Raw genomic sequence first — 71,629 nt, forward strand, 5'->3', positions numbered from 1 at the left:
TAACACATGATCATGTGTTTTTGGTTTCTCAATTAAACAGCATACGTCCAAATTTGCATCATTGCATGTGCTTTTTTTATTCTTTACTCTTAAAAAATACTCTATGTTGGTTACGTTATTCTCTTCATAAGTTCTGTGTTCATGATCTAGCTATACATTCTGACATAAGTAAGTTTTTGTGTAGCCAACAATTAGACATATATGTTTAGTATATGTCTATTCCATACTATACAAGTAGAATAAATCCATGGACCATGGCTTCTAAAAGTAATAGAGTATACACAAATTCTCATTATAGACGGACACTATCCGTCTATACGTATAGACGGATACCATTTCCTGTCACAAAATACCCATTTGCCATAAAGTGAGAAGCACATGGGGGTGTCCCACCTTGTCCCCCTACCCATTTTATTAGAGGTCTTTACCTGTCTGTTCGTCCCACCCGTCTATACCAAGACCTATTATAGAGTATATAGGACCCAAAGGATCGGAAGACAATTCATTGTTGGCAAGATTTTGTAGGGTATTTGACTTTAGTAGAGCCGATAAACGTGTTATTTGGATCGAATATTTACTAGGTTGGGTCGATCTAAACTATTTTGGCTCGGGTCAAGACACCTTGATTCGTAATACTTGTGTTTGTTTTCGTTGTTATAAATGGGTCATTTTTGGTTTGAAGATATTTCGGGTGTCTTATATCTCGTTTGGTTGACTGTTGGAATCTAACTCCATGGAATACCGAAATCATGGAAATTAATTTCCCATATAAATTCATGTGATTTTAGCAAACCCGTTTGGTTGCCTACACAGGAATTTAATTACACAGGAGTTTGCAATTACCTGGGGGGGCTAATTAATTGAACTCCTCTATTGTGGAGGAGTTGTTTCTAATTCCTTAGAAAATTAAATTCCAACATTTTGTCAAAAAGTGGGCAACCAAACAAGTCCTTCTTTTTTAATTCAAGGGATTTTTCAACTCCTATGAATTTTAAGGGGTAACCAAACAAGCATTTATTATAGCAGGGTTGTTTTTAGTTTTGGTCAAATTCAGATTATTTTATTGGAATAAAAGTCCAGATCAAATTCAAGTCAGGTTAATTCTATTAAATCTTGGTAAATACACACTCGCTCCTAAGGCTATTATTGCACATAGCCCAAGTCGGATTTTTTCAAAAAAATAATAATTGACAATTAAGTACATGATTCGCCTAGTGAAACTTCAATTGTACGCAAATTAATTATAAGGAAATTAATTGAAACATGAAATCATGGACTAATTAAATTTTTTCAAATAATTGTATAAAGACTACCCACAAAAAATTCATAAGAGTATTTATTACGCATATATATATTCTTCCAGTAATTATCAATTCATAATAATTTTCTAAAAATTAATCAAAAAGAATATTAAAACATGTTGGCTATGTCTAGAACAGATGAACAATGTTTGCAAAAGATGGCATACATTTGCAGCACAAGACACGGCTGGTTACAGGATAATAACCCACTAATTAAGTCACTCATTGCTAATTAATGCAACTCTTAACTCTTAATCATTCAATTAAACTCTTAAGCTATATTCTCGCCTTCTTGCTCTAAAGTTAATTGACTATCATTAGTAAGCATTCGGCGCCATTAAGTTAACTAATTATTGATCATTAACATTTATGCTCTAAAGCACATGTCGCCGTTCTACTAGTTTAGCTGGTAATACTCATAATCTGAGTTCAAACCCATCAGCATCTCCCTTTACGCAAAAAAAAAAAAAAACATTTATGCTTAAAAAATTATGCGATTTTTTATATTAATCAACTTAACTAATATTGATCATTAACATCTATGCTTTAAAAGTTACGGAGTAATTAGTTATGTGATTTTATATTAATTTAATATTCCAAAATTATGTTATTTTTCGAATTTTTTTTTCAAATGTACCTTATATTATTAGTCATCCGTCCTCCCTAAAATTTTTCGCCCCTTCAGCTCAAATCCTTGTTCCGCCACTGGTGACACGGTCTAACGTTAAAGGGAGAACGAAAGTTACCTAGGTCGTGAAACTTGTGCATGCATCATGCATGTAACGTTTTATTAGTGATTTTCATCATGCATGCGTTAAAGTTCATGTAATCTACCCTTTTTTGATAATAACAAGGATTTCTAATAGAATCGAATAATAAATGAGTTACCAAGAATTTGGAATTAATTTTTTTTAACCCGGGAAAAGTAGTTGGTCACTTTTAAATGTTAAATTCGCCTTCTTAACGGTCATAAAATTGTCGTATTTGTGTTTAAGTTAAAACCGTTATTTAACATGTTTAACGGTTTTAACTGAATATATGACTTACGATTCTTATGGTAAAGCTTCTATTTGAAAAACCGTTACCCCGAATCTTAAACACATTTTTTTTTTGCCGTAAAATCTGTTTTATCCATATTTGTTCTTTTTGATTAATGGATTCATAGTCATAACTCATAATTATCAATTTTTATTCGAGAATATAAGAAATTATATTTATCTACTCCGTATAAATATTCGATAAAACACCTCGTATATATTGCAACTTATTTCATCAATAATAAACACCTCATTATACAAAAATCAATCATTCTCAAGCACATGCAAATGTAATTAAACAACAAATAATTAATAATTAATCAAGTAGAAATTAAAAAAAATAATTAATTAATTACTGTATTAATAAACGAATAACTAATCAATTAATCAAGTAGAACTAAAGAAACTAATTAATTAATTAATTAATAATTAATTAAATAACAATTAATAAATAAATTACCGAATAATAAGGCTCAGCACAGACAACGGGAATGCGGTAGTTCTCATAATCAGTAGTACTACTTTTGACAGTAGAGGCTAACGCCTTAAGAGCAACAGTAAACAACTGCGATGACCCTGTCCCACCAATTATATACCGATCATCCGCCACCGCGTTACCAACAACACGGTGCACCCGTCTCACGGCCTCAGTGAACTCCGGCATTTGGTAAAACACGCCACCATTGCTAACATCGGCGAAGTAACTCATCAATTCCGACGCTTTTATTGTTATCGTACATTTGTCGTCGACATTTTTCCAATAGGGGAAGTACATTTTTGGATCACCCCTGTGCCATGCAAAACAAGAATTCGTTGGTAAGACGGTTTTACACAATTATTATTGTAAATTATAAGCGTGCATGTCATAAGTAACGCGTAAAAAGTATTTTTGAGGGAATTTGAATACAAGATTAAAGTGTATGACACGAGACGACACAGTGAATAAGTGTCACGTCAGATTATCAGATATACGACATGCAATTAAAAGAATTATCGTAACATTTTACTATTTCAATCAATTTCAATTCGACGATTTTATTTAAAGAAAAATATTTTAAATTGAATTTGGGTTTTTATCATGGATTCTACCTATACGACCCGCAACTTACATACTTTCCCAGTCCCGATCATTTATTTACCTTTAATTAAAATACTTGTAATAATAAATATAAAAGGTAAACAAATGACTCGGGTATTTCAACATTGCACAAAATACATGCAAAAAAAAAGTCAACAAATTAAAACATATAATACAAATGAATTGAAAATGAAAGAAGAAATAGAACTCACTGATCAAGGTTTATGACAACGTCGTCGTTTTGACGAGATGAATGATGAACACCATTGCTAGTAATTCCATTACCATTACCATTAATTTTGGTAATGCCATTACCATTTTCATAATTTCGAGTCGAATTATTATTAATTTCACTATTGCCATTCCCGTTTTTCTTAATCTCTACACCACACATTTTTTTTTTTAATTTATTAAATTTTCTTGTAAGAATTTCTCTCTATTTTTTAGTGCTATTTTTTTGAGTTGAAATGTTGAAAATTTCTGTGGGGATCTCTCCCAATTTATAGGAAGAGTGAAACGTCTAGTTTTGGAGTAATTTAATGTCACCAACTGATTTTGGACGCTTTCGAATTTTTTTTTTTATTTTGTTCCTTAAAAATACGAGTAATATTTTATTTTCGGTAAGTATTTTGAGAAATTGCATTATATTATGTACAAGGTATTAGAAATTATCGATCTGTCTTATTCATTTGTTTACTTTTAATTTAAAAATTTTTCATAAAGAGCATAAAAATGTCATTTGATGTGTTACTGAGTGACCATCTTACTCGAGATTTTTTTGGGTGTTGACTAGGAGTATCCCCTACCGACAGTTGGTGCAATCTCTTTTAGAATATTAATCTCTGACCACTTGTTTAAAGGATGCGAACTCTTACCACTCACACCAGCTAATTTTGGTTCGAACATTTGTGTTTTAGTAACGTTTATTTGGTAATTTGAATAAAATAAAAGAATATATGTTTAGCGGGTTCAATGTTTTCCCAAGTTAAATCTACCTTTTTATTGTGTTTTTTAGGTATATAATCGATATTGATTATTATCTTTTTTTTTTTTCTGTTGATTTATTTTAAAATACAATGTATGCTTATCTACCTAGATATGTTTGCCTAGGAATAATATTTACATTCTGTTCCAAATATTTATTTATATGCAAGGTACAGTATTAGAATTACCAAAAATAATCTTTGTTGGGTTGGATTCATGATTTCCTAAAATTACCATGTCTATCCCCATAAGTCCTAGATTATTGGAATATATATAGCCCCTAATTGGAGTGAAATCCATGATATCTTTCCTTTATCAATGAGTACATAAAAGGTAAATTATTTCTCACATTCTTGAAAACTTGGTTAATTCTTAGGCCTCGTTTGGTTCATACGGAAATCAAATGCATGTGTTAATTTGCAATGCACGGGAGTTTAATTCCAACATCAAAATTCACATGAATAACAAGAATCCGTTTGGTTGCCATGTTGGAGTTCAATTCTCCTAGGAATTTCCAATGACCATGAGGGGGGTAGGTAGTTAAATTCCCCCATCATGCAGGAGTTTGAAATTCCTTGGAGTTTGAAACTCCCACATTTTACAAAAAATGGGGTAACCGAACAACTTCTAAAAACCACAATTCATGGGATTTTAGAATTCCCATGAATTTGGTGGGCAACCAAACAATGCCTTAGAAGTATAAAAGTTAACTAGTTTTAAACCCGTGAAATTCACGGGCTGTTTCATACTCCGTAGTTAGATGATTACCCTTAAGCTAATACTCCATATATTGTTAATAAACTTACAGTCATATGAAAGTCGATATTACATAAATATAGAATACAACAAATTAGAGTTGGTTATTTGTACAATTCGTATCCATATTATTTTAACTAAATGATAAGTTATGAGTTTAAGACATGACTAAGATATAAGCCTGTCAAATTTCGACCTGACCTGACCTCATCCATTTATTCTAGGGTTAAAACCCGAAAATATCGAGCAGTAACCCGTTCGATAAGGAACCCGAAATGACCCGTTAATTTAAGTGATACCCGACACGAACACGTCGACCCGTTGAGTCAAAGATAAACTAAAATAATTTTTATAAAAATATTACTCCCTCTATTTTTTTATATATGACTTTCTCACATTTCGAGACACTCCCTTCTCTCTTCGATATCTCTTAAAATATAAGACTAAATATTATGATATGTATACTCATATGAAAGAGTTTTTCGTAAGGAGTTTAATGGTACAATTTTTATATTTTTTGAACAAATAAATTTTTGTAAATATTAAAGTCAAAGGCTTACCTCGTAAATGCAAAACGTCATATATATAGAAAAGTGGAGGGAGTAATATTTATTATATAATATATTTGAAAAAATAATTAAAAAACTAAACATTGAATATGATTAAAATATTAATATTAAATATAATTTAATTATTAAAAAATATTTTTCCAATCTATAAAAGGCGTTAGATACTAATTGTTGACCCGCACTTTGCCCCTAATAACCCGGCCCATAACCCGTGCTTAACCTAATGTACCCGACATGTATGTTTCGACCCGTCCAACCCGTTTGAGATCTATATATAGACAACATAAAGGATATATAACCCCACTTAAATGGTGAAAAATTATCGGAAAAATAATATCAAATGAAGCCCGCCCTTCTACCCTCGTATACACATTAAAAAGTCATCGGAAAAAAATAATAATAATGCTTGTAAAATGTATTCATAAATTATAGGTTAAGACAACCTCGACTATGAAACTGCCTATTTTTATTAGGAAAAAAAAGATTAGTTTTATTATTAAATTAATAAAAAAATTGTATTTTTATTTAATGAGTTAAAAAATATAAAATAAGAGGTTCTCACACCATGAGACAATCCATTTTTATATAAAAAAAAAAATCATTAAATGCTAACAAATAAGTTGTCTTTCCACATATAGAACAATCTCACAGTATAAGACCGTCTTAATTTAATAATTAATGACAACCACAATAGGTGATGGAGTATTTTTTTTTTTACCATTACTGTAGTTTGTAGATTTAACATATATAGTTAGGAGTACTTTTGTTTTTGGGAAGAGTACCATCAATATAGGAATTTAAAATATATTCCGTGATTTCGGTTATAAATTAGTTTTAGAATCATATATTCCGTAATTTTGCTTATATAAATATATTATGTAATTTTGCTTGAAAGAATATCACATAGCTATAGACCTATAATAAATTAGTTTATAATCTATTTTTGCTTAGAAATTATATTTATATTTATTATTTATTTTATAAGTTTTTATAATACGCAAAAGATTATATGGTTTTTAAAAATATATTGTGTAAGATTTTATATGTTTTTTAATTTTTAATTTTAAAGATATATTGTGTAAGGATGGGAGAGATTTTCAAAAAATATATGAAATATACACGGAAATATATATAGAAAATATTTTATATATTTTTTAAGGATATTTTATTGGTTTATTTAAAGATATACTGTGTAAGAATGGGAGAGATATTCAAAATATATATGAAATTTATGAATATAGGAAATATACACCGAAATATATATAGGAAATATACTATCATATTCATACCATATTTGCCTATATATCAAATTTGCCAGGATATTATATGTTAGTTTTACCATAACCTGCCACGTAATCTTTGCTAATTTATTATGCTGCCATGTCAGCAGCAAACTTAGAGGATTAATATATATATATAGATATAGATAGATAGATACATTAAGGTTTTGTTTGGTAAAATGTTTGACAACTCTGATGTTTCCTAAAATAACCTTTGGGCAAATGAAGGCTTATTTGACACATGCTATCAGCCTAGGTAGCATTTATTTCAGTTCGCTTATTTGGTTGAATAAGTTACACTCACCAAAGACTTGCATAAAACTAAGCTAAATAAACCAAGTGGTGTTAGTCCAGTGGTAGCTGGGTTAAACCTTGAAGCTTGCAGAAATGCAGGAGTTGAGAGGTCCCAGGTTCGACTACCAGTTGGGGCGATGATCACTTGGGCCACTGCAGCCCCCGAAGGGGTGGCTTACATGGTCCATGTGGTGGTGCGGGAATGCATGGGCCCGGAGGGGACTCAACCCCCTCGTCATCAAAAAAAAAAAAAAAAAAAAAAAACTAAGCTAAATAAAATTTTGATAAAAAACAAGCTAAGCTTACATGACTTGTCAAACATAACCTAAAATTTAAAAAATTGTACGAGTATTAATGTACATATTAGATTACCTTGTTGTATTTTGGAAATATTGAATTCCTACCTATCGTAGATGGGTCACCTAATTGAAATTTTTGAGACATAAGCCTCCCATGAAGTTAAAGAACAATGAAAAAACGGTTTCATACAAGACTTGGTAAAATAGTTTACAGTTGAATTTTTGTTGATTTAAAATTCGCCAAGATAATTTATATCAGATACACATTTATTTTACATTCAATATGAATCATTGCGCATCTGCGCTATCTAAATCTTTTGCATTTTGGATATTTCAACGGATATAAAACGCAGACGAGGCGCCTCATTAACCATCTTACCCATCTTATATTATTCTGATAACTTATGATTATTTCAAAATAAACAATCCAAGTTCGATGAGTTTAAAAAGTTCAATTAGATTTTTTTGGTGTAAAGCCAAAGAGTGAATGTGATGCTAATAAGGTTTGAATCTAGATTATGAATATCACTTCTTATGACTTTACCAATTAAATTAACTGATATCTCCAAAAGTCGAGATTGAGGCAGGTATATTGTATATATAGACCTAATGAAAAGTTTAAAGGGTTAGTTGAAGATGAATCCAAATTAAACCGATCATGCATTAAGTTCACTATGTAGTATGTACCCAAGAATAGACTTAACCATTTTTCTCGTGCCTTGGTTTGATCTTACACTTGCTCTTATTTGGCTAAATATCGTGGTATACAATGAGGATTTTGTGCTTTTTATATGGCTTTATTTACTACTTTTTCTTCAATCTTGTTACACTTCTTGTACACATATACATGGAAAACGTTTTTGGTAATAATAGTCTCAAAAATGCAATTCAAATATTGGTGAGGATGACAAATTGCATGATTTTTTTTGGAAATTATTAAAGAGTTTTAGCAATTTTTAAAATTTATTGTTGTTGAGATTATAAGTAGTATAATTAACCCCTCTTTGCAATTAAAGCCCATATTGTGGCTATAAACTTACAATAATAATGATAATTTTCTATAGTGATAGAGTGGCGTAAAATTACTTTAACTTAAAATAGAGATCTTCCAGAGGAATAGCACCTCAAAGCCTCCTGGGAGGAATGCAGTCACGAGTTCGATCACCTGATGAACACTTTCCAGGGACTGACGCCCGGAGAGGAAATAATCCCCGCATGAAAAAACTCACGTAGATGCAGGCATGCGCACAGGTAGGTCTTGTGTCCGGAGGATCCAACCTCCTCGTCATCAAAAAAAAAAATGGAGATCTTCGAGTTGAGAATTTTAATTTCTCACGTGTTGCATATAGGCCGATGCTAATTTGGTGTCTGTTATGTTCGTTATGATATCCGAAAGTCTAGTTTTCCGTATTTAGAGCATATGTCGTGTTAAGTTAAACGATTTCTGTTAGTTGTCGAAGCATCACATAAATGGTTAGACTCCATAGTTTTGTCGCTTACAATAAGTGAAAATTAAATTTTGTCAGACATGTTAATAAATCGCTTCAAACAAATAAATTATAATCATTAACTTTTCTCTCACAAAAGCGATTTTGTAAATTTTGTCGAATAGTGATAATTAGGGTGGCGTATATTTTGCAGATAATTTCTCTGATACAATTAAAAGCTTTTTTCTTCCATATAATGATGATCGTTAATTCGTTATTAAAAATGACAAATGACATAAATGAGTTTACAAGTGATATTGTAACACCCCGACCTAACGTGTACCGGAAACGGTTACTCATGATAGCTCCCAGGTTGTATACCTGGCTCACATATCAACACGAGCCCTTTCCACCGCATTTTGGCCTCATTCATGCGCATTCTGCTGAAAACCTAAGACTAGTCCTTATCAAGCACGTTTAACTATAGAGTTCTTATTATCATGAGTTTCCAGAAAAGAACGTAGACTTTGGTGATATAACTAGTACTTTCAATCTCTTTAAACAATAGTCATTTAAATCGATTTCTTAAGTGTTATGTATGTGGTTTCGTCATACAACTATATATGTTGATTAGCTAGAGTTCGACATAGGCCATGATTGATAATCAGCAGATTACTTCAATATAAGCCGATTATAATTTAGTTAATGTGTTTAATACTTTCAACATAAGCATTGAATTCATATATATTGTTTATCAAACATTAAAATTGTCAATATTAATTGGCCAAACATGTTAAAAGCCTTAATAGAATAAACTTTCAACATAAGCATTGAATTCACCACACGGATCCCGACCCACTGCCATCCCTACTCACCACCGAACACAAGATTTGTAGTTTGGGCTTGGCCGCGCATTAGATAGGAATTAGTACTTGAAGATTATAAAAAAAAAAAAAAGTAGAAATCAACCTTACCATTACTTGATTACTTGACGTACATCACATTTATGGTAAACGATGATTATTTTATGTTAAAAGGTGACCACTTTTAAAAAGTTGTCATCTTAAATAGTAAAATGTGGTCACTATTTAACATAAAATGATCACTTTTTAAGTAGTGGCATCATATTCGTACAACAGTCTTATACTATAATTTATGTTGCTTATATATTCGGAACATCAATCGTGTGTTTTATTTAAGGGTTTTTTGTCAAAAGATACCTTATATTTAGGGGTATTTGTAAAAATACTACCTTATATTAATTTTTTTGTTTTCAACTACCTTTATTTTCTTTATTTCTGGTCAATAACTACCTATGCTAATGGTATAGACAAATTTGGTTAGTTTTTCGGTTTTAAACTATGTCATACGACTCTTTAATGTTTAAATCATGCCTAGAACAGATTTTGGGAAGTCATGATGTACTTACGCTTAATTTTAGTAGATGCTCATAAGTATTATTGAAATGTGAAAAACATAAATCTTGGTCATCTGAAGTTAAATTGTGGTTTTTATGCGGTTGATCATTGTTGTTTGATGTTAACAGAGTCATATGAGATAGGTTAATGTCGCTAAATCGATCAAATCTCGTCATCTCGTGAGCTTAGGTTGTTTTTTACCAAGATAAGAGAAAATAAAGGTAGTTTAAAACAAGAAAAATAATATAAGGTAGTTTTTTTACAATACCCCTAAATATAAGGTAGTTTTTGACAAAAAAATCCTTTATTTAAATTATAATTACGTGAAATACATGCATAATTAAATATCAAGATTAGATAGATTTTACTTGTTGTATGATCATTAAAGTTCCTACCCTCATCTATGAAATTAATCAACCTCCTAAAATAATCTTTTCTAGATTGAATATAAGAGTTATTTAAAAAGTCATGTATTAATTTTTTGAATTTTTATTTTTAAGTGTTTAAAAATATATTCGTAAGAGATTATCAGGTCGCCTCAAAAATGCCTAAATTGAATAAATTTTCAAAAGGGACATGTGACTTGTCGGAGAGCACAAAGGGAAACAAAATTGCAGTCTAAAAGAATTGTCTATATAATTTGGGCCGTAGAATCCGACATGGTCCAAATAGTCTATAAATTCTCTTCCCAACTCGGCCCAATTAAATTTGTATTTCCGACAATTTTTAACTAAGTAGATGAGTATTTGGGATCGCCTCATTTTTTTTAAGATTTGTGAATAATATTTTGGGTTTTTGTCAAAAACTACCTAATACTTGGGGGTATTTGTAAAAATCCTATTTTACATTGTTTTTTTGTTTTCGACTACCTTTGGTTTCTTTATTTTTGGTCAATAACTACATGTGCTAAGAGTCTAGACGGAATTGGCCAGATTTCTTGATTTAACTATCTCGCATGAGTCCTTTATGTTTCAAACTTGCTTAGACCCTATTTTGAGAAGTCATGATGTACTTACGCTTAATTTTAAGAGATGTTCCTAGTTATTATTGAAATGTGAAAACATAAATTATGCTTATTTGAAGTTAAATTGTGGGTTGAACGCACTTGATCATTGTTGTTTTGTGTTAAGAGAGTAATGTGAGATAGGTTAATGTCGTTAAATCGACTAAATTTCGCCATATTTTCAGCATGGGTAGTTTTTGACCAAAAAAAAAAAGAGAAAATAAAGGTAGTCTAAAACAAGAAAAATAATATTATAAGGTAGTCTTTTTACAAATACCTCTAAATATAAGGTAGTTTTTGACAAAAAAAAAACCTAATATTTTAGTTAAATGGAACAATTCCTGAAAATATGACCGAAAAAATTCCCAGTATGAATCGGAACAATTCTAAGATCAGGGGAAAAGTAGCAAAAGTACGAAATACTCCATATTGTCATGCAAGAAACTGGTTCAAGACTTCTTTAAGGCGGGTTTAACTTAAGACGATCCCCAAACTCGGTTATGACTAGAAACGGGTTCAAGCATCAAGTTTCGTACTATCGGCCTCGTATGTGTGTTTCAAATTTCTTACTGTCTCTGTATGTGTATTTCAAAGTTTCTTACTGTCAGTCTATACAGCGGCAAGCCGGCAATTACTTATGTTTTTTTTTTTCAGATCGATCACATAATATAGCACCGTCTCACAGAAGAGTAAATGCAACATTAAAGTTCAGGACTCAGGAAAAAGAGGCCAAAGCTTCATTACAGATTTACAGCCTCAAATTTCCATACGATCGCCTGTGAGAGTAAAATCTAAGCTAATTTACTACACACAGAATTTCCTGCAGGAATTTACATACGGGTAACCCTATCTCTACACTGTTCTCAGTAAGGCTAAGAAACGACTGTGTGTTGTGCTTGATTAGGTAGAGTTTGAGGGTTCTTCCTAAATGCATGTTTCCTACACCGTTCAAAGATGCTGTCGTAGATCAAATCAAACTGAACTCCAGCTCTCTCTCGATTCACAATGAACAGAATGTGATCCCCTTCTATGATTTTGTAATACCTGCATATGAACATCATTCAAGAAATAACCATGAACACAAATTCACTGAACAGAAGGCCACAGAATTCGCAACATTCTAATTTCCGACATAAAGATTGTACTCCACGTCTCCACATTTCATAGACTATACATCTGAGGTAGTACCTCTTATTGTTTATTTTCTGAGTTTTATTTTAAAGTATTTGGGTTCTGCTTTAGTATAAAGTTTTTGAGCACATTTACTAAAACATTATACTAAAAAAATATAATATTGCTCAAAAACTATATTTATAAATGGTAATATACTCGGAAAAAATGTGTATATGCTCAAAAACTACAAGGTCTGAGGTACTACCTCAGATGCGTAATCCTTTTTCTCACATAAAGATTGTATACTGGCAAAGGTTTTTCCTTATGTTGGAGACTTACAATTTGGCAAGGCCCAACTTACTACCTAAGCAACGGAATTGTATATTATATTTATCTCCGACACTGCCAACAAATTATCGCTGCAGCTGTTTATAATGGTTTTGATCCGATTATGCTAGCAAACAAACACTTCACCATGGTAAGAAACTTTCGTATTAGACTGTCTAACCGTAAATTGTTAGATTTCAAAGTTAAAAGGCTACAAAATTGAAATTTCCTATTTAAGACGACTCACCAGATACCAGGTTGCAATGGCTGACAATCAGAATCGTTAGTAACAAGACGATGAGGGTGTTCGAAAGGAAATCGAGGATACATCATTGATATAGTGTTGAGTGCTCCATCGTTGTCCCACCAGTCTTCATCCCTGCATAAAGTCATCATTCAGAAAACTGCGCTGTTTTCTTCAAAACAATAAGACTATCTTTTCTAATCCGATATCTTTACCCTACGTATTTAGAATCTGAAAACTACGCAAGCCAATGATGCAAATTAATGGAATAAAGCAAAATGGCTCATTTTATTGACAGCGCTAATTTTTATTGTAAAACGTAAAGTAGCAGTCATCTGATTCAATTCTCGACATAATTTTCAGTCTGTCATCCAGAAACCGCTTTTGTGTGGGATAACGCTGCGTAGATCTAATATCCACTTCGCGAACATCAGAAAGTAACTATAAAACAAATCTTGTCTGTACAGATTACTAAAATTGATGCGTTTTGTCGGTTTCTTAGGTGAAAATAGTAACTTCAAGGTCGCAGCTTCAACCCCAGCCCCCTCATTAGTCATTACGATACAAAAGAAAAGAGGCAAACCTGTAGCCTTTGAATGGAGGCGGAACATCAGGAGGGTGAGACCACTGGCTCATCTGCAACACTCTAATAAACAGCAAAGGGTGGATGCCAAGAATGCCAGAGGGAACTGTTAATCCCATGAATTGTCGGGTTCGCTTGGTAGCATAGCTAAAATAGTATGTATCCGGAAATGTTTTTATACGTGAGTTAAGTCGTAAAGATCCCTGGATTGTTAAATCAGGAAGAATCCAATCTCCTGAAGCAAATGGCCCTGCATTCCCTAACAAACAGTCGACTAAACCCCATACACCCATCTTCCTCCATGACATGTTGAAGTGATCAAACCCGAAATTATAGTATGCCTTTAGCCAAGGTATGTCGAACCAATCGTATACAATCACTCCCAATCGACAAAGCTGAAGCAAACATATCGGTTTCATGGTCCTTCCATCATCAGGCCTGTATTAATCAGTTTGTGCAGACGGTGTTCAGAAGCATTTAAAAACCATTCAGGACACAACTTAGGTCTACATGCTCATGGTCAAGGGAATGAAGAACTTTGATGACACTGATGTTTTGGGATAATTCCCATGGTACCCCTGAGGTTTGCATTTTTTCCCCAAATACCCTTACTTTTGTCAAAAAAACGTTTGACTGGCTATATCTCTTAGTTACGATATCAAAAAGCTGCGATTTTTTTTCCTAAGTTGATCGTCTTTATGAGATCTTCAATTTGGAAAAAAAACGCGTTTTTATACTATCTTAGACTGGTGTTACGACTAGTCAAAGTTTATTCGTTTAAGAAACTTTGACCGACTATAACGTCTGATCACCCATTCGTAAAATGAAATTTTTCCTCCCAAAATGATTGTTTTTCCGAGATCTACAATTTAGAAAAAATTGCGGGCTTTATGAACTCGTGATTAGGAGATACGCGCAGTTTAAGTTGTTTTGGAGAAAAATAGGGGTATTTGGGGAAAAAGTGCAAACCTCAGGGGTACCATGGGAATTATCTTTTTTTTTTTTACAAAACAGACGTTTTGATGTTCGACACTGTAAATAACAGCAAAACAGCATCAGCCCTGCCTCAAAGGCGCTCACAAATACGGAGGTAAAGAGGGCTGGATTACTCGGTCTTACACATGTAATAACAATACACAGTTCAACAGTTAGACATCTGCAGACGAGCCATAGTAACATAAAGACTGCGTACATGTTCCCGAGGATTAAACCAACATACAGAATAATTCACTCGACACTCAACAGTTCAATCAACAAGTTTTGGCAATTGAAATTTCAAAAGAATATTCTATAAGCCAACTGATATATGCCTATATGGCACGAGGGAAAGATAATTATGACAGCGGAACTTACTGCATCCCATCAAAATATGTTCTTGTGGTGCCATTGAATGCTCCAGACAAAGATGTAATACTCAACACCCAATTTGGATTAGTTTCATAACCCTTAAAAGCCTAAAAATGAACAAAAAATATACAATGTAAAATCTTACAAACCAAATTTTTTGAATCAATTAATTTCACTTCACACACACAAGCAATGAACCAACCATAAGCCAACCTTATCAGCAAGCATTTGCTGTAAGACGCGCACAACCTGTGCTCCAGCTGAATGCCCAACAAAATGAATAGGGTGATCTTCATCCCATTGAGGATAGTTCCCTACACATACAAATCAAATCCAACCATCCAACCGATCAGAACCATAGGACGAGGGGGGGGCTCCTAAACAATGATACGGAAATTTCGATTTTTTCCTAGTTTGGTATACTGCATTCTTACTTTATCCCCGAACAGTCAACCAAAGTTGGCTATTGTGAGTGGTAAGCACTCTCATCTTTTAAACAATTGGTCAGGGGTTCGATTCCTGACTCTTGCGAATGAAAAAACCAAACTTGGGAGGGTCAATCCATTAAATTGTCTTCAGTACCCCAAAGGAGATTGCTCTTGGTCAACACCAAAAAAAAAAACTTTACCCCCGGAAATTCTCGTCGCCTAACTATAAATCCTGATTCTGCATATAATGCTATGTCACATGAAAAATCAAACTAATGCTTCTAGCATATAGGAGTAGTATTAGATACCTTGCTTATACACTGTTCCAAATTGAGAGTGCCCACATGCTTTGCTGTGTTCTTCACCATAATCTACCTGCCCACCTTTCAAGTAATAAAACAATTCCCTAGCCCTGAAAAGAAAAAAAACACCCCCCAAGCATCAGCTAAATCATGCTGTCGAAATTATTTATTTACCTTCGAATAAAACGTTCCATCACACATGTAAACAAATGATTAGGACGGACGGAATACATTACAATCAATCACACTAACTGACTAACATACCTATCATATATGCTTGTTAAAGATCCTAAATCTGGCACCAAAACCTTTTCATCCTTCTTCTCTGCTCCAGCAAAATAAGATAACCCTCCTAATCTCTACCATCAAGCAAAATCAAATAAAATGGTAAAAGTAAAGAAAAAAATAAATTTGTAAGGCCATTTTACGCTAATATTGTGTAAACCTGATCATAGAGTGGGGAATGCTGTAAAAAAGGGCGTCTTATACAAGAATTTGTGATAAACAATAAATAGACAAAAATAAACAACATGCCATTTTACACTAATATTGTGTAAACCGGATCATAAAGCAAGGAATGTGATTAATAAAACCGTCTTATACAAGAATTTACGATAAACAATAAAGAAAGAAGGGAATTTTACTAACCCCTTGACCAAATCCAAAGATCCCATGAACAAGAACAATAGGAGGCAAATCATCAAACAATGAATTATTTTGTGATTGAGAAACATCATTGACCTCAACTTTGACTTTTTTATGCTTAAAATGTTGAGATAAATCATTTGTTATAGCACTGCTAAATATATAAAGCCCATATAACAAATGTACCCATGAACTTATTAAAAGTTCTATCAATTGCAATAAACTTAACCAAATTCTAATCATTTTACTTAATTTTTTTTTTTATTAAAATTGGTTTATTTGGATGAAAAATCCTTTCTTTATTTTCTTTCTCCTAATTATTTGAGAAAGAAAATGAAGGTTTTTGAAAATTACTCTTTTTTAATCAAATCAAACCCAGAAAAGAAATTAAATTTGAATGAATTTAATTGGAGAAGAAAAGAAGGATTTTTTTTTATTTTTTTGGTGGTTATTTTTCCCTCCTTTCTTCTCCTTCTGGTGTTTGGTTTGATTTTCTCTCTTTTGTTTTGTTGGTGGATTAAATGGAATGAATGACACAATTTGGTGCAATCTCTCAATATTTCATTAAGTTTCACAAATTCTTATCTAACTCTGATATATCCGTTTTGGATAATAAAACGAATTAAATAGATAGATTTAGCAAAAATGAAACCATTAATAGAATGACAAAATTTTTATTCCAACAACTTATACACGATAATATTTAATCTATTTTATACGGAGTAATTGAAATAGATATACCGTTTTAAAATAGACCAACGTTCAATGCACACAAAAGGTAGCGGCTGCAGGTTCCCTTCTTACAAAAAAAAATCTTTATTTTTCTATCTGTTTCTGGATTAACCCATTATGGAAATTTATTAATTAGTTAAATTAATTGAAAGAAGAGTGTAGTAGCTAGTGACATGTGTGTTGTTTGTATTTGTTAGAAGAGGATGTATGATTCTCTTGTGGGTCCTTGTATAATTGAGGTCCATGAATCTTATGAGATCGAGATGAGTCATACTATGACACTAACATAATGTAGGTGTAGGTCTAGAAAGTGTCGATTTGGCGGGTCGGTCCACCCGATCCGCCCATCGAGTCTTGACACTAGAGGTGGGCAATGCGAATTGGCCTGGTCCGCCCCGGGCCAACAATTTCTCAACCCGTTGGCCTGCTTCTATACCCGGGCCAGTCCCGGGCTCCCTCTAGCCCAACTCACACTGCCCAAACCCGCCCAACCCGTCTCGCTCCCCTTTAGCCCATTTTAACCAACCGGACCGGTTCAGGCCCATCACCTCCCAGTCAGGCCCGTCCCCAGCTCGCACACCCCCAGCCCGTGATGTGAGCTCGGGCTCCTTCCCCCACCAACTTGCCCAACCCGTTGTCCACCTGAACGGTTCTACCTGACACGTGTGATTCTCTTTTCGATCGGCACAATTTCCTCTTGAAATGGAGTAGGATCAAGTGAAAATTCCTAGCTCAACTCACTAACTATTAAAATGTTTCAAATAAGTTGAGTTCAGCCTAACCTAATTGCGGACCGTGTCTTAACTCGACTTCGCCCGACTCATTTTACGAGCCACTTCAAGCTCGGATAGGACGATCTGTACCAACCTTCAAATCAATCTGGCTTGTGGGACATGTTATTGTGCTACTAAGTACTTATATTGTTGATTTTTTTTTCGGGGAATTTTTAAAAAAATTACCAATATAAATATTTAAATAATTATATCATAATTATTCAAATTTATAAATATTTATAGTCAAATTTCGGAATTAAAAATGAACGTGCGTGGAAGGTGGTTAAAACTAGGGAGGTCATTGGGGCGGGGCAGTGGTGGATATAGGCTCCCCCGTATCCGTACCAACCAAGAAAAACTCGTACCCGTCCCCGCCCCACCACCCGTGGCGGGTACAAGTTTCCAAAACCATCCCCGCCCCAACGGGTGGAAATATAAAACCGTACCCGCCCCGCTTATCCATTAACCCGCTACACCATAATTTTATTTAATAATTTTTTTCGCAAATGTTGATTTAATCATTATTAATTTCCTTTTTTTTTTAATTTATTTTTAAAAGTTTAGATTTTCACCAAACAAGTTAATAAAAAACTTTATAAAATAGCTATTATTTACCTTATATCTTAATTATAACTAAATAAGATTTAAAAAATTGTCATAATCACACTAATTTTTGTAGTAATTGGCGGGTAGGTGGATTTGAGGCGGGTAAGATGCAAAATTCATCCCCGCCATTACCCATGGCGGGTACAATTTTCATAACCGCACCTACCCCACCAATGCCAAAGCTCTACCCATCCCGCCCCAACTAGAGCGGATACGGGGCGGTACCCACTTGTACAGTTTTACCCGCCCCGCTGACAGCACTAGTTAAAACTCGTAAGCGGGAAGGGACAATCGTTTGTACAGTTATGACTTCTGCGTCTTCAACCGAAATGAATTACCCGCGAAAACCCTAATTTACAAAATCAATCGAAAACCTTCAAACTTCCCCCCAAATTTTTTTTTTTTGCTATCAGACTTCAATTCCTACAAAAATGGCGACAATCATACTCTAATTGAGGACACGAAACATGACTAATAGATCGAAAATGGAGTTTTTAATTTGGAAATTGGTGGCAGAAGCTAGAAGCTTCGAGACCTCCACTATATTGCTCTTAAGGTATCTTCTTTAATTTTATTTGTTTACATGATTATGATTTAATTATTATATGTTGAGATTGAGACTATAATATATTCATGTAGTTTATTGGTTCATGCAATTGACTGTTTTTCTTTATTTGAAACCCTTGTAAGCATGAAACGGATTTAAAACAACTCATATCCCCGGTTATTATTGAACAGTAATTAATTAGTGCTATAATAAATATACTTTTGGATCCGTTTTACGCTTATAACGGTCTTAAAAGAGACTTACTCTTTATGAAAGTTATTGGGTATAGGATGCGCATTTTTATGTGATAGTAGCTAGTGAGGGATATTAAGGGTGTGTTTGGATTGAAGGAATTGGAGGGAAAAGAAAGGGAGGGAGAGTAGGGGATTGCAAATCCCTTGTTTGGATAGCAAAGGAGGGTGGAGGGAAATGGAGTGGGAGAGATTTGGAGGAATTCATTTTCCCTCCTGCAGGGCAAATCAAAATCTCTCCACAATAGGCAAGATTTGGAAGGAAATGGTATCCAAACACCCACATCCCATGTGCCCTCCCCTTTCCTTACCTCCCTTTCTCTTCCCTCCTTCCCCCTCCCCTCCCTTTCCCTCCACTTTTGCTATCCAAACACACCCTTAGTGGAGGAAAAGGGAGGGGAGGGGGAAGGAGGGAAGGGTAAGGGAGAGAAGGGAAGGGAAGGAGAGGGGGAGTGGAGTGTGGTTGTTTGGATACAATTTCCCTCCAAATCTTGCCTAATGTTAGAGAGATTTTAGCTAGGCTTGAAGGAGGGAAACTGGATCCTTCCAAATCTCTCCCCCTCCATTTCCCTCCACCGTCATTTGCTATCCAAACAAGGAATTTTAAATCCTCTACTCTCCCTCCCTTTCTTTTCCCTCCAAATCACTCAATCCAAACACACCCTAAGTGTTGAAATGCTGGCATTTGATTGGCGAGTGATGGAGGAACTAAAGAGTAGGAACAATGAGGTATGGAGGTAATCGAGTTGAAATGGTATTTGGAAATGCCGCATTATGGGATTTGGGGTTACTGATTAGTCCGAAGTATTAGTTGTTTATCGGTGTATGGGAGTATGTTTCTACGCTGCAAGATGCCCACACCTTGGAGTCTGTTAATTCACCTCTTCGATTTTGAGGTCATACTTGCTCAAGGATATGAGCATGAAAAGTTGAAAACCATACTTTATCCTTCCATTTCTTACACTTATCCTTGTAGAGACGGAAATGGAGTTTCGTATGACAAAATAAATTGAAGGAAGAGATTTGCGTGTGAACCATTTAGTATGGAACATGCCCTTTAAGTGCTTTAAGCCCTATGTGTCGAACAACTCTCTTCTTTGTTAAGACTCCAAATACTTCTAAAATTAACCCTATTCTTGAATAGGGTCCCCATATCCTCATTACAAGTTATAATTCTCACGTCTCAAAAAGAGGCTATCAGTGAGACAGTATTTGGTGGGTATGACACTTAGATATGTACCTCGTATTCGACACTTGTACTTGAAGTTATATAGACCGCCAATTGCCTAGAATTTGTAAACCTGGTGTCACTGTCAACCCATGAATATTCAATATTCTACCCGTCAACTTATGATCACTAGTTTATAAAATATTAATGCACCATAAGGGATTCAATTATGCATCATAGGTTGCTTTGCGAATAAAACATCTGTCTTAGCTAAAGGACCACCCATTATTATGGCCAAGTTATGCTGAAAATGGATGTTTATATGATTTTGGGTACTACGGGGGTTATTATTGGTTTATTTCAGTGTTGACAACATTGCCTAAATATTATGAACGCTATAATTCTTGCCTGAGATGGCTTCCCGTAGAAATCGCTCTAAAGAGTCATAGTTTACTAAAAGCGACATTTAATCGGCAAATCGTGCAAACATTAAGACTCTTGTGGGAGGGAAGATTGGACCGAATTGTCATCTTGCCAACAAAAATGGGCCTCAATAAACGCCCATATTTGTACTTGTTGGTCCATGAGTTGATACTTGATAGTGACAAACTTAATCCATACGGCGTTATTATCAAATTAAAGAGTGCACATTGACTTGTGAGTTGTGATGACAATCGATCCAATATCAAATAACATAATTGCTCATCAGGTCATCTTCAACAGTTTATGTGAGTAGACCTTTGGATGAAACACCATTAGATGATAAAACTTGTCACCCATGTGTCACAAAAGTAACCATAGTATGTTCATGAGTTATTTGAGAATCTCAATATCATTATGGTACAGTCACCTCAAGTGCCTCCTGGAATGTTAGAGAAGTTAAATGCTATAGTAGATGTCTGACTAATCTTTCCGAGTCACCATGGTGGAATCACTAGGAAATTTTCGGGAAGCATCTTAGCGGCGCATGTTGGTTGTGGTGTTAACGGTTGATCTTATGTTAAATGATACAGTGGAGCGTCAAGCCATCGACATTCATCGTTGTAGAGGCACTAAGGGTTGAGGCACTCTAGACAGTTAAACCAACATCCATATGGCAGAAAAGTTGTCCAAGAGTGTCTATGTGTTGATGTTGACAACCCCAACTCTGTCTCACATTATCGCTTAGAAGGTCCCAAATTATTTCATAAAATGGGACAGTTTCCAAGTTTTATTGACATAGTTATAATGATGAATGTGTTAGTCCTTTTTTTTGTAGAGTGGTTAACCATTTCTATAAAATAATTTGGGGTGGAAAGAGTTAAAAGAAATGACCACAGGTCAGTTCCAATGATGAATTTTCTGCTTACTAATTTTCTGGGTTTATTTCCTGCCAAATCTTCTAATAGAACTTATTCTCATCATAACATATTCGATTGTTCTTCATGTTAGAATAAATCTTAGGGGACATTTGATTCAGCTGAAATATTTATTCACACACTGCTGCGTCTTAGTCCCATATTCTTTTGGCCTCTCCGAATATCCTGCGCAATTTTTTAACAGTTAATTAAATGTACAAAACCCAAAAAAATAAAATTAAAATTTATAAATAAATAAATAAATTAAATAATAGTTCCGTGAATTGACTTACGCAAGTTTCAGTAGGCAGAAAATACTCAAATAATGCTAACTCATTAAAATAGAGGGAGATATGAGTATGTGATGCAAGTAGATACCAATGGTTTGGCCTCTTAGCCTAAGCTAATCAAAGGCTGTTTGATGATCTGCTAAAATACAATTGTATAAGTTCCCCATCTTCGCTCTTTGGAAATGAAGAGAAATGTTAGTAATGCACTTATGAAACCAACTAATATATCATATGCACCAATATACGCTATTATGCTGTAGTTAAAGTTGACAGTCGGAAATTATCTAGCGGGATGACTGGCAAACTTTTGAATTTTCATTAGTTTCCAGTGACAGTTAGCAATTTTCAAAATTGATTAGGTTATGACTCTTGTTGCGCTCTTTCTGTGCGCTGCCTATGTCATCAGAAGCATTATTATAGTGTTTGCTTGAAATGAGGTAAACGGAAAACTTATACTCTTTCCATTCAAATGAACTCCTTACGTTTGTTAGATGAAACAGTGTTAGATGAAGGAATCCAGCTTAAGAATTTGTAGTTCTATTGTTCTGTGGGAAGTTTATTGATGTATTTAAGATGTTACTACATGTTAAACCCAACCAGATAATCCTGTAATTCAATGAAAGCGTTTGGATACTTTAGTTGGTTTCACATGTGAGACCATTACATGACTTCTGTAAAATAACCCTGCATTTGTAAATCTCTTATCCCACCATATTAAAAGCAACATCGGTACGAGTGCTTATCGTGTTCTTATTTTATTTTTGTGATCCAAATTATACGGAGTTTACAGGGTTTTGTTCTATGAAGGGGCAATGACATGAAAGTCAACTATAGTTATGAATTTTATATGCTGTTAACTTGCAATCACATCTTATTCTAGATCAATATGAGTTTATTATATTTAAGCCTTAACATGATAGCAAGTAACAGCAAAGAATTCTGACAGACTCTCTGCAGTGTTTTTTAGAGGAACTTTTTAGTTTTTATCATAGAGTTTGACATGTAATTTTAAAAGAGGGCTTCGAGAAAAATTATTGAACATATATCATTAGACTCGTAACAACTAAATGATTTTATTAGAGAGCATACATTTTATTAGTTCTCGACGCAATTTTCATCTTGGGTCATTCGGAAACGTCTTTGTGTTGCTAACACAAGGGTAAGGCTGCGTATATCCGACCCCCCTTACCCTGATTTGCGGGAGCCATTGAGGCACTGGGGCAATGTATGTTTTCGTTTACATTTTATAATATTTATTCATATGTACATTTTGAGAGAAGCAGAACTGCTTAGTTAGTCTCTCAAGGTATGAGAACACATATTATAGTATAGTTTAATATATGACCAGCCCGGCCATGTGCAATCTTGAAGGTAATCCCTTCAACCACGTTTATGGGATTTGTATCTAAAAAGAGTATTTTAAGGTCAATAATAAAGGTAGTGTTTAGATTGTTATGACAGTGATGAGTCATGCATGAGTGATTTGACATGAATAATAATTTAATGGGGTTGAAGTCTTGAAGAACTTTCCGAGCTTGCATTTTCCTATATAAAGTCACAGTATCACACTAACTGCTGTTTCAAACACTCGTGCTTAGCCTTTCACTAATACGTTTTTCAATTCACAGTAAGGCGTCATGGCATGTCTAAAGATCTCATCTTTATTGTCTCAATCAGCTCGTTTGCTTCCTCAATATGGTACTACCATTACTACAAATATGATATCAATGTGTTCATCATGTATTATGGATCATCCGCAAACAACATTTATGTGTTTTCAAGAATAAATTTTATTTATCGATTCTAAATCTATAATTCTGTATTTGTTGCACAGGTAGGACTTGTCACCTGAGAAGTGTGGTCTCAAGATACAGCACAGCTGCTGCCCTTCAGGAACCTATCAGTGCACCTGTGAAAGTGAAATACACCCAGCTTTTTATCAATGGACAGTTTGTGGATTCAGCTTCAGGTGAGCTATGAAATGACCCATACATCTGCATTAGAATAGTCGGGTCGTCTTGTATCAGATTGCCTCATAGTATGAGACCACCAAAAGTCACCTCTATAAGATGTGTCGTGAAATTTAGTAAGTATGACTGAGAGGAGTGACTTATGGTGCTCTTTTTTGTAATCTAAGACGGTATTACCTAACCAATTGAGAGGAATGTAAGAGGCTGTTATTCTGTTAGACTAACCAAAATTCTAACCTGTTATGATATGGCAAATTGGGTTGGTCTCACAATAAGACAATCACATTCACATACATGAATAGGAGAAGACTGCTATCTGGTTAGACTGGCAAAACTTGAGACCTGGATTGATCAGATCCTATCCTTAATTGGCCCGAACTTTAATGAACATTATATTGATCTTACTAGAACTACCCGGCACGAAACTAAGATGATCCGTGATGATGGGTGGTCCGGGTTGACTCGAATTATTTAGGTAACTAATGTCATAAACTTCAAAAAATAGGACCCGAAATGACTCTGCTAGACCCAAATGATCTGATCTAACTATATCCCTGAAATAACCCGACCGCCATCCCGTCTCAAAGTTTGTAATATACCCGAAATAGCCTGATCAATACCAAATCTGAAGGGTTTGGTTCCCAGGTATATACCTGATCATGAAGCTGTTTTGTGGTGCTGACAATTTCAGGCAAAAAGTTCACAACATGTGATCCTAGGACAGGGAATGTGATTGCTGAGGTAGCTGAAGGTGATGCAGAAGATATCAACCGAGCAGTAGGTGCTGCTCGCAGGGCATTTGATGAGGGACCTTGGCCAAAGATGACAGCTTATGTAACTAGCTTAGCTCTTTTTTAATGCATTTCCTTTTTGAAGCTAAGTTCCGAACCCATAGATCTCAGCCTTTATGTTAACGTGCTTTTTCTACAGGAAAGGTCAAATATCTTGCTGAAATTTGCTGATCTGCTTGATCAGCACACTGAAGAAATTGCTGCTCTCGAGACCTGGGACAATGGAAAGCCTTACGAGCAAGCTGCTAAAGTTGAATTACCAATGTGCTCTCGTATTATGAGATATTATGCTGGTAGGTAGAAAGAATTGGTTTAGCTTACGTTTGAGCTATGTTTTTCTTTCTTCTTTATGTCCTTAGTTTCAATAATGGCCTCTTTTTCAATCAGAGATAATGCTTCGTACATTCGATCTCCCTTACCTCGCCATAGGCGGTTAAGACACTTGTTCTCTGAGCCCCTTATGTTTAACTTTTTGTGTGTAAAGTATTCCATTATGTTATAACGGTGAACATTGCCATACATATCTGTGAGAGGGGCGCGCTTTTGAATCCTTCACATATACTTTTTGTGGTTGACTATTTAGAAATCATTTGCATGAAAAGCTTAACTTTTAACATTTGTCCTAGCTCACAAAAAAGTAAAAAACAGCGATCGCCTTGTCCCTAGATGTTCTTTTTCTTGATAATTTTTGTGTGCTTTTATTTCTTAGGATGGACTGATAAGATCCACGGTCTAACCGCACCGGCTGATGGACCGTATCATGTTCAAACTCTTCACGAACCCATTGGTGTAGCTGGCCAAATTATCCCTTGGAACTTCCCACTCCTCATGTTTGCGTGGAAGATTGGACCTGCCTTGGCAACTGGCAACACAATTGTTATGAAGACTGCTGAGCAAACTCCACTGACTGCCTTATATGCTGCTAAGCTACTCCAAGAGGTGAGCCTATGTGCTTTACGAATATACACGGCCCTAGCTAGATTTCCGAATTTACCTTTTTTTTTTGCTCTACCATTGACCGTTATTCTAAACCGACCCTAATTTTCTTGGATTTTGAAAGAATGCCGGTCTAACTTTGCCACATATTGTGGCAGGCTGGACTTCCAGAAGGTGTCCTGAATGTTGTTTCCGGTTATGGCCCTACTGCCGGAGCAGCTCTTGCCTCTCACATGGATGTCGACAAGGTATAACTTTGAATGTAGATGTAAATTGCATTTAGTATTACAGTCTCATAATCTTTGTTATTCAGACTCTTCATACAACCTTGCATATCCATGTTCAACACTAGACAATCGGACATGAGTATGGCTTTTGAACACTTCCTTTAAGCCATGAAAACCTTCATTTTAATCCAAAATCAGAAGATCTTCACAACCTAGGTGAGTATAACACTTGGGCACACACTCCTTTGGGACAGACCCTGGGTGGAGTGAGTGAGTGACTATTAGCTAGTAAGGAGCAGGGGATGGCAAGCACTGTCTCACATCCAAGTAATTGTCCGAGAAATTAAAATTGGAGACTCAACTTGTGGAAGAATAAGAAAGTGGGAGGGTTGTTACTACTTCAGGGTCAACATTTGCCTAACCAACTAGATTAGGATCCTGTGCACTTGATTATGATTGAGGTTTGGGTAAGTGAGGTGAGTTCAAACTGTCTTCTTCAATTTTCCATTTTTTTATGATCTTATTAGACACAGAGTTTCACAAATTTGCTACTCCAGAGAAAAAAAAATCCTTGCTCCGTTTGATGTCCGAGTAACATAGCACATAAGTGAGTATTAACTACTCTTGTTTGTTGAAGAGTCATTGTACTTACCTTCAGGTTGTTGTAGCCTTTCACATTTTGAATCTAACATCAGAATCTGCTTTCAGCTAGCTTTTACAGGATCAACTGAAACTGGGAAATTAGTTCTTGGGATGGCAGCAGAGAGCAATCTGAAGCCCGTTACTTTGGAGCTTGGAGGTAAGTCTCCTTTTATAGTGTGCAAGGATGCTGATGTTGACAAGGCAGTAGAACTGGCTCACTTTGCTCTCTTCTTTAATCAGGTTAGTGACGCTTTACACAATGCATTCACAAATTATTGCAGGACTTCCTGGTTTACAACATACAGTGTTAGTAATAAGTTCTACATCATTGTTGCAGGGACAATGTTGTTGTGCTGGCTCGCGTACATATGTACATGAAAGTGTGTATGATGAGTTTGTTGCGAAAGCCAAGGCTCGTGCTATTCAACGTGTTGTTGGCGACCCTTTCAGGAAAGACATAGAGCAAGGTCCTCAGGTAAGCAAGGGAGTATTCAGTCTTTGTGAACAATTTGGCCCAAGGAAAATCTTGTAGTTGCTTCCTTTACAACATTACCCTAGGCATTAGTGGCTCAAAGGCTTCCGCGTATGACGATTTGTAGGAGATCAATCAGGTTAGACGTGCTATGAACACAAGTGCCTGTTTATATATTATACAACCATGGGCTTAAGATTCAACCTAGTTTAGCTGGTTAAGTAACTGAGATGTGGTACACATGATGTGGATTCAAAACTAGTTAGCATTGTAACGACCTCTGTGGCTCCATTTTTACCTAGTAAAACTATACACTCATGGCATAGCATGAACTTCATAAATTCTAGCTGATAGTCGGCGTTTTCTGAATTTTCAGATAGATTCAGAGCAATTTGAGAAGGTAATGGGATACATAAAATCCGGCATCAGCAGTGGCGCGACACTTGAAACAGGAGGTGAAAGGTATGGCTCAGAGGGTTTCTACATTCAACCTACTGTTTTCTCAAATGTTAAGGAAGACATGTTGATAGCACAGGATGAGATTTTCGGACCAGTTCAATCAATCTTGAAATTCAAGTGAGTAATCAATCAGTCCACTTCAAAAATGAGTTCTATACTCTAATTAACTGCAGTTTTTTATCCATATCCATAACTGTCACAAGTTACATCTTGCTTTTTTATATGCAGTGACCTGCAAGATGTGATTCGCCGAGCCAATGCCACCCACTATGGGCTAGCAGCTGGAGTTTTTACACAAGATATCGACACTGCCAACTATTTGACTCGGGCACTTAGAGTCGGCACAGTATGGGTTAACTGTTTTGACATCTTTGATGCAGCCATCCCATTTGGTGGGTACAAAATGAGCGGTCAGGGTAGGGAGAAGGGTATTTACAGTCTCATGAACTACTTGCAAATCAAGGCTGTGGTTACCCCTTTGAACAACCCTGCTTGGTTGTAGATAGACCTGGAAAAACCGTCAGCTGGGACGAGTAAGGGTTGAGTCAGTTTAAGTCGGATGGTTGTAGTTCATTTATCACACGTCATCTCAGGTCGTATTGTTTCAATTTTAGTTGCTTGGAGTCAATATTGGTCATTTTGTATTGGGGTCATTTCTGAGCATGGTTACCAAATTCATTATGAATATCCTTACCAATTCGCGATTCGCTCATATAGAATGTGTGTTTTATGTATTTTCAATAAGCAACATGATGGAATTTGCTTTTAACAATTCGCGATTCGTAGAGTACCAAGCGAATTCGGTAACCATGTTTCTGAGTCAAGTAACATCAGTTTGAGTCAATATCGGTCGATATAAGTTCAATTTTGATAATTTTTGGATTATTTTGTCATGGGTTTAATTTGTACCTTGGATGAGATAAATGGAGATGGACGATTGTGCGAGGTCCTTAACCAAAACTATCATACCGCCGTCCTAGATGTAGCCTTATGCCCTTATCCACCCCACCACCAACCCAAACAACCACAATGACTGACCCGAAAAATAATCCCATGCAAACACAAACATGGTGACGATAGAAAACAGTGCATTTATGACAAACGTCGAAAATAAATACTACAATTATCCAGAACTTAAATACATAACATAGATTGTTAACGTGGATCAGTAATACAAATTTAGAAACCAAAATAAATACTATTAATAACCGCCGTCAAATAAAGGTATGTTAAACAACGCATAAGCTAAGTCGCGTTCCAAAACATCATCAAATAGAGATTCGGTAACCCCATCAGTGTCCAGTCGGCTTTCAACGTCTCTCGAAACAATCTTGCCATCTTTCCTTACAGCAAAGATGTAACGAGTTTTAAAGTCTTCAGGGAAAATCAGTTTTTCTTTGATTGACGCTTTATCTGCAGCAGAGGGAAGCATACAAGGCCACGTCATCTCTTGCAGGTGAAAAAATGGATAATCCGAATTGTCAAGCTCCACCATTTCTCCATTCCAATAGCGGTCCTCGTATTTTAGCGGAACATACACAACTTCCCAACCCATGGCCTTGATTTCCGGGTAATAATCCTTCAACGGACTTTGATCAAGGCCAGATTCGCTTAACCCGAGGTAAAGGAGCACGTTCTTGCCTTGAAGCTGTTCCGACTTGAACTCTTTACCTTTCTGAATCAAACCGTGATTGAATAATGTTGAAAAAACCGGGGTGAGCGATCTCACATATTCCAACCTTCGTTTTAGGATAGCGGTTCTAGTGAAGGGATATTCGTTGATTCCGAAATTGGTTATGACTTCTCTTCCACACAGCTCACCAGATTCGCAGTCTGGTGGTATAATGATGAATTTTTCTCCGGGCCAGACAAATCCCTGGCCAAATATACGCCACAACCTGCGACAAATTTTGCTGGAGTAGTCGAAAATAAACCATGATTTGATATTGAGACATCTAAGGGCGTTACAGAGGTCTTCATAGTATAATTTTGGTTCATCGTAAAAAGGCATGGGTACGAGCAGAATCTCAAGTTGTTGGTTGTGTGCTAAGCAATAGTCGTGGGCCGCCCTAATTTCTTCCATGATACTCCCATTAATGCACAGGTACAATCCTACATATTTACGGGACAGTTCTACGACAGTAGAGAATTCATCTACGTCAGTTTCAGGATTAAATCTGCGGAGTGTGTGACTGGGATCGCAAAGTAGAATATCCCCGTAAAGGGATAAAGACTGTTGACGGTCCTCTTCAAACCTCGACCTCAAATCTTCGTCTTGTGAATCAATAATATTTTCAGTAGTGGGGAGAAAGGAACCATGATAGTAAAAATGATCAAGAACATCGTCACGATACAAAATTACTCCGTCAGGATCAACCAACATGGCCAAGTCATGGTTCAAGGTGTGACTCATACACGAGTGTATATAATCACGCGTCTCAAAATTAGTAAAGGGTATCGCAAGGCAAGAGAAGGCAGAATAAAACTCATAGAAAGCAGCTTTTAGATCATAATCAAATTTTGTTTGAATATTAGCTACCACAATAAACTCAATCTCATACCCAAACGGAAGACGATCTCGATCTCGAGATTGAGATAAGTCGTTGATAGCGTCTATTGTGGCACGGCATTTTTCAGCACCCATACAGGAAACAGGCACATCGAAACAACAGATAACGAGGTATTTTCCTCGGAGAGAATCAAAATCAACAAGTTCGTCTTGAGGAACACCTTCCTTAAATCGTACCAAGTGAGTCGTCTTACCATAATTCGACAAAAACTGTCGAAACCCGCCCTTTAATTTCTTCCCTTTGTAAATCCTTATTGTTTTGGATTTACTAAACTTGGAGACTGAGTTAATATATCGTTTGTTCCCATCACCATAAATTTTTCTAAGTTGATCCTCTCTGGAAAAGTAGGTTTCTTCTGATTTATCATCACAAGTTTTTTCAGTTTTACTAGTTTTTTTATATTGATTATGTTTAACAGTCCTACTTATGGTTTTAGAAGAAGAGGGGAAAAACATCTTAACCCAATTAACTGGATTAAATTTAAAAAGAAAGAGAGATTGAGAATGAAACCTGACCTTCCGCAACTTGTATCTTCCACCCTTTCTTATACTCCCTCCTATTTCACATGTTCCCTTTTCAATAAATACTACTCACATATATTAGAAAAAGTGGAACAACATATGAAATAGGAGGTAGTATTTTTTTTTTTTGGACAATGATTCCACCCTTTCTTATATACTCCGTCATATTCTATATTTTCTTCCATATTTCCTTATTCAGTTACTCGGGTTTTCTTCTATATTCCATATTTCCTTTTTTGAGATGATTTATGTGTCCCAAATTTAATGGCGTGTGGGGTAATGTGTTTTGTGGGGTTCAAATTTACCTTTTTACTCCCTGTACAAAAAGAAAAGAGGAAGAAAATATAGAATATGAGTTCAACTTGACCCGGTCCATAAAAAAAAGGTCACAAGTTATTTTTTTAGCCTCCATTATAGCCCAATCTCACTCTTAACCCGTATGATCAAACCCGAGACTCGACCCATTTCACATATGGAATTCAACACAATTGACGGATCAATTCAAGACGAGGTTCCATGTGTATGGTGTTTGTAGACGATATTGTGTTGAATAATTGATTGATGACACAAAGGGTGGTGTTGAAAGGAAATTATAACTTTGGTGACAAGAGATAATCGCGAGGCTTTACACTAAGCAGAAAAAAGAAAGAAAAAAAGGCGAAATATTTAGAGTGTAGATTTATGATCTATGAGACGGGATCTCCTAAGTTGAATTTTTATGATGAATTCGTGTTCACACATCTCAACCCTTGGATCAAGAAAATCAATGGCTAAGATTGAATCTAATGCTAACATCTTAATGTTAATTCTAAGATATCAGTTTGTCAAAATAATATTGAAAAGTACTCTGTAAGTATTAAGTTTAGGGTATTCTCATTTTAAATCAGCCCTATATTCTAAGACGTTCTTATAAATGAGTTATTTCATTATATTTACTATAAAAATATCTTATTTAGTTAATACACGTATAAAACAAAAATTCAAATCCAACTCTATATCCAAATTCCAAAAATTTATTTATAATAACAAAATTTCCAAAAATAAATTTGCAACGTAATTGATTATGAATTTTAATTTTTCTGACCCGACCCAATCCCGACTCATTAATCCCATAGAAATCTTGAAGAAAAAGAAACGAGCAAGCCTATTATAAATAAATCAGTCCCTTGCTTTATATGCAAGTCGCAGTAAACACTTCTCCTATTTTCTCTTCTTTGTCTTTCTCTCTCTTCTCAAAATCACAATTAAAACCATGGCGACGCCTGCTACCGAAGAAGAAGTCCGTCGTCGTACTTCTCAGGCTGAATACAGCAAAAAGCTTCTTCAACATCGTGAACTCGAGTCTCGTAATCGCAAAGGTATACCTAATTTTCGTTAATTTCAAATTTTTAGGGTTTTTTGGTTGTGATTTTGATTTTTGCTTTTTAATTGATTATATGATGTTGAATTGTGTTAGATTTGTAGTGTTTTTAGTTGATTGGAGTTTGAAAGAGGGAATTTGTGTGATTTTGTTAGGTTTAGGGATTAGGTTTTGTGATTTATGTTTGAAAGATGCGTAGATTAGCGTATTCAACATCGCGAGTTCGAATCTCACAATCTCAAAGGTTTCTTCTTGCTAATTGATACCTATTATTCAGTTATATTGGTTTTCTGGTGTATTAAAGTTGAAAGAGGGAATTTCTGTGATTGTGATAGGTTTAGGAACTAGTTTTTGTGATTTGTAATTGAAAGATGTGTAGATTAGGTATTCTACATCTCGAGTGCGAGTTTCTTCTTGCTAATTGATACCTATTATCCGTTATATTGATTTTCTAGTGTATCGGAGTTGAAAGAGGGAACTTCTGTGAATTTGACAGGTTTAGGAATTAGGTTTTGCGATTTTTGTTTGAAAGTTGAGTAGTTTAGGTTCTGGATGCTGTAATTTGGAGTTCCCTTTGTAATCACATGTTAGAACTGAGCGAATTCACATCGGGAGTTTTATGCTTTAAGTGAATGTTAGTCTATGAAAATGATACGGTAGTTCTATATAAATTGGATGGATTTTGATCCCAAAAGATGTTTAAACTCAATTGCATTGCCGGAAGTAGACTAGTATGTATTTGAATTAGCTAATTCCAGTAGATACGAAAGGTCAGATTTTGTTCAAGCTGCAATGAGCCTTAGCCAGCGTTTCTAATATGATGAGTACGCTAACATCTGATACACTGTATATTTGATTTTGAGCAAGCGTCTTGATTGAATATGCTCGAACTGAATCGCTGTTCACTGGGGTTTCAGCGAATCGGGTAACTTAGTCCGTATCTTAGGCTTCATTAGTCTTTTAATCGATAAGTAAACTGCTTGCTGTCTAGGTATAATGATGATCTTTGGCTTTCTTGTTGAGATATCTAGATAACTAGATACGTAAAGAAATAGCAAATAGCAATTTAGCTACTAGGATGTTGTGCCTTCTCGAAACAATTTGCTTAAGATGTGTTAATTGATGTTTCAGATATTGGTCACTTGACTCACTTCTGCTAGTATTAAAGTGAAGATCTGTTTTTATATGTTCACTTTTCAAGAGAAGTTACGGAAAACTCCTGGTGCTTTGGGTAATGTTCTTATATGTTTATGTTGATGTGTGCAGTAAAGGAAGAACTACGAGCTGCGAAGAAGGAGTTCAATAAAACGGAGGATGATTTAAAGTCTCTTCAGAGTGTTGGACAAATCATTGGAGAAGTCTTGAGGCCTCTTGACAATGAGCGATGTAATTGTCTTGTTTTTTGTCATCAACTCTTTCTGTAACTATTTCAAATCTACCCAAGAATATGTGTAGTTCTTGTAGTGTGCCTTTAACTCCTTTGTGGTTTTTTTCGTTTTCATACGTAATGTCCTATTCTTTTGTCCACTTTCTTTTTTATTAATGTGGAAATCTTAGCACATTGGTAATCATATATAATACATTTTCCTGATTGATTTGTCTTCGCTATGGCAGTAATTGTAAAAGCTAGCAGTGGACCTAGGTATGTTGTCGGTTGTCGTAACAAAGTTGACAAGGAGAAGCTTACATCTGGTACACGAGTGGTGCTTGATATGACTACTCTCACCATTATGCGTAACCTGCCTCGCGAAGTAATTATCTACTCTCTTTCTCCTTTTTTAAATCGTTACCCACGTTTAGGGCCTTCTCTTTTATGGGATATGTTAGTATGGATTATGGAGCATGTATATAGGAGTCTCTTTCTTTAAAGTGGTTTGTTGTCTGATTGTCTGTCGTGCTGTGAGGCTGGAGCAGCTTCTTCGTTCTCAACAAAGTTAGACTCCCTTCCCAGCTGTTGGAGATTCTGTTGAACCCCCTTAGTTTTAGACCTTTAGTATTAATTTGGCAAAGGGATACGGATCACGTATCTGCCTTAAACAGTTGGCTTTAAACACATGCCTAATGGTCTTTTCTTTTTCCATTGAAATGTCCATTTGGCTAGTAAACGTTGCAGTCGCAGAGTGTTAAACTACATACATTTATAACTCAAAAGTCTTTACATAATGGTTTTAAATGGAGAACATAAGTGAATTCAAAATGTATGGTTTTAGCTGCATCGGGAAGTTTCTTGTGAGGAAGCTAGTTTTGAAGCCTTAATAGTTTCTATGGAAATACAGCCTGAGGGAAATGATTTTTCAAGAGTGAGGAGATTAAATTACGGTAATAACTAAAAGTTCTTTTTTGGGTAGTGATCCCAATGCTCTCAATCCATGTGTAAGGACTCTGCGTTCTATGTTAATTAAAAATCGGGTCAATTTGGTCTACTTCACCATAAAAACAATCTTTGCTAATATACTTGGTCTATGATATAGTAGAGAGTATAGCTCTTCTTACCCTGCCGTTTTTCAGACTTTCCATACGTTCCAATCTCCTTCATTCTATTTGCAGGTTGACCCAGTTGTGTACAATATGCTTCACGAAGATCCAGGTAATATTAGCTACTCAGCTGTGGGAGGGTTGTCTGATCAGATTCGGGAGCTGAGGGAATCCATTGAGCTACCATTGATGAACCCTGAGCTTTTCCTTAGGGTCGGAATCAAACCCCCGAAGGTAAGATGTTTGTGTGTGTTTAATTCGGTGTGGTTTCTCTGTCCTACCGTTATCTGTAGATGGCTTTCGTGATTCTCTCTGAACCAAAAGTTTGTTGGAGTGTCAAATTATTAATCTTCTCTATTTTTGGTTTTTTAGGGTGTTCTTCTCTATGGACCTCCTGGGACAGGCAAGACACTGTTAGCCAGAGCTATTGCGAGCAACATCGATGCCAATTTCCTGAAGGTGTGGCAGAAGTTGCATTTGGAAATTTGCTTGACTTATCTTCTTCTGAAATAAGAAATAATAGTGGTTTTCTTTTGCTTGCACAGGTTGTGTCGAGTGCCATTATTGACAAGTATATCGGTGAAAGTGCAAGACTGATCCGTGAAATGTTCAATTATGCTCGTGAACACCAGGTGCGTGTGATTACAGGAAACTTTATTCCATTTCTGCTATGTATGTGGTTATAGTAGTTTCTAATTGTTAAGTTTCTGTTTTCAGCCTTGCATCATTTTCATGGATGAGATTGATGCCATTGGAGGTCGCCGATTTAGTGAAGGAACAAGTGCTGATCGTGAAATTCAAAGAACCCTTATGGAACTCTTGAATCAGCTTGACGGATTTGATCAACTTGGCAAGGTACTGATTTTTCTACTCTCTAAATTCAAATTGGGGAAATTTGGAATTTACTTCAAGCTTTTACTGGAGTCTGGAACTAATGTTGACGTCACTACACACTGCAGGTCAAAATGATTATGGCGACAAATAGACCCGATGTATTGGACCCTGCACTTCTTCGTCCAGGGCGTCTAGATAGGAAGATCGAAATTCCATTGCCAAATGAACAATCAAGGATGGAAATTTTGAAAATCCATGCTGCTGGAATTGCCAAGCATGGTGAGATTGACTATGAAGCAGTCGTTAAGCTAGCAGAGGTGAGCATCCTATATACACCCGCTATACATTTTGATTTATATCTTCTTTCTGGATAGTTCAGACCGTACAAGTTCTTATTTTGATACTAAAAAGACGAAAATAACCTCCAAGAAGTTCAGACCATACAACAATGCTAACTTATTTGCAGTACTGTATTAAAAGAGACTTACAGTTCAAAGCAAGTTACTTTTGATACTAAAAGACGAAAATAACCTCCAAGAAGTTTGTACCCAGTTCCAACAATCCAGTATCCACTGTGCTACTTTTACTTGCACTCTTCATCCACTTGACATTTATGCCCGTCCCATTGGGCTTTTTCTTAATGATTGTGCCATTTAGAAACGTGCTCGATCATAAAGAACAGAGGTTGGAATCACGGTATCACCTAGGCTATAAGCCTATAATAATCCGTCACCATATTGATTATCAATCGTGGGACTTGTGGCTATAATAATTCTGTTTTTGCTGCAGGGATTCAATGGAGCAGATTTACGAAATGTCTGTACCGAAGCTGGGATGGCAGCCATTCGTGCTGAGCGAGATTACGTTGTTCATGAAGACTTCATGAAGGTAAGATTTTACTCTATGATAAGATTAAGATGTTAAAGAGATCCAATTTTTTTGACAATACTTGAGTGCTTAACAGATATTCCGACTGAAGTCCCCTCTATTTTTATAATGGATTGCACTGATTTTATCTCTATATTTACCTGATAAATAGGCTGTTAGAAAGTTAAGCGAAGCAAAGAAGCTGGAATCAAGTGCTCACTACAGTGCTGACTTTGGCAAAGACTAGATCAGCAACTCAGCCTAGAATGATGTATTCAGATTTCATGTTTTTTCATCCATGTTTCGAAGAAGTGTTGATTTTCGTACCCCTTATTTATTGTATAACCAAGTTTCATTTTGTGGTTGTACTATGGATTCCGCAAAACAAGCAACAGTTTTTATTTCAAGGAAATGCTTGTTTTTTTGGACATTACTCGGTACAACATGGTATTCCGCAGTAGAGTACTAATGCTTATTACCATCCGGAAGCATGATGTTGTGTCTTGTAACTTTGTAAGTTGTAACGATGCTGTTCCAACCTTTTGGTACTTTTTTAACAGTTCTTCAAAGTCGTCAACTCCTTACCGGTCAAGCTGCTCTTCGTGTAAGCTGGACTTTCGAGTAGATTTTGGGTGAGAACCTTTGCAGTTTACAAGTTACGACCAACTCATAAACACCCTATGAGTTCTGTAGTGTTGTATGGTTTCGATGTTGAAAACTGTTTCAAGTTTTGCCAGATTCGAAGAATTAAGTATTGGTTTTGCGAGTACCAAATCAAAGAACACTTGTTTAACATTGGAAAACATATATGGAGTACAAAGTACTCCGTATTTCATTTCTCATCTCGAGCTTTGACATTAAAACTACCCGTAAATCTTTTGCTGCCAACGTAGTACAGTTAAAATTGCGTTTGAATCACAAGCTTATGACGTGAATGATCGTGATCTAAATATTGTTACAACAAGTCTTGTTATAGACGGATATATTCGTCTATAGCAAGAGACAGCTCAAATACCCTTAAAGTGGTGACATTTTTGGGCCCCATCATACAAGTTGTTTATCTTATGCGTAATGTAGTATGTTACTTAGCCCGTCTTTAGTTACAGACGGATAGTTGCCGTCTATAATAAGATTTTGTGATTTGTGATATTGTTAGCACACATCATGCCATTAGGGCCCTCCCTAGCAAGTAGCAACTTTCAATAAATTTTTGCCATGATGCCTCGACAGTGCTTTAGGACTGAATGCCTTGAATTCGACTTTTTGCAATCATTCATCTTGAATTACTGTATTAGAATGAGTTATGCTTATCAATTACACCTATTATTATCATTAACTCAAGGACAAGGAGTACGAATGATAGTAATTGGATCCATTTTTACAATTAGTCTCACTATAGACGGATATATCTGTCTAAAGTAAAAGACGGGTTAAATATGCTTAAAGTGGTGACATTTTTAAGCCCCACCATGCAACTTATTGCTTGTTTATGCTTAAAATGAGTGGATATTGACCTGTTTATAACTATAAACGGATATCTCCCATCTATAATGAGAATTTTCGTTCAGATTTAAAGCATGTGGCCCCCAATATCACCATACAGTGTGTCAAGTGTCAACATAGAAAGGATCATTTCTTCCCCTAACCATAATAAGATTATCGAAAGCGATTTGATGCACCACTATATTTTTAGATACGGTATTAACCACCATATCGGCCACAAATTTTCATTTAAAACGGGAGAATCGTTTTAATTTTAATACGGGTCGAATATCATACAGAAAACAAAAACAAGATGCATTAATATTAATAAAAGCAGAATTTGTTTCATCTATGCAAATAGAATATTATTTAACCTGTTTTATTTTTAAAACGGATATAATTACTCAGCAGTCATTGTCCAAAATAATTGTCAATCTCTTCAGTTTCAAATCAATTCAGTCATTTACCACTTTTTCAAAGTTTCTGATGTCAAACATAAATTACGTCTTCATGAGAAAATTATTGCATATGTAACTGTTTTCCTTGTTTAATTAATTGATTGACATATCGCTTATTGCTTCCTAATTTTCTTTGACTTGATATCTCATGATCAAAAATTCATTTCATCAAGGGCGTCTTAAAATAAATGGATGCCCGGTGCACCACAAAAATATGAGGTCCCAACTATAAATGCACATGTACAATATATCGAGATTTGTATTAAATTTTATCAATAAAACTTGTAAATTTGGGGTTGCCAAAAGCGGAGGCCCGGTTCCACCGCCCGTGGTTGCCCGTGGCCTTAGACACCCCTGCATTTCATAATTTAGCGAACAAATCATATATCATATTTCGTGTTTTATCTTTTGTTTATTATCTTTATCTTCTGAGTTTAATGTAATTTACTCAATATTTTCTATGATGACGTATTATATCAACAATTAATTCAGTAAGTGAATTATACATCTGATGTAGTACATCAGATGTTATAGTTTTTGAGCATTAAAATAAAGTTTTTGAGTTTTAATTTAAAATTTTTGAGTTTATTATAAAGTTTTTGAGTTCATTTATTTAAACATTAATCTCAAAAAGTTACATTATAACTTAAAAAAATTACATATAAGCTCAGAAAAATTTGATTTATGATATCATAAAACTAAAATGTAATTTATAATAGAACTCAAAAAAAAAAAATATAAAAACTGAAAAAATCATTAAATATGAAGTAGTACATCTGATGTACAATCCTTTTTCTCACAATTAAAGTAATTGCAGATAAAATAAAACACGAAAATGAGACAAATAATCCACATATTTCCCCCGGGATAATTCGTTGTTGGTAGTTGTTGGTAGGTGGGTCATGAAAACGTGATTGTTTCTCATTAGTTCACACGAATTTGTTGGAATCTTGGCAATGGGATAATATAGGCCGAAGATTTGCATGAAATGTAGATTATTTGTCATACTAGTCGACACTCTTGCCGTGCCATTTTGTGCATGTGGATTGTGGACTGATTTTTTAAGGCACTTGGCGTATGGGCTAAAGATTATGTCTTGGGACTTTTTTGATTTTGGTGTATTTCTATGTTTGTCGTTTTGTGCCGTCTTATACTTCCTCTAGTGACAAACTTGTGACGGGTCAAATAAAATCCACATGAAATGATAAAGATAAGTCATTTATGATTTCCTATGCATTCTACTTTTTGTCTTATCTATCCATGTGGATGATACTTGACCCGTCACAAGCTTGTGACGGATATATCCGTCACAAGTAAGGCCTATTGTTTATTTTTATCTCAGGTTATTCAAAAACAGCCTTTTATGTTACTAACACAAGGATAAAATCGTGTACATCTGACCCTCTTATCTCGTAAATTGCTGGAGATATTAAGACAATGAGGTAATGTTGTTGTATTGCGAACAATAGTTGGTATGAAAATAAAATTAATGCCATGAATTTACTTGATTATTTTTTGTGACAAGTTGTCTCAAATTGTTTTTTTTTTTGGGGGTAAAGTGTGACTTTTTGTGTGTACCAGCCTCATGCAATTAATTTTTTAATAAAATAAAAAAGATAAACACTAGTTTCTCCATTTGTTCAAATGATAAGCTAAATTATTTATAAAAATTTTTATACGAGTATATCAATTAACTTGTAATTTTACACTAATACATGTGTGAAAGAGTTGTCTTATACAAGTAGGAGTGAAACTTTACATATTTTGATAAATATACTAAAGCTCTGTTCTTTTGTACTTAATTTCAACTTATTTCAGTTCAATTTAGCTTAGCTTCTTTCAATTCAGCTCTTCTCTTCACAAATTAACTCCTAACTTCAGTTTAATTCAGTTTAGTTCAACTTCAACAAATTCAGTGCAATTTAGTTGAGCTTCATTAAATTTAGTTTAATTCAGTTTAAACTGTTTCACTCTAATAAAAGATAGGCGTAGGATGGATGGATGATGATATAGAAATTAGAAAGTGTTGTATCCTAGTCATAAGTCATAATCAATTTGAAGATCAATTACCAATTAAATTAATTAAATTAATTTGAAAGAAGAAAATATAACATTCCATAGGTGTGAAATGTCGCTTTATTTGACAAATAAGGAATCGTGTTTGAAAGATAGATGCTAATTAATTCTACTCATGTCCTTTTCTGATTCTTGTCATTTCACCTTCAATTTTCCTTTTGAAGAACACAATCATTTCTGAAATTTATATTTAAAATTGACTTATGTTTCTACTAATTAAAACATCATTTCAAGAAATTATCATGATTTATTATAGAAAGAATAGTACTCCTATCTTGTTGATACATTTGTGAATTTTTGCCTTATCTGTTTTGGTTAATAGTTAATTTGTATTAATTCTCGTTTTTTCAGAGGATTTTAGACTATGATACTAATCGTAAGCCTCTTAAGAGACTCTCACAAAATACTATGCAATAATTTAATAAAAATGATATCATAGAGTGGGTACACTTTTACAAAAAGTAATTTTGGCCACAATAAACGTTGAAAATGTTGCAAAAAAAAAACATAAAGAGATGCTAAAAAATAATAATTAAATACTCCATCTGTTCCGGATATTTGTTGTCCTTTTCATTTTTGGGTGTCTCAGTCATTTGTTATCCTTTTTATTTTAAGAATGAATTTAATGAGTAATTTAATCTTTCACACCCAATATTACACTTGTCATTTAGTAATTGTTCATCTCCCTTTTCCTTGGTCTTTGTGCCAAAATCAAAAGACAATAAATAACCGGGACAGAGGGAGTAACATAATTAAACACCGTCTCTCATAATAAAGTATCTGTTCTGAAAGGTGTTACCCGTGACTTCTCAAAGCTCGTCAGTCGTCAGTATCAAATTTACCCTTATAACAGTGTGACACCCTTTACACACAAAAAAAAAACACTAATTATAAAATAAATTATAAAACCGTCTTATAGAAAACCGTTCCAAATATTTGGAGCTCATTTACTCTCCATTTTCTCAAAAGAAATGGATAGGCAAGTACCAATTAATGGGCTGGATCACATATTGACAACATGTAACGGTTCTAAATTTACGCATAAAAATAAAGAAAAATTGGGATGTAAAAAGAAATTACGGAGTATTATTTAAAGAGAATGTGAGAGGAAATGGAGAGAAAAGAAATTGAAAGGATCCATTCCCGATATTTGTATCATACTAGTATAGTCTCATTATCGTCGGTATAAATTCTATAAAACAACAAAATATGAGTGGAGAAAGTTGATGACAATACTATTCCTATTTAAGTAGTTGGTTGGTATTTCATGCATTGCTCACTCTTCTTCCCTTCTTTCGTTGCATTCCCTGCATTTCAGGATATTTACCAACAATCTCTCCAACTAAATTAATTTTTGAAGAGAAAAAAAAAAAAATGGCAAGCAGAAGAATTTCATCTCTTTTATCTCGATCAGTAACTTCTTATCTCAGTTCATCATCTTCTGGTAAATCAATATACTGTAATTAATTATCTCTGTTTTATTTATATTTATTTATCTTATAAATTGTTGTATTTTTCTTTTTAATGTGAGTTTGCTGATTTATGAGTATATGATTGATAGAAGAAAATTTCACTGTTCATACACAAATTATAGAATAAGACGTCTTACCGTATATTGGTTAAACACTAATTTATTCCCGTTAGTAAAGGGAGCCACAAGAGTAATTATGATGCTGACGGGTTTTAAACCCAGGTCATGGATACCATCACACTTAAGTTTGACCAAAGTAAGTTAGTTGACATCGGCAATGTTTTTAAATATGTTAAAGAACTGTGTCATTTGTAAAACGGTCTTACGCAATAACTCCGAGAGTATTTTTCATAGAAATGAAGATATTGGATTTGAGGGAAAATTTTGTATGAACAGTGGAAAAGACTAAGGTGATTTGATTTTTCTCTCTTTTTTTTTTTTTTTTTTTTTTTTTTGTTAGAATGAAAAAGATCGCTTTCTTAGGCTATAGACATAGCTATAGCATGAGCGATCCTAATAATACATTGAACAATAGCTAAGATAAAAACAAACCATAAATCTAATAAAACTAAAACCGTCTTATGATTTGATTTTTTTTAAGCATTAGAAATGTGGATTTTGTATATCTTCTTTTGATAATTAGCCTTAAAAAGTGGAGTTGTTACAATTGTTGCATACTTGCATGTAGTCCAAGTTCACGAGGTACCAACTACCACCATAAATCTAATAAAACTAAAACCGTCTTATGATTTGATTTTTTTTAAGCATTAGAAATGTGGATTTTGTATATCTTCTTTTGATAATTAGCCTTAAAAAGTGGAGTTGTTACAATTGTTACATAGTTGGTCTTCCTTAAAATGATTATATCTGTCCAAATGTAAAACGGGTCAGATACTTTATCCTATAGGTGGATGTGACGAGATTTTGTCATTCTCTGGGCATTATATGCTTTTTTTTTTTTGTCTCATTCATCTATTATATCTGTTTTATTATTTAAGACAGATATGTCAGTCTTAAACAAGAATTTGTGTTATGTAAATCCTTTTATAAACCGAAGAGCTTGCTGTGCTCGTAAAGTCGTATAGCCAATTGGTTTTAGGATGAACTTCTTTGTGATCATGAATTTGATTCTTAAATGAGTGGGCCATTTCTTTTTCATGATTAATGGTATTAAAACCAAAGACTGTGTACATGATTGCTAAAGTTTAAATATAGTTAGGTGAGGACTGTTTGTTCTTTTTAATTTGGTCCAATCCGTGTCTTTTCAACCTGTTGAGAATGGTTCGAGGTGATTTGAAAGCCTGTGACTTCAACTTACCTCTATCATTCGAAAGGATGAGATATGTTGTTACCTTAGAGGATCAATCTGTTTTTTTTTTTTTTTTTTTTTTTTTTTTTTTTTTTTTTTTAAAAAAAAACTGTTGAGAATGGGTTGCATTGTTAATGACCAATTGGAAATGCAAGTCTTACCGGTGTGTTGGCAACACAAAAATGTTGCTTCCAAATGAAGCAAGATGAAAATCACGTAGAGAATTGCATCGAAGGATTGCTAGCTACTTCACTAGATTGATTTCACATGTTAGCTAAATATTGTATAACCTGTTTGGCTTAATTCAGAATATCATGGTTTTATCATGTACGAACTACGGAGTAATTCTTTTATATGTGTTCAAATAGGGAGGAATTCTTGTCTGAAGAGAGGCCTCTACAGATACAGCACTGCCGCGGCCATTGATGAACCAATTACTCCACCTGTCGAAATCAATTATACTAAGTTGCTAATTAATGGCCAATTTGTTGATGCAGCATCAGGTTTGCTCTTCAGTTTTCTATACTCGATTTTCGGTCATTTCTTACCTACACCCCAAATATGTGTAGAATAATAATGTAAGGTGTTTAATTTGATTTATTATAATAACCCGCATTAAGGCGTGTTTAAATCTAAACCGCATTAAGGCGTCAACTGTTAATACTGATGTTTGAGTGTCCACTGTCTGGTAAGGGTAATGTAATAAATTTTGAAGAATCCGAGCAACGTAAGTGATGTACTCCACTGTTTTTTTTTTGTTGTATTTTCAGGGAAAACATTTCACACAGTAGACCCTAGGACAGGAGATGTGATAGCTGATGTGGCTGAAGGAGACGCCGAGGATGTTAACAGGGCCGTAGCTGCTGCTCGGACGGCCTTTGATGAAGGACCATGGCCGAAAATGACAGCTTATGTAATCTATTTTTCAAATTACTTACATACTGTCATCTGCATCTTGTAGTGCTTGCTGAATAACGTAACTTTCGATCTGAAGCGACTTTTGCTGGTGTTTTTTTTTTACGTATGCAGGAAAGGTCGAAAATACTCTTGAAATTTGCTGATCTGGTTGAAAAGCATAATGATGTCATTGCTGCACTTGAAACTTGGGACAATGGCAAGCCTTATGAGCAATCTGCCAAAATTGAAGTACCCATGTTTGTGCGCCTTTTCCGTTACTATGCTGGTAAGTGATTGAAGCTAATTTCCTTTAGGAAACCAAGTTTGCGCCACCTTGGGTTACTGATTTCAGTACCATAATACTCGTATTTTATCAATACTACTATATGCAGTGGCAGAGCCAGAATTTCAAAAATGTGTATCAGTACTCGTATTTTATCAATACTACGGAAATTTTTGTTCCAAATTTACCAGTAAATTACCGACTGAAAGAAATTGTTGGGCTAAAATCCGCAGGTTGGGCAGATAAGATACACGGTCTTACAGTTCCAGCAGATGGGCCATTTCAGGTCCATACCCTGCATGAACCAATTGGTGTAGTAGGCCAGATTATTCCATGGAACTTCCCCCTTCTAATGCTTGCTTGGAAGGTTGGACCAGCTTTAGCCTGCGGTAATACTATTGTTCTGAAGACAGCCGAGCAGACTCCTTTGTCGGCCCTCTACGTAGCAAATCTATTTCAGGAGGTATTTGCTTGAATCACTCTGCCTTTCTTAGAAGTCATAAATTTCATCTTTAGCATTAGGGCTAATATGAAGAGTCGGAGTAAAATATGGTATTTGGAACATATTATGGGACTAAAGTTTCTCGAATAATTTTTATTTTTTTGATGTTATGATATGAATGACAGGCGGGACTTCCACCTGGTGTTCTTAATGTCATTTCTGGTTTTGGTCCTACTGCCGGTGCGCCTATTTGCTCGCATATGAACATCGACAAGGTATTCTTCAGTTTTTGTTGTTCTTCGTGAAATTTGAATTCCGTATTCTGAACTTGATCACTTTTCTGTGAAATTATATATCCCGATTATCAGAAAATCAGCTTATATTATTCCGCTTGCTGTGTAATTCTGAAGCCTTGATAACTACTTTTCAGAAACTGAACTTGCTGATATCTGCTCCTCTGAAATTCTCGAGGACATCAGCAATAACCTTACGTTTGTAGTCGTCATGCATTAAGCGTCTCTGCAGCTAAAGTTTAATTTACACGTCTGACTTGTTTAACAGGTTGCTTTTACCGGATCAACTAGCACCGGGAAATCGGTAATGGAACTAGCTGCAAAAAGTAATCTCAAGAATGTAACTTTGGAGCTCGGTGGGAAATCTCCGTTCATTATATGTGAAGATGCAGACATAGACAGTGCCGTTGAAGCTGCGCATTTTGCGCTTTTTTTCAACCAGGTTTGTTTGTGTACAAAAATCCCTCATTTCCCCTCTTTATTCACAAGCGGTCTCTTGGCCAGGAAAATATGTTTATAAATATCGATTTCTTGCTCTCTTCAGGGGCAATGCTGTTGCTCTGGATCTCGTACTTTTGTCCATGAAAGTATCTATGATGAATTTGTTGAAAAAGCTAAGGCGCGAGCTGAAAGACGCACAGTTGGGGATCCATTCAAGCAGGGCATTGAGCAAGGTCCTCAGGTATATATGCCGTACACAATACTCTTTGCTTTTCTTCGCTCTCTTCTCCCCGTTTTAAAGTACTCAAATGCCCGCAAGGGTGGAGTCTAGTGATTAAAACTTGGGTGAAATTCCCAGGAGACCCAAGTTCAAGCCTCCCCAAGAGCAAAATTTTGTGGAGCATTCTTGGCCCGAGCCCGTCACCTCGGGTGGCTTACCTGGTATACGTGGTGGTTTGCAGGCTATCACGTACACTCGAGGGTTTACCCAGTGCGTACCGAAGGTAGCGGCTGCGGGTTCCCTCGTCACCAAAAAAAATGCGTAAAATTATATTGGGAGTAAGGCTTTGTTGTTGCAGTTATATTGATTGTGTTTCTCTTAAACTTTCTAGATCGATCCTGTTCAATTCGAGAAAATACTCAAGTATATAAACTTAGGTATCGAGAGTGGAGCTAAACTAGAAACCGGAGGAGACAAAATCGGCACAAAGGGCTACTATATTAAGCCCACCGTGTTCTCTGATGTGAAGGTAGATATTCTCTTCCTCAATTCAGTAAAAAACCGCCACTACCCGACTCTTCATGTCTAAACTATTCTTCCCAATCGATTTCAGGACGATATGTTGATCGCAAAAGATGAAATTTTCGGCCCTGTGCAAACTATCTTGAAATACAAGTGAGTAACATAATCCATACAATTTATTCCTGACTCTTGCGAATGTAAAAGTCAAACTTGGGAGGGGTCAACCCATTAAATTGTCTTCAGTACCCCAAAGGAGATTGTCTCAGCTGTCGGTTGGGGATACTCCTGGTCAACACCAAAAAAAAAACAATTTATTTAATTTCCAAATGAAGGGGAAATTCTTAATTTTTATCTGGAATTTATCTAGGAGCATGGATGAGGTGGTTCGTCGAGCAAATGACACTCCCTACGGACTAGGAGCCGGAGTCTTCACCCAGAACTTAGACATGGCGAACAGCTTAGCGCGAGCACTTAGAGCGGGTACAGTATGGATAAACTGTTACGCCATTTTCGATGCTGCGATTCCGTTTGGTGGGTATAAAATGAGTGGAATTGGTAGAGAGAAAGGAGTTTACAGCTTAAGCAACTACTTGCAAGTTAAGGCTATTGTCACTCCCTTGAAGAACCATGCATGGCTATAAGTTGTAATAACTTGTTTTTTTCTTTATGTTTACATTTCTTCAATAAAGAAAAGTCTCAAGTGATGATAATGAAAATGGTAATAATGATTAAACCCTTAATTTGATCATATAATTTATTAAATTTAAAAAATGTGTCCAGTGTCCTACATTTCATGGGATGCCGTGTCACATGTCTGTTTTGTGTCCGTCTGTTTCAGTGCTACTACCTAGGTTGACAACAATATCTCAGTATATTGTATGCACTATTAAGTTTGTGATTTTACTACTTGTAAATTAGGTTGCATGGTTAATATCGAGTATTGAGGCGTCTAAGGACAAGATTAGTTGATCTAAGATTAATCAAAGGTGTCGAATTCAATTTCTAAGTACACGAATGTGTTAAATCGGAAGGGAGAGCCAACATTAGATGATCCGAACATGTCCCAAAACTTGAAAAGAATGATCCAACCCAAACACGACCGGAACTTTGCTTGGCTCAAAATTTATCAAACCCAAAGTTGCCCTAATTGTAGTTGGCTCGATCCAAAATTACTCAAATGACTTAAACTATTACGATATAAATCTAAGTCCTCTTAAATGTTATACACATTAAATGAAAAGGACAAATTATCATACACTCTTTTTATAAATACCGAGTATGCGAGTATGTCGTTTTACAAATCCCTCGTCTCTAGTTAAGATTATTACTAACCATTTTAACCACCAACCCGAAAATGGCTAACCTAAAATGACACAAGATGTATGACTCAATCCAACCTGAGATGTAGAACAATATGTATGACTCAATCCAGTTTCACCTAACTCAACCAAATGACTCGTTTGCCTGATTTGGTTCTACCCTATTCAAATTCAGACATTACCATATAAAAAAAAACAGTTGGTAATCAAATTGGCATAAGAATCTTTCCTATATTGGGGGAAAAATATTTGCTTTGGAAGAGGGAAATGGAGTAATTCGTTTTCCCTTTCCTCCAAATCGCTAACCCCTATTTTGCTATCCAAATAATGAAAACTCTCTCCCTCCAAATCTCTCCTCACCTTTCCCTTTCAAATCATTCTATCCAAACAAGGCTTAAGATTACTTTATGATGATCGTGATCACGAAACAATTGTATAATACATTATATGTTGTTTTGAGAGTGACACGAACATCCGATAATCATTTTAAGACATCATGGCCCTATAGAAGAGGATTTAGAAAAAAATTATTTCCAATTTCGTAAGATCAACGAAAACCACCGTTTCTAAAGGTGTTAGGGGTCGGTTCATGAGTTACTATATTCGATTTTCAGTCCTAAATAAGAAGTATTTATCTATTTTTAAGGAGTACCTAATTTCCACCCGAGACACGTTTAGCACGTACCGACACCCTGAATTGTCCTATATTGCTTCTCAAAATTGGTGTGACAACTTTAACTGACCTGTGAAAATATCGGTATTATTTATTGACATTTTTGTTCCGTGACCCTAAAATCTCGAAAACCGTGTATTATACACTTAAATTTGAGCCGTTTAGGAGGTCATATCGAGTCCTGTTTCTTTTCCTGCCAATTTTTCAACCACGTGTCAAGGGTCGGTTCATGATTTACTGTCTTCGATTTTCATCCCAAAATAAGAAGTATTCATCTATTTTTAAGGTGTAAACAATTTTCACCCGAGACTCGTTTATCGTGTACTGGCGCCCTTAATTGTCCTCTGTTGCTTTTCAAAATTGGTGTGACTACTTTAACTGACCAGTGAAACCATAGATATGACTTACTGACATTTTTGTTCCGGGACCCTGAAATCCCGAAAACGTGTATTATACACTTAAATTTGAACCGTTTAGAAGGTCGTACAGGGTCCTGTTTCTTTTCCTGCTAGTTTTTCTACCATGTGTCAGGGGTCGGTTTATGGGTTACTGTATTCGGTTTTCAGCCCTTAATCATTAATATTCATCTAATTTTAAGGTGTACCTAATTTTCATCCGAGACTCCTTTATCGCATACCGCCACCCTCAAATGTCCTTTGTTATTTCTCATTGGTGTGGCTACTTTATCTGACCCGTGAAACCATCGATATGATTTAACATTTTTATTCCGAGACTCTGAAATCCCGAAAACCGTCTATTATACACTTAAATTTGAGCCGTTTAGGAGGTCGTACCGGTCCTATTTATTTTCCTGCCAGTTTTTGTACCACGTGTTAGGGGTTGGTTCATGGGTTACTGTATTCGATTTTCAGCCCTAAATAAGAAGTATTCATCTATTTTTAAGGTGTACCTAATTTTCACCCAAGACACGTTTATCGCGTACCGACACCCCTAAATGTACTATGTTGCGTCTCAAAATTGGTGTCGCTACTTTATTTGACCCGTGAAACCATCATTGTAATTTATGGATATTTTTGTTCCGGGACCCATAAATCCCGAAAACCGTGTATTATACACTTAAATTTGAGCCGTTTACGTGGTCGCACCGGGTCCTGTTTCTATTCCTGCCAGTTTTTCTACCACATGTCAGGGGTCGATTCATGGGTTACTGTATTCGATTTTCAGGCCTTAATAAGAAGTATTTATCTGTTTTTAAGGTGTACCTAATTTTCACCCAAGACTAGTTTATCGCATACCAGCACCCTCAAATGTCCTCTGTTGCTTCTCAAAATTGGTATGGCTACTTTATTTGACCCGTGAAACCATCGGGTATGATTTATAGACATTTTTGTTCCGGGACCCTGAAATCCTGAAAACCGTGTATTATACATTTAAATTTGAGCCGTTTAGGAGGTCGTACCAGGTCATGTTTCTTTTCCTGCTAGTTTTTCTACCGCATGTCAGGGGTCGGTTCATGGGTTACTGACTTACTGTATTCAATTTTAAGCCCTTAATAAGAAGTATTCATCTATTTTTAAGCTGTACCTAATTTTCAACCGAGACTCGGTTTATCGCGTACCAGCACCTTTAAATGTCCTCTATTTCCTCTCAAAATTGGTGTGGCTACTTTATCTGACCCGTGAACCCATCGGTATGATTTATGATCATTTTTGTTCCGGGATCCTGAAATCTCGAAAACCGTGTATTATATACTTAAATTTGAGCCGTTTGCATGTTCGTAACGAGTCCTGTTTCTTTTCCAGCTAATTTTTGTACCACGTGTTAGGGGTCGGTTCATGGGTTACTGTAGAGTTGGCATAAAGGGCCGCGGGCCGGTGGGCGGCACGGCACGACCCGGCGAGAAAATCGAGGAAGCACGGGCACGGCACGATCGGGCTTAAGACGGGCTCGGATGCAATTTTCTTCAGAAAATCGTGCCTAGGCACGGCACGGCCCAGGCACGGTGGAGCCCGGCACGCACAAGGCACGACGGGCTTGGCACGGCCCGACACGAAGAATGGCCCGTTGATCATTATTTATTAAACAAAAAGTACATTAATATTTAATAAAATATATATTTAAACCATTAATCATCATTTATTAAACAAAAAGTACTAAAAATATATCAATTATATAACGTTTATTTTAAATAAAAAAAATATTAAATCACAGGGCCGGCCCACAGACAAGGCACGAAAAGCCCATGGGCCAGGCACGGCCCGAGCATGAAAATGGTAGTGCCTTGAGCGGGCCGCGGCGTAGGTTTGGATCAGTGGGCCTTACACGACACGGCCCGAGGAGCCCAATATCCGTGCCTGAACCGGGCCAATTTTGGGGGAAGGCACGACGGGCCAGCCCAGCACGGCCCATTACCTACTCTAGGTTACCGTATTCGATTTTCAGCCCTTAATAAGAAATATTCATCTATTTTTAAGAAGTACCTAATTTTCACCCGAGACTAGTTTATCGCGTACCGACACCCTAAAATGTACTCTTCTTGTTCTCAAAATTGGTGTGGTTAACTTATCTGACCCGTGAAACCATCGGTATGATTTATGGACATTTTTGTTCCGGAACCCTGAAATCCCGAAAACCATGTATTAAACACTTAAATTTGAGCCGTTTACGAGGTCGTACCGGGTACTGCTTTTTTTCAGCCAGTTTTTCTACCACGTGTCAGGGTCGGTTCATGGGTTACTGTATTCGATTTTCAGCCCTTAATAAGAAGTATTCATCTGTTTTTAAGGTGTATCTAATTTTCACCCGAGACTAGTTTATCGCGTACCGGCACCCTCAAATGTCATCTGTTGGTTCTCAAAATTGGTGTGGCTACTTTATCTGACCCGTGAAACCATCGGTATGATTTGTGGACATTTTTGTTCCGGGACCCTGAAATCCCGAAAACCGTGTATTATACACTTAAATTTGAGCCGTTTACGAGGTCGCACCGGGTCCTGTTTCTTTTATTGCCAGTTTTTTTACCACATGTCAGGGGTCGGTTCATGGTTTATTGTATTCAATTTTCAGCCCTAAATAAGAAGTATTCATCTATTTTTAAGATGTTCCTACTTTTCACCCGAGACGCGTTTATCGCGTACCGACACCCATAATTATCCTATATTGCTTCTCAAAATTGCTGTGTCAACTTTATCGGACCAGTGAAACCATCTGTATGATTTATGGACATTTTTGTTCCAGGTTCCTGAAATCCTTAAAACCGTGTATTATACACTAAAATTTGAGCCGTTTGCAAGTTTGTACCGGGTCCTGTTTTTTTTCCTGCTAGTTTTCAACCAGGTGTAAGGGGTCGGTTAATGAGTTACTATATTCGATTTTCAGCCCTCCATAAGTAATATTCATCTAATTTTAAGATGTACCTAATTTTCATCCGAGACTCCTTTATCGCGTACATGCACCTTAAATGTCCTCTGTTGCTTTTCAAAATTGGTGTGGCTACTTTATCCGATCCATGAAAAAATTGGTATGATTTATAGACATTTTTATCTCGCAATCCTGAAATCCCGAAAATCATGTATTATACACTTAAATTTGAGCCGTTTAGGAGGTTGTACCGGGTCCTGTTTCTTTACGTGCCAATTTTTCTACCACCTGTTAGGGGTCGGTTCATGGGTTATTATATTCGATTTTCAGCCCTAAATAGGAAGTATTCATCTATTTTTAAGATGTTCCTACTTTTCACCCGAGACGCATTTATCGCGTAACGACACCCATAATTCTCCTATATTGCTTCTCAAAATTGGTGTGTCAACTTTATCGGACCAGTGAAACCATCTGTATGATTTATGGACATTTTGGTTCCAGGATCCTGAAATCCCGAAAACCGTGTATTATACACTTAAATTTGAGCCGTTTGCAAGTTCGTACCGGGTCCTGTTTCTTTTCTTACCTGTTTTTCTACCATGTGTTAGGGGTCGGTTAATGCGTTACTGTATTCGATTTTCAGCCATAAATAAGAAGTAGTCATCAATTTTTAAGGAAAACATAATTTTCACCCAAGACATGTTTATCACGAACCGACACCCTGAATTGTCCTATATTGCTTCTCAAAATTGGTGTGACAACTTTATCTAACCCGTGAAAATATCGCTATGATTTATTGATATTTTTGTTCCGAGATCCTGAAATTCCGAAAACCGTGTACTATACACTTAAATTTGAACCTGTTAGAAGGTCGTACCGGGTCCTGTTTTTTTTCCTGCCAGTTTTTCAACCACGTGTTAGGGGTCGGTTCATGGGTTTCTGTATTCGAATTTCAGCCCTGAATAAGAAGTATTCCTCTATTTTTAAGGTGTACCTAATTTTCACCTAAGACACGTTTATCGCGTACCGACACCCTCAAATGTACTCTGTTACTTCTCAAAATTGGTGTGGCTACCATATGTGACCCGTGAAACCATCGATATGATTTATAGACATTTTTGTTCCGGGACCCTGAAATCCAGAAAACCGTGTATTATACACTTAAGTTTGCGCCGTTTAGGAGGTCGTATCATGTCCTGTTTCTTTTCCTACCAGTTTTTCAACCACGTGTTAGGGTCGGTTTATGGGTTACTGTATTCGATTTTCAGGTTTAAATAATAAGTATTCATCTATTTTTAAGGAGTACCTAATTTCACCCGAGAGACGTTTATCGCGTAACGGCACCCTCAATTTCCCTCTGTTGCTTCTCAAAATTGTTCTGGCTACTTTATCTGACCCGTGAAACCATCATTATGATTTATGGACATTTTGTTCCCGGACCATGAAATCCCAAAAACCCTATATTATACATTTAAATTTGAGCCGTTAAGGAGGTCGTACCAGGTCATGTTTCTTTTCCTGCCAGTTTTTCTACCACGTATCACGGGTCGGTTCATGAGTTATTGTATTTGATTTTCAGCCCTAAATAAAAAGTATTCATCTATTTTTAAGGTGAACCGAATTTTCACCCGAGACACGTCCTCAATTGTCCTTTGTTGCTTCTCAAAACTTGCGTGGCTAGTTTTTCTTACCCGTGAAAGGATCGGTATGATTTTTGGAGAATTTTGTTCTGGAACCCTGGAATCCCCAAAAACCGTGTATAATTCACTTCAATTTCAACCGTTCGAGAGGTCGTACCGGACCCTGTTTCTTTTTCTCCCGGTTTTTCTATCAAACGCTCGAGGTCATTTCAGGAGTTAACCTATTCGATTTCAGTCTCGGATAACGAGTATTAATACATTTTTCACGATTATCCGAGGTTCGACGAATGCTGGTTTATGGCATACCGACACTCCCAAATATCTTCTGTTGCTACTCAAACTTGTGTGGCCGCTTTATCTGACTCGAGGAACTTTCTGTGTGATTTCCGGATAATTTTGTTCCGGGACCCTGAAATCCCGAAAACCGTATATACTTCAATTTCAGCCGTTCGGAAGGTCGTACCAGACCCTGTTTCTTTTTCTCTCGGTTTTTCTATCACGTGTCCGAGGTCATTTCAGGAGTTAACCTATTCGATTTCAGTCTCGGTTAACGAGTATTAATACATTTTTCACGATTATCCGAGGTTCGACGAATGCTGGTTTATGGCATACCGGCACCCCCAATTGTCTTCCGTTGCTACTCGAATATTTCGTGGCCGCTTTATCTGGCCCGAGGAACGTTCTGTGTGATTTTCTGTGAATTTTGTTCCGGGACCCTGTAATCCCGTAAAACAGTGTATTATACACTTTAATTTCAGCCGTTCGGGAGGTCGTACCCGACCCTATTTCTTTTTCTCCCGGTTTTTCTATCAGGCGTCCGAGGTCATTTCATGAGTTAACCTATTCGATTTCAGCCTCGGAAAACGAGTATTAATACATTTTTCACGATTATCCGATATTCGACGAATACCGGTTTATGGCATACCGGCACCCCCAAATATCTTCCGTTAGTATTCAAATTTTGCGTGGCCACTTTACTGAACCGTGGAAATTTCTGTGTTATTTCCGGAAAATTTTGTTCTGGGACCCTGGAATCCCGAAAAACCGTGTATTACACTTCAATTTTAGCCGTTCGGGAAGTCGTACCGGACCCTGTTTCTTTTTCTCCCGGTTTTTCTATCACGCGTCGGAGGTCATATCAGGAGTTAACCTATTCAATTTCAACCTCGGAAAACGAGTATTAATACATTTTTCACGATTATTCGATTTTTGACGAATGCTGGTTTATGGCATACCGGCACCCCCAAATGTCTTCCGTTGCTATTCAAATTTTGTGTGGCCACTTTATCTGACCAGTGGAACTTTGTGTGTGATTTCCGGAGAATTTTGTTCCGGGACCCTGGAATCCCGAAAAACCGTTTATTACACTTCAATTTCAGCCGTTCGGGAGGTCGTACCGGACCCTGTTTCTTTTTCTCCCTGTTTTTCTATCACGCGTCCGAGGTCATTTCAGGAGTTAACCTATTCGATTTCAGCCTCGGATTACGAGTATTATTACATTTTTCACGATTATCCGAGGTTCGACGAATGCTGGTTTATGGCATTACCGACACCCACAAATATCTTCCGTTGCTACTCAAACTTGCATGGCCGCATTATCTGACCCGAGGAACTTTCTTTGTGATTTCCGGAGAATTTTGTTTCGGGACCCTAGAATCCCGAAAAACCGTATACACTTCAATTTCAGCCGTTCGGGAGGTCGTACCGGACCCTGTTTCTTTTTATCCCGGTTTTTCAATCACGCGTCCGAGGTCATTTCAGGAGTAAACCAATTCGATTTCTGCCTCGGACAACGAGTATTAATACATTTTTCACGTTTATCCGAGGTCCGACAAAAGCTGCTTTATGGCATACCGGCACCCCCAATTGTCTTCCGTTCCTACTCAAATATTTCGTGGCCGCTTTATCTGACCCGATAAACTTTCTGTGTAATTTCAGGAAAATTTTGTTCCGGGACCCTGGAATCCTGAAAAATCGTGTATTATACACTTCAAAAGTCAACCCTTCGGGAGGTCGTACCAGACCCAGTTTCTTTTTCTCCCGGTTTTTCTATCACGCGTCCGAGGTCATTTCAGGAGTTAACCTATTCGATTTCAACCTCGGATAACGAGTATTAATACATTTTTCACGATTATCCGAGATTTGACGAATGCTGGTTTATGGCATACCGGCACCCCCAAATGTCTTCCGATGCTACTCAAATATTCTGTGGTCGCTTTATCTTGCCCGAGGAACGGTCTATGTGATTTTCGGTGAATTTTGTTTCGGGTTTCCAATGTATTATACAGTTTAATTTCAGCCGTTCGGGAGGTCATACCGGACCCTATTTCTTTTTCTTCCGGTTTTCTATCACGCGTCCGAGGCCATTTCAGGAGTTAACCTATTCGATTTCAGCCTCGGATAACGAGTATTAATACATTTTTCACGATTATCCGAAGTTCGACGAATGCTCGTTTATGGCCTACCGACACCCCTAATTATCTTCCGTTGCTACTCAAACTTGCGTAGCCGATTTATCTGACCCGATGAACTTTCTGTGTGATTTCCGGATAATTTTGTTCCGGGACCCGGGAATCCTGAAAAACCGTATACACTTCAATTTCAGCCGTTCGGGAGGTCGTACCGGACCCTGTTTATTTTTCTCTCGGTTTTTCTATCCGTCCGAGGTCATTTCAGTTGTTAACCTATTCGATTTCAGCCTCGGATAACGTGTATTAATATATTTTTCACGATTATCCGAGGTTCGACGAATGCCGGTTTATGGCATACCGGCACCCTCAATTGTCTTCCGTTGCTACTCAAATATTTCGTGGCCGCTTTAACTGACCCGATAAACTTTCTGTGTAATTTCCGGAAAATTTTGTTCCGGGACCTTGGAATCCCGAAAAACCGTGTATTATACACTTCAATTTCAGCCGTTCGGGAGGTCGTACCGGACCCTGTTTCTTTTTCTCCGGTTTTCTATCACACGTCCGAGGTCATTTCAGGAGTTAACCTCTTCGATTTCAGCCTCGGATAACGAGTACTAATACATTTTTCACGATTAGCCGAGGTTCGACGAATGCTAGTTTATGGCATACCGACACCCCCAAATGTCTTCCCTTGCTACTCAAATTTTGTGTGGCCGCTTTATCTGACCCGTGGAAATTTCTGTATGATTTCCGGAGAATTTTGTTCCGGGACCCTGAAATCCCGAAAAACCGTATATTATACACTTCAATTTCAGAAGTTCGAGAGGTCGAACCGGACCCTGTTTCTTTTGCTCCGGGTTTTCTATCACGCGTCCGAGGTCATTTCAGGAGTTAACCTATTCTATTTCAGCCTCGGATAACTAGTACTAATACATTTTTCACGATTAGCCGAGATCCGACGAATGTTGGTTTATGGCGTACCGACACCCCCAAATGTCTTCTCTTGCTACTCAAAGTTTGCGTGACCGCTTTATCTGACCCGAGAAATTTTCAACGTATGCTTGTTTATGGCATACCATCATGACGGCAACCCCAAATGTCTTTCGTTGCTAATCTAATTTTGCGTGAACGGTTTATCAGACCCGAGGAACTTTCTGAGTGATTTTCGGAGAATTTTGATCCGGGACCCTGGAATCCTGAAAAATCGTGTATTATACACTTCAATTTCAGCCGTTCGGGAGGTCGTACCGGACCCTGTTTCTTTTTCTCCCGGTTTTCTATCACGCGTCCGAGGTCATTTTAAGAGTTAACCTATTTGATTTCAGCCTCGGATAACGAGTATTAATACATTTTTCACGATTATCCGAGGTTCGACGAATCATGGTTTATGGCATATCGGCACCCCCAAATGTTTTCCGTTGCTACTCAAATTTTGCGTGTCTGCTTTATCTAACCCGAGGTACTTTCTGTGTGATTTCCGAAAATTTTTGTTCCGGGACCTTGAAATCTTGAAAAACCGTGTATTATACACTTCAATTTTAGCCGTTCAGGAGGTCGTACCGGACCCTGTTTTTTTCTCCCGGTTTTTCTATCACGCATACGAGTTCATTTCAGGAGTTAACCTATTCGATTTCAGCCTCGGATCACGAGTATTAATACAATTTTCACGATTATCCGAGGTTCTACGAATACTAGTTTATGGCAAACTGGCACCCCCAAATGTCTTCTGTTGCTACTCAAATTTTGCGTGATCGCTTTATCTGACCCGAGGAACTTTCTGTCTGATTTTCGGAGAATTTTGTTCTGGGACCTTGGAATCCCGAAAAATCGGGTATTACACATTTCAATTTCAGCCGTTCGGGAGGTCGTACGGGACCCTGTTTCTTTTTCTCTCGGTATTGCTATCACGCGTCCGAGGACTTTTCAGGAGTAAACCTACTCGATTTCAGCCTCGGATAACGAGTACTAATACATTTTTCACGATTATCCAAGGTTCGACGAATGCTGGTTTATGGCATTCCGGCACCCCCAAATGTCTTCCCTTGCTACTCAAATTTTCCGTGGCCGTTTATCTGACCCGAGAAACTTTCTGTGTGATTTCCGGAGAATTTAGTACCGGAACCCTGAAATCCCAAAAAACCGTGTATTATACACTTCAATTTCAGTAGTTCAGGAGGTCGTACCGGACCCTGTTTCTTTTTCTCCCGGTTTTCTATCACGTGTCCGAGGTTATTTCAGAAGTTTACCTATTCGATTTCAGGCTCGGATAACGAGTATTAATACATTTTTCACAATTATCATAGGTTCGACGAATGCTGGTTTATGGCATACCGGCACCCCCAAATGTCTTCCCTTACTACTCAAATTTTGTGTGACCGCTTTATCTGACCCGAGGAACTTTCTATGTGATCTCCGAAGAATTTTGTTCCGAGACCCTAGAATCCCAAAAAACCGTGTATTATACACTTCAATTTCAGCCGTTCGGAAGGTCGTACCGGACCCTGTTTATTTTCTCCCTATTTTTCAATCACGCATTCGAGCTCATTTCAGGAATTAACCTGTTCGATTTCAGCCTTAAATAACGAGCTTTAACACATTTTTCACGATAATCCGAGTTTCGGCGAATGCTGGTTTATGGCACACCGGCACCCCCAAATGTCTTCCGTTGGTGCTCAAACTTTGCGGGGCCACTTTATCTGGCCCGAAGAACTTTCTATGTGATTTCCGGAGAATTTTGTTCCGGGACCCCGGAATCCCGAAAAACCGTGTATTATACACTTCAATTTCAGCCGTTCGGAAGGTCGTACCGGACCCTGTTTCTTTTTCTCCCTGTTTTTCAATCACGCGTCCGAGCTCATTTTAGGAATTAACCTGTTCGACTTTAGCCTCAAATAACGAGCTTTAACACATTTTTCACGATAATCCGAGTATCGGCGAATGCTGGTTTGAGGCACACCGGCACACCCAAATGGCTTCCGTTGCTGCTCAAACTTAGCGTGGCCGCTTTATCTGACCCGAGGATCTTTTTATGTGATTTCCAGAGAATTTTGTTCCGGGACCCCGGAATCCCGAAAAACCGTGTATTATACACTTCAATTTCCGCCGTTCGGAAGGTCGTACCGAACCCTGTCTCTTTTTCTCCCTGTTTATCAGTCTTGCGTCCGAGCTCATTTTAGGAATTAACCTGTTCGATTTCAGCCTCAAATAACGAGCTTTAACACATTTTTCATGATAATCCGAGTTTCGGCGAATGCTGGTTTATGGCGCACCGGCACCCCCAAATGTCTTCCGTTGATCCTCAAACTTTGCGTGGCCGTTTTATCTGACCCGAGAAACTTTCTATGTGATTTCCGGAGTATTTTATTCCGGGACCCCGGAATCCCGAAAAACCGTGTATTATACACTTCAATTTCAGCCGTTCGTAAGGTCGTACCGGACCTTATTTCTTTTTCCCCCAGTTTTTCAATCACGCGTCCTAGCTCATTTCATGAATTCACCAGTTCGATTTCAGCCTCAAATAACGAGCTTTAACACATTTTTCACGATAATCCGAGTTTCGGCGAATCCTGGTTTATGGCACACCGACACTCCCAAATGTCTTTCGTTGGTGCTCAAACTTTGCGTGGCCGCTTTATCTGACCCAAGAAACTTTCTATGTGATTTCCAGAGAATTTTGTTGCGGGACCCCGGAATCCCGAAAAACCGTGTATTATACACTTCATTTTCAGTCGTTCGGAAGGTCGTACCGGAACCTGTTTCTTTTTCTCCCTGTTTTCCAATCACGCGTCCGAGCTCATTTCAGGAATTAACCTGTTCGATTTCATCCTCAAATAACGAGTTTTAACACATTTTTCACGATAATCCGAGCTTCGGCGAATGGTGGTTTGCGGCACACCGGCACCCCCAAATGTCTTCCGTTGGTACTCAAACTTTGCGTGGCCGCTTTATATGGCGCGGGGAACTTTCTCTGTGATTTCCAGAGAATTTTGTCCCGGGACCCCGGAATCCCGAAAAACCGTGTATTATACACTTCAATTTCAGCTGTTCGGAAGGTCGTACCGGACCCTGTTTATTTTTCTCCCTATTTTTCAATCACGCGTCCGAGATCATTTCAGGAATTAACCTGTTCGATTTCAGCCTCAAAAATCGTGCATTAACACATTTTTCACGATAATCCGAGTTTCGGCGAATGCTGGTTTGTGGATCACCGGCACCCCCAAATGTCTTCCGTTGGTGCTCAGACTTTGCTTGGCCGTTTTATCTGACCCGAGGAACTATCTATGTGATTTTCGGAGAATTTTGTTCCGGGATCCTGGAATCCCGAAAAACCGTGTATTATACACTTCAATTTCAGCCGTTCGAAAGGTCGTACCGGACCTTGTTTCTTTTTCCCCCAGTTTTTCAATCACGCGTCCGAGCTCATTTCAGGAATTCACCAGTTTGATTTCAGCCTCAAATAACGAGCTTTAACACATTTTTCACGATAATCCGAGTTTCGGCGAATGCTGGTTTATGGCACACCGGCACCCCCAAATGTCTTCCGTTGGTGGTCAAACTTTGCGTCGCCGCTTTATCTGACCCAAGGACCTTTCTATGAGATTTCCGGAGAATTTTGTTGCGGGACCCCGGAATCCCGAAAAACCGTGTATTATACACTTCAATTTCAGCCGTTCGGAAAGTTGTACCGGACCTTATTTCTTTTTCTCCCTGTTTTCCAATAACGCGTCCGAGTTCATTTCAGGAATTAACTTGTTCGATTTAAGCTTCAGATAACGAGCTTTAACACATTTTTCACGACAATACGAGTTTCGGCGAATGCTAGTTTGTTGCACACCGGCACCCCCAATTGTCTTCCGTTGGTGCTCAAACTTTGCGTGGCCGCTTTATCTGACGCGTGGAACTTTCTATGTGATTTCCGGAGAATTTTGTCCCGGGACCCCGGAATCCCGAAAAACCGTGTATTATACACTTCAATTTCAGCCGATCGGAAGGTCGTACCGGACTCTGTTTCTTTTTCTCCCAGTTTTTCAATCACGCGTACGAGCTCATTTCAGGAATTAACCTGATCGATTTCAGCCTCAAATAACGAGCTTTAACACATTTTTCACGATAATCCGAGTTTCGGCTAATGCTGGTTTGCGGCACACCGGCACCCCCAAATGTCTTCCGTTGGTACTCAAACTTTGCGTGGCCGCTTAATCTGACGCGAGAAACTTTCTATGTGATTTCCAGAGAATTTTTTCCCGGGACGCCGGAATCCCGAAAAACCGTGTATTATACACTTCAATTTCAGTTGTTCGGAAGGTCGTACCGGACCCTCTTTCTTTTTCTCCCTGTTTTTCAATCACGCGTCCGAGATCATTTCAGGAATTAACCTGTTCGATTTCAGCCTTAAAAATCGAGGTTTAACACATTTTTCACGATAATCCGAGTTTTGGCGAATGCTGGTTTGTAGAACACCGGTACCCCCAAATGTCTTCCGTTGGTGCTCAAACTTTGCGTGGCCTCTTTATCTAACCCGAGGAACTTTCTTTGCGATTTCTGGAGAATTTTGTTCCGGGTACCCGGAATCCCGAAAAACCGTGTATTATACACTTCAATTTCAGCCTTTCGAAAGGTCGTACCGGACCCTGTTTCTTTTTCTCCCTATTTTCCAATCACGCGTCTGAGCTCATTTCAGGAATTAACCTGTTCGATTTCAGCCTCAAATAACGAGCTTTAACACATTTTTCACGATAATACGAGTTTCGGCAAATGCTGGTTTGTGGCACAGCGGCACCCCCAAATGTCTTCCGTTGCTGCTCAAACTTTGCGTGGCCGCTTTATCTGACCCGAGGAACTTTCTATGTGATTTCCGGAGAATTTTGTTCGAGGACTTCGGAATTCCGAAAACCGTGTATTATACACTTCAATTTCAGCCGTTCGGAAAGTCGTACCGGACTCTGTTTCTTTTTCTCCTTGTTTTTCAATCACGCGTCCGAGCTCATTTCAGGAATTAACCTGCTCGATTTCAGCCTCAAATAACGAGCTTTAAGAAAATTTTCACGATAATCCGAGTTCCGGCGAATGCTGGTTTGTGGAACACCGGCGCCCCAAATGTTTTCCGTTGGTGCTCAAACTTTGCGTGGCCGCTTTATCTGACCCGAGGAACTTTCTATGCGATTTCCGGAGAATTTTGTTCCGGGACCTCGGAATTCCGAAAAGCCGTGTATTACACTTCAATATCAGCCGTTCGGAAGGTCATACCGGACCCTATTTCTTTTTCTCCCTGTTTTTCAATCACGCGCCCGAGATCATTTCAGGAATTAACCTGTTCGATTTCAGCCTCAAATAACGAGTTTTAACAAACTTTTCACGATAATTCGAGTTTCGGCGAATGTTGGTTTGTGGCACACCGGCACCCCCAAATGTCTTATGTTGGTGCTCAAATTTTGCGTGGCCGCTTTATCTGACGCGAGGAACTTTCTATGTTATTTCCGGAGAATTTTGTCCCGGGACCCCGGAATCCCGAAAAACCGTGTATTATACACTTCAATTTCAGCTGTTCGGAAGGTCGTACCGGACCCTGTTTCTTTTTCTCCCTGTTTTTCAATCACGCGTCCGAGCTCATTTCATGAATTAACCTGCTCGATTTCAGCCTCAAATGACGAGCTTTAACAAAATTTTCACGATAATCCGAGTTTCGGCGAATGCTGGTTTGTGGCACACCGGCACCCCAAATGTCTTCCGTTGGTGCTCAAACTTTGCATGGCCGCTTTAGCTGACCCGAGGAACTTTTTATGTGATTTCTGGAGAATTTTGTTCCGGGACCCCGGAATTCCGAAAAACCGTGTATTATACACTTCAATATCAGCCGTTCGGAAGGTAGTACCGGACCCTGTTTCTTTTTCTCCCTGTTATTCAATCACGCGTCCGAGATCATTTCAGGAATTAACCTGTTCGATTTCAGCCTCAAATAACGAGGTTTAACACATTTTTCACGATAATCCGAATTTCGGCGAATCCTTGTTTATGGAACACCGGCACCCCCAAATGTCTTCCGTTGGTGCTTAAACTTGGCGTGGCCGCTTTATCTGACCCACGGAATTTTCTATGTTATTTCCGGAGAATTTTGTTCCAGGACTTCGGAATCTCGAAAAACCGTGTATTATACACTTCAATTTTAGCCGTTCGGAAGGTCGTACCGGACCCTGTTTCTTTTTCTCCCTGTTTTTCAATCACGCGTCCGAGCTGATTTCAGAAATTAACCTGCTCGATTTCAGCCTCAAATAACGAGCTTTAACAAATTTTGCACGATAATCCGAGTTTCGGCGAATGCTGGTTTGTGGCACACCGGCACCCCAAATTTCTTTTGATGCTCAAAGTTGGCGTGGCCGCTTTATCTGACCCGAGGAAACTTTCTATGTGATTTCCGGAGAATTTTGTTCCGGGACCCCGGAATTCCGAAAACCCGTGTATTATACACTTCAATATCAGCCGTTCGGAAGGTCGTACCGGACCCTGTTTCTTTTTCTCCCAGTTATTCAATCACGCGTCCGAGATCATTTCAGGAATTAACCTGTTCGATTTCAGTCTCAAATAACGAGCTTTAACACATTTTTCACGATAATCCGAGTTTTGGCGAATGCTTGTTTGTGGCACACCGGCACCCCCAAATGTCTTCCGTTGGTGCTCAAACTTTGCGTGGCAGCTTTATCTGACCCGAGGAACTTTCTATGTGATTTCCGGAGAAATTTGTTCCGGGACCCCGGAATCCCGAAAAACCGTGTATTATACACTTCAATTTCAGCCGTTCGGAAGGTCGTACCAGACCCTGTTTCTTTTTCTCCCTATTTTTCAATCACGCGTCCGAGCTCATTTCAGGAGTCAACCTGTTCGAGTTTAGCCTCAAATAACGTGCTTTAACACATTTTTCACGATAATCCGAGTTTCGGCGAATGGTGGTTTGTGGCACACCGGCACCCCCAAATGTCTTTCGTTGGTGCTCAAACTTTACGTGGCCGCTTTATCTGACGTGAGGAACTTTCTATGTGATTTCCGGAGAATTTTGTCCCGGGACCCCAGAATCCCGAAAAACCGTGTATTATACACTTCAATTTCAGCCGTTCGGAAGGTCGTACCAGACCCTGTTTCTTTTTCTCCCTGTTTTTCAATCACGTGTCCGAGCTCATTTCAGGAATTAACCTGCTCGATTTCAGCCTCAAATAACGAGCTTTAACAAATTTTTCCTGATAATCCGAGTTCGGCGAATGCTGGTTTGTGGCACACCGGCACCCCAAATGTCTTCCGTTGGTGCTCAAACTTTGCGTGGCCGCTTTATCTGGCCCGAGGAACTTTCTATGTGATTTCCGGAGAATTTTGTTCCGGGACCCCGAAATTCCGAAAAACCGTGTATTATACACTTCAATATCAGCCGTTTGGAAGGTCGTACCGGACCCTGTTTCTTTTTCTCCCTGTTATTCAATCACGCGTCCGATATCATTTCAGGAATTAACCTGTTCGATTTTAGCCTCAAATAACGAGCTTTAACACATTTTTCACGATAATTCGAGTTTCGGCGAATGCTAGTTTGTGGCACACCGGCACCCCCAAATGTCTTCCGTTGGTGCTCAAACTTTGCGGGTCCGCTTTATCTGACCCGAGGAACTTTCTATGTGATTTCCGGAGAACTTTGTTCCGGGACCCCGGAATCCCGAAAAACCGTGTATTATACACTTCAATTTCAAAGTTCGGAAGGTCGTGCACTGACCACGTTTCTTTTTCTCCCTGTTTTTGAATCACGCGTCCGAGCTCATTTCAGGAATTAACCTGTTTGAGTTCAGCCTCAAATAACGAGCTTTAACACATTTTTCACGATAATCCGAGTTTCGGCGAGTGCTGGTTTGTGGCACCCCGGCACCCCCAAATGTCTTCCGTTGGTGCTCAAACTTTGCGTGGCCGCTTTATCTGACGCGAGGAACTTTCTATGTGATTTCCGGAGAATTTTGTCCCAGACTCCGGAATCTCGAAAAACCATGTATTATACACGTCAATTTCAGCTGTTCGGAAGGTCGTACCGGACCCTGTTTCTTTTTCGCCCTGTTTTTCAATCACGCGTCCGAGCTCATTTCAGGAATTAACCTGTTCGATTTCAGTCTCAAATAACGAGCTTTAACAAACTTTTCACGATAATCCGAGTTCGGCTAATGCTGGTTTGGGGCACACCGGCACTCCCAAATGTCTTATGTTGGTGCTCAAACTTTGTGTGGCCGCTTTATCTGACCCGAAGAACTTTCTATGTGATTTCCGGAGAATTTTTTTCTCGGACCCCGAAATCCCGAAAAACCGTGTATTATACACTTCAATTTCAGCCGTTCGGAAGGTCGTACCAGACCTTGTTTCTTTTTCTCCCTGTTTTTCAATCACGCGTCTGACCACATCTCAGGAATTAACCGGTTCGAGTTCAGCCTCAAATAACGAGCTTTAACACATTTTTCACGATAATCCGAGTTTCGGCGAATGCTGGTTTGTGCCACACCGGCACCCCCAAATGTCTTCCGTTATTGCTCAAACTTTGCGTGGCCGCTTTATCTGACGCGAGGAACTTTGTTTGTGATTTCCGGAGAATTTTGTCCCGGGACCCCGGAATCCCGAAAAACCGTGTATTATATACACTTCAATTTCAGCTGTTCGGAAGGTCGTACCGGACCCTGTTTCTTTTTCTCCCTGTTTTTCAATCACGCGTCCGAGCTCATTTCAGGAAATAACCTGTTCCATTTCAGCCACAAATAACGAGCTTTAACAAATTTTTCACGATAATCCGAGTTTCGGGGAATGCTGGTTTGTCGCACACCGACACCCACAAATATATTCCGTTGGTGCTCAAACTTTGCGTGGCCGCTTTATTTAACCCGAGGAACTTTCTATGTGATTTCGGGAGAATTTTGTTCCGGGACCCCGGAATCCCGAAAAACCGTGTATTATACACTTCAATTTTAACCGTTCGGAAGGTCGTACCGGACTCCGTTTATTTTTCTCCCTGTTATTCAATCACGCGTCCGAGATCATTTCAGGAATTAACCTGTTCGATTTCAGCCTCAAATAACGAGCTTTAACAAATTTTTCACGATAATCCGAGTTTCGGCGAATGCTGGTTTGTGGCACACCGGCACCTCAAATGTCTTCCGTTGGTGCTCAAACTTTGCGTGGCCGCTTTATCTGGCCCGAGGAACTTTCTATGTGATTTGCGGAGAATTTTGTTCCGGGACCCCGGAATTCCGAAAAACCGTGTATTATACACTTCAATATCAGCCGTTCGGAAGGTCGTCTGGACCTGTTTCTTTTTCCTTTCTGTTATTCAATCACGCGTCCGAGATCATTTCAGGAATTAACCTGTTTGATTTCAGCCTCAAATAACGAGCTTTAACACATTTTTCACGATAATCCGAGTTTCGGCGAATGCTAGTTTGTGGCACACCAGCACCCCCAAATGTCTTCCGTTGGTGCTCAAACTTTGCGTGGCCGCTTTATCTGACCCGAGGAACTTTCTATGTGATTTCCGGAGAACTTTGTTCCGGACCCTGAATCCCGAAAACCGTGTATTATACACTTCAATTTCACCATTCGGAAGGTCGTACGGACCCTGTTTCTTTTTCTCCCTGTTTTTCAATCACGCGTCCGAGCTCATTTCATGAATTAACTGTCGATTTCCCTCATATAACGAGCTTTAACAAACTTTTCACGATAATCCGAGTTTCAATAATCTTTGGTTTGTGGCACACCGGCACTCCCAAATGTCTTATGTTGGTGCTCAAACTTTGCGTGGCCGCTTTATCTAACCCGAGGAACTTTCTATGTGATTTCCGGAGAATTTTATTCCGGGACCCCGGAATCACGAAAAACCGTGTATTATACACTTCAATTTCAGCCGTTCGGAAGGTCGTACCGGACCCTGTTTCTTTTTCTCTTTGTTTTTCAATCACGCGTCCTAGCACGTTTCAGGAATTAACCTGTTCGAGTTCAGCCTCAAATAACGAGCTTTAACACATTTTTCACGATAATCCGAGTTTTGGCGAATGCTGGTTTGTGGCACATCAGCACCCCCAAATGTCTTCCGTTGGTGCTCAAAATTTGCGGGGCCGCTTTATCTGACCCGAGGTACTTTCTATGTGATTTCCGGAGAATTTTGTTCCGGGACCCCGGAATTCCGAAAAACCGTGTATTATACACTTCAATATCAGCCGTTCGGAAGGTCGTACCGGACCTTGTTTCTTTTTCTCCCTGTTATTCAATCACGCGTCCGAGATCATTTCAGGAATTAACCTGTTCGATTTCAGCCTCAAATAACGAGCTTTAACACATTTTTCACAATAATCCGAGTTTCGGCGAATCCTTGTTTATGGAACACCGGCACCCCCAAATGTCTTCCGTTGGTGCTTAAACTTGGCGTGGCCTCTTTATCTGACCCACGGAACTTTCTATGTTATTTCCGGAGAATTTTGTTCCAGGACTTCGGAATCTCGAAAAACCGTGTATTATACACTTCAATTTTAGCCGTTCGGAAGGTCGTACCGGACCCTGTTTCTTTTTCTCCCTGTTTTTCAATCACGCGTCCGAGCTCATTTCAGAAACTAACCTGCTCGATTCCAGCCTCAAATAACGAGCTTTAACAAATTTTTCACGATAATCCGAGTTTCGGCGAATGCTGGTTTGTGGCACACCGGCACCCCAAATTTCGTTTGCTGCTCAAAGTTTGCGTGGCCGCTTTATCTGACCCGAGGAAACTTTCTATGTGATTTCCGGAGAATTTTGTTCCGGGACCCCGGAACTCCGAAAACCCGTGTATTATACACTTCAATATCAGCCGTTCGGAAGGTCGTACCGGACCCTGTTTCTTTTTCTCCCTGTTATTCAATCACGCGTCCGAGATCATTTCAGGAATTAACCTGTTCGATTTCAGTCTCAAATAACGAGCTTTAACACATTTTTCACGATAATCCGAGTTTCGGCGAATGCTTGTTTGTGGCACACCGGCACCCCCAAATGTCTTCCGTTGGTGCTCAAACTTTGCGTGGCAACTTCATCTGACCCGAGGAACTTTCTATGTGATTTCCGGAGAACTTTGTTCCGGGACCCCGGAATCCCGAAAAACCGTGTATTATACACTTCAATTTCAGCCGTTCGGAAGATCGTACCAGACCCTGTTTCTTTTTCTCCCTATTTTTCAATCACGCGTCCGAGCTCATTTCAGGAGTCAACCTGTTCGAGTTCAGCCTCAAATAACGTGCTTTAACACATTTTTCACGATAATCCGAGTTTCGGCGAATGGTGGTTTGTGGCACACCGGCAACCCCAAATGTCTTCCGTTGGTGCTCAAACTTTGCGTGGCCGCTTTATCTGACGTGAGGAACTTTCTATGTGATTTCCGGAGAATTTTGTCCCGGGACCCCAGAATCCCGAAAAACCGTGTATTATACACTTCAATTTCAGCCGTTCGGAAGGTTGTACCGGACCATGTTTCTTTTTCTCCCTGTTTTTCAATCACGTGTCCGAGCTCATTTCAGGAATTAACCTGCTCGATTTCAGCCTCAAATAACGAGCTTTAACAAATTTTTCACGATAATCCGAGTTCGGCGAATGCTGGTTTGTGGCACACCGGCACCCCAAATGTCTTCCGTTGGTGCTCAAACTTTGCGTGGCCGCTTTATCTGGCCCGAGAAACTTTCTATGTGATTTCCGGAGAATTTTGTTCCGGGACCCCGGAATTCCGAAAAACCGTGTATTATACACTTCAATATCAGCCGTTCGGAAGGTCGTGCCGGACCCTGTTTCTTTTTCTCCTGTTATTCAATCACGCGTCCGAGATCATTTCGAATTAACTGTTCGATTTCGACCTCAAATAACGAGCTTTAACACATTTTTCATGATAATCCGAGTTTCGGCGAATGCTGGTTTGTGGCACACCGGCACCCCAAATGTCTTCCGTTGGTGCTCAAACTTTGCGTGGCCGCTTTAGCTGACCCGAGGAACTTTCTATGTGATTTCCGGAGAATTTTGTTCCGGGACCCCGACAAAAAACGTGTATTATACACTTCAATATCGGCCGTTCGGAAGGTCGTCTGACCACCTTTCTTTTCTCCTGTTATTCAATCACGCGTCCGAGATCATTTCAGGAATTAACCTGTTCGATTTCAGCCTCAAATAACGAGCTTTAACACATTTTTCACGATAATCCGAGTTTCGGCGAATGCTAGTTTGTGGCACACCAGCACCCCCAAATGTCTTCCGTTGGTGCTCAAACTTTGCGTGGTAGCTTTATCTGACCCGAGGAACTTTCTATGTGATTTCCGGAGAACTTTGTTCCGGCACCCCGGAATCCCGAAAAACCGTGTATTATACACTTTAATTTCAGCCATTCGGAAGGTCGTACCAGACCCTGTTTCTTTTTCTTCCTGTTTTCCAATCACGCGTCCGAGCTCATTTCAGGAATTAACCTGTTCGAGTTCAGCCTCAAATAACGTGCTTTAACACACTTTTTACGATAATCCGAGTTTCGGCGAATGCTGGTTTGTGGCACACCGGCACCCCCAAATGTCTTCCGTTGGTGCTCAAACTTTGCGTGGCCGCTTTATCTGACGTGAGGAACTTTCTATGTGATTTCCGGAGAATTTTGTCCCGGGACCCCGGAATCCCGAAAAACCGTGTATTATACACTTCAATTTCATCTGTTCGGAAGGTCGTACCGGACCCTGTTTCTTTTTCTCCCTGTTTTTCAATCACGCGTCCGAGCTCATTTCATGAATTAACCTGTTCGATTTCAGCCTCATATAACGAGCTTTAACAAACTTTTCACGATAATCCGAGTTTCAGCGAATGCTGGTTTGTGGCACACCGGCACTCCCAAATGTCTTATGTTGGTGCTCAAACTTTGCGTGACCGCTTTATCTAACCCGAGAAACTTTCTATGTGATTTCCGGAGAATTTTATTCCGGGACCCCGGAATCACGAAAAACCGTGTATTATACACTTCAATTTCAGCCGTTCGGAAGGTCGTACCGGACCCTGTTTCTTTTTCTCCCTGTTTTTCAATCACGCGTCCTAGCACATTTCAGGAATTAACCTGTTCGAGTTCAGCCTCAAATAACGAGCTTTAACACATTTTTCACGATAATCCGAGTTTTGGCGAATGCTGGTTTGTGGCACATCGGCACGCCCAAATGTCTTCCGTTGGTGCTCAACCTTTGCGGGGCCGCATTATCTGACCCGAGGTACTTTCTATGTGATTTCCGGAGAATTTTGTTCCGGGACCCCGGAATTCCGAAAAATCGTGTATTATACACTTCAATATCAGCCGTTCGGAAGGTCGTAACGGACCTTGTTTCTTTTTCTCCCTGTTATTCAATCACGCGTCGGAGATCATTTCAGGAATTAACCTGTTCGATTTCAGCCTCAAATAACGAGCTTTAACACATTTTTCACGATAATCCGAGTTTCGGCGAATCCTTGTTTATGGAACACCGGCACCCCCAAATGTCTTCCGTTGGTGCTCAAACTTTGCGTGGCCGCTTTATCTGACGTGAGGAACTTTCTATGTGATTTCCGGAGAATTTTGTCCCGGGACCCCGGAATCCCGAAAAACCGTGTATTATACACTTCAATTTCATCTGTTCGGAAGGTCGTACCGGACCCTGTTTCTTTTTCTCCCTGTTTTTCAATCACGCGTCCGAGCTCATTTCATGAATTAACCTGTTCGATTTCAGCCTCATATAACGAGCTTTAACAAACTTTTCACGATAATCCGAGTTTCAGCGAATGCTGGTTTGTGGCACACCGGCACTCCCAAATGTCTTATGTTGGTGCTCAAACTTTGCGTGACCGCTTTATCTAACCCGAGAAACTTTCTATGTGATTTCCGGAGAATTTTATTCCGGGACCCCGGAATCACGAAAAACCGTGTATTATACACTTCAATTTCAGCCGTTCGGAAGGTCGTGATCTGACCTGTTTCTTTTTCTCCCTGTTTTTCAATCACGCGTCCTAGCACATTTCAGGAATTAACCTGTTCGAGTTCAGCCTCAAATAACGAGCTTTAACACATTTTTCACGATAATCCGAGTTTTGGCGAATGCTGGTTTGTGGCACATCGGCACGCCCAAATGTCTTCCGTTGGTGCTCAACCTTTGCGGGGCCGCATTATCTGACCCGAGGTACTTTCTATGTGATTTCCGGAGAATTTTGTTCCGGGACCCCGGAATTCCGAAAAATCGTGTATTATACACTTCAATATCAGCCGTTCGGAAGGTCGTAACGGACCTTGTTTCTTTTTCTCCCTGTTATTCAATCACGCGTCGGAGATCATTTCAGGAATTAACCTGTTCGATTTCAGCCTCAAATAACGAGCTTTAACACATTTTTCACGATAATCCGAGTTTCGGCGAATCCTTGTTTATGGAACACCGGCACCCCCAAATGTCTTCCGTTGGTGTTTAAACTTGGCGTGGCCGCTTTATCTGACCCACGGAACTTTCTATGTTATTTCCGGAGAATTTTGTTCCAGGACTTCGGAATCTCGAAAAACCGTGTATTATACACTTCAATTTTAGCCGTTCGGAAGGTCGTACCGGACCCTGTTTCTTTTTCTCCCTGTTTTTCAATCACGCGTCCGAGCTCATATCAGAAATTAACCTGCTCGATTTCAGCCTCAAATAACGAGCTTTAACAAATTTTTCACGATAATCCGAGTTTCGGCGAATGCTGGTTTGTGGCACACCGGCACCCCAAATTTCTTTTGCTGCTCAAAGTTTGCGTGGCCGCTTTATCTGACCCGAGGAAACTTTCTATGTGATTTCCAGAGAATTTTGTCCCGGGACCCCAGAATCCCGAAAAACCGTGTATTATACACTTCAATTTCAGCCGTTCGGAAGGTCGTACCGGACCCTGTTTCTTTTTCTCCCCGTTTTTCAATCACGTGTCCGAGCTCATTTCAGAATTAACTGCGCTCGATTTCACCTCAAATAACGAGCTTTAACAAATTTTTCACGATAATCCGAGTTCGGCGAATGCTGGTTTGTGGTACACCGGCACCCCAAATGTCTTCCGTTGGTGCTCAAACTTTGCGTGGCCGCTTTAT

General features: G+C 38.1%; 5 protein-coding genes across 6 annotated transcripts in view; 3 read left to right on the forward strand and 2 right to left on the reverse strand.

Moving 5' to 3' along the window:
* LOC141598608 (tryptophan aminotransferase-related protein 1-like) overlaps positions 1 to 3,891 on the reverse strand; it is a 7,128-nt gene extending 3,237 nt beyond the window's left edge. The window contains exons 1-2 of the mRNA XM_074418307.1: positions 3,629 to 3,891; positions 2,799 to 3,126 (exon numbers count right to left, since the gene is read on the reverse strand). Coding sequence (XP_074274408.1) covers positions 2,799 to 3,126; positions 3,629 to 3,810 — 510 coding nt within the window. The 5' untranslated portion in view covers positions 3,811 to 3,891. The remainder of the gene's footprint in view (positions 1 to 2,798; positions 3,127 to 3,628) is intronic.
* Positions 3,892 to 12,140: 8,249 nt separating this feature from the next.
* LOC141598609 (uncharacterized) lies at positions 12,141 to 17,003 on the reverse strand. Its single transcript, XM_074418309.1, has 8 exons — positions 16,439 to 17,003; positions 16,055 to 16,149; positions 15,797 to 15,900; positions 15,274 to 15,374; positions 15,067 to 15,167; positions 13,714 to 14,151; positions 13,134 to 13,265; positions 12,141 to 12,490 (listed from the first exon to the last, which is right to left on the reverse strand). Exons 1-8 carry the CDS (start codon positions 16,676 to 16,678, stop codon positions 12,319 to 12,321), a joined length of 1,383 nt encoding a protein of 460 aa, XP_074274410.1. The 5' UTR covers positions 16,679 to 17,003; the 3' UTR covers positions 12,141 to 12,318.
* A 1,828-nt stretch (positions 17,004 to 18,831) lies between these two features.
* Positions 18,832 to 28,377, forward strand: LOC141598610 (benzaldehyde dehydrogenase, mitochondrial-like). 2 transcript variants are annotated; one of them, XM_074418311.1, is made up of 11 exons: positions 18,832 to 19,102; positions 23,768 to 23,837; positions 23,974 to 24,108; positions 24,801 to 24,943; positions 25,040 to 25,193; positions 25,610 to 25,839; positions 25,995 to 26,084; positions 26,772 to 26,945; positions 27,043 to 27,180; positions 27,554 to 27,753; positions 27,865 to 28,377. In XM_074418311.1, the coding sequence occupies exons 2-11, from the start codon at positions 23,777 to 23,779 to the stop codon at positions 28,136 to 28,138; spliced, it is 1,599 nt and encodes a 532-aa protein (XP_074274412.1). In that variant the 5' UTR covers positions 18,832 to 19,102; positions 23,768 to 23,776; the 3' UTR covers positions 28,139 to 28,377. The 2 variants fall into 2 exon arrangements, with proteins under 2 accessions (XP_074274412.1, XP_074274411.1); XM_074418310.1 differs by lacking the exon at positions 23,768 to 23,837 and having other exon boundaries at positions 23,978 to 24,108.
* A 3,395-nt stretch (positions 28,378 to 31,772) lies between these two features.
* Positions 31,773 to 36,693, forward strand: LOC141598611 (26S proteasome regulatory subunit 10B homolog A). Its single transcript, XM_074418312.1, has 10 exons — positions 31,773 to 32,085; positions 33,354 to 33,473; positions 33,702 to 33,838; positions 34,635 to 34,796; positions 34,935 to 35,021; positions 35,108 to 35,194; positions 35,280 to 35,417; positions 35,522 to 35,713; positions 36,186 to 36,284; positions 36,436 to 36,693. The coding sequence occupies exons 1-10, from the start codon at positions 31,980 to 31,982 to the stop codon at positions 36,508 to 36,510; spliced, it is 1,203 nt and encodes a 400-aa protein (XP_074274413.1). The 5' UTR covers positions 31,773 to 31,979; the 3' UTR covers positions 36,511 to 36,693.
* A 4,511-nt stretch (positions 36,694 to 41,204) lies between these two features.
* On the forward strand, positions 41,205 to 47,071 carry LOC141598612 (benzaldehyde dehydrogenase, mitochondrial-like). The gene is made up of 11 exons (XM_074418313.1): positions 41,205 to 41,723; positions 43,428 to 43,562; positions 43,830 to 43,972; positions 44,089 to 44,242; positions 44,473 to 44,702; positions 44,867 to 44,956; positions 45,243 to 45,416; positions 45,519 to 45,656; positions 46,027 to 46,164; positions 46,249 to 46,310; positions 46,525 to 47,071. Exons 1-11 carry the CDS (start codon positions 41,654 to 41,656, stop codon positions 46,796 to 46,798), a joined length of 1,608 nt encoding a protein of 535 aa, XP_074274414.1. The 5' UTR covers positions 41,205 to 41,653; the 3' UTR covers positions 46,799 to 47,071.
* Positions 47,072 to 71,629: the final 24,558 nt, after the last annotated feature.

Source organism: Silene latifolia, chromosome 9 (genome assembly GCF_048544455.1).
Source record: "Silene latifolia isolate original U9 population chromosome 9, ASM4854445v1, whole genome shotgun sequence".
Classification (NCBI taxonomy): domain Eukaryota; kingdom Viridiplantae; phylum Streptophyta; class Magnoliopsida; order Caryophyllales; family Caryophyllaceae; genus Silene; species Silene latifolia.

Excerpts from the sequence above, each read along its gene's own strand:
- LOC141598609 (XM_074418309.1), bottom strand. The coding sequence starts at position 16,678 with ATGATTAGAATTTGGTTAAGTTTATTGCAATTGATAGAACTTTTAATA. Across the intron at positions 16,150-16,438 it reads TCTTTGGATTTGGTCAAGGG|AGATTAGGAGGGTTATCTTA; the intron begins GTTAGTAAAATT and ends GCTTGATGGTAG. Across the intron at positions 13,266-13,713 it reads CCTCCATTCAAAGGCTACAG|GGATGAAGACTGGTGGGACA; the intron begins GTTTGCCTCTTT and ends GACTTTATGCAG.
- LOC141598610 (XM_074418310.1), top strand. The coding sequence starts at position 19,014 with ATGACTAATAGATCGAAAATGGAGTTTTTAATTTGGAAATTGGTGGCA. Across the intron at positions 24,944-25,039 it reads GGCCAAAGATGACAGCTTAT|GAAAGGTCAAATATCTTGCT; the intron begins GTAACTAGCTTA and ends CTTTTTCTACAG. Across the intron at positions 25,840-25,994 it reads CTGCTAAGCTACTCCAAGAG|GCTGGACTTCCAGAAGGTGT; the intron begins GTGAGCCTATGT and ends ATATTGTGGCAG.
- LOC141598611 (XM_074418312.1), top strand. The coding sequence starts at position 31,980 with ATGGCGACGCCTGCTACCGAAGAAGAAGTCCGTCGTCGTACTTCTCAG. Across the intron at positions 35,195-35,279 it reads ATTATGCTCGTGAACACCAG|CCTTGCATCATTTTCATGGA; the intron begins GTGCGTGTGATT and ends TTCTGTTTTCAG. Across the intron at positions 36,285-36,435 it reads TTCATGAAGACTTCATGAAG|GCTGTTAGAAAGTTAAGCGA; the intron begins GTAAGATTTTAC and ends CCTGATAAATAG.
- LOC141598612 (XM_074418313.1), top strand. The coding sequence starts at position 41,654 with ATGGCAAGCAGAAGAATTTCATCTCTTTTATCTCGATCAGTAACTTCT. Across the intron at positions 44,957-45,242 it reads CGCATATGAACATCGACAAG|GTTGCTTTTACCGGATCAAC; the intron begins GTATTCTTCAGT and ends CTTGTTTAACAG. Across the intron at positions 46,311-46,524 it reads CAAACTATCTTGAAATACAA|GAGCATGGATGAGGTGGTTC; the intron begins GTGAGTAACATA and ends GAATTTATCTAG.